The sequence below is a fragment of the Pseudochaenichthys georgianus genome, chromosome 15, assembly GCF_902827115.2.
Source record: "Pseudochaenichthys georgianus chromosome 15, fPseGeo1.2, whole genome shotgun sequence".
NCBI lineage: Eukaryota > Metazoa > Chordata > Actinopteri > Perciformes > Channichthyidae > Pseudochaenichthys > Pseudochaenichthys georgianus.
The window spans coordinates 1,960,151-2,026,161 of NC_047517.1; the positions used below are offsets into that span (position 1 = coordinate 1,960,151).

The 66,011-nt window shown below is 42.8% G+C and overlaps 1 protein-coding gene across 4 annotated transcripts; it reads left to right on the top strand.

Annotated features, from left to right (window-relative positions):
• The first annotated feature begins 12,244 nt into the window (after nucleotides 1-12,244).
• On the top strand, nucleotides 12,245-41,738 carry hspa12a (heat shock protein 12A). Of its 4 annotated transcripts, none has more exons than XM_034100975.2 (12): nucleotides 12,245-12,319; nucleotides 14,435-14,562; nucleotides 18,533-18,719; nucleotides 21,737-21,841; nucleotides 22,117-22,233; nucleotides 24,981-25,152; nucleotides 25,324-25,338; nucleotides 28,905-28,994; nucleotides 30,727-30,831; nucleotides 32,752-33,010; nucleotides 34,138-34,241; nucleotides 39,136-41,738. In XM_034100975.2, exons 1-12 carry the CDS (start codon nucleotides 12,248-12,250, stop codon nucleotides 39,765-39,767), a joined length of 1,986 nt encoding a protein of 661 aa, XP_033956866.1. In that variant the 5' UTR covers nucleotides 12,245-12,247; the 3' UTR covers nucleotides 39,768-41,738. The 4 variants fall into 4 exon arrangements, with proteins under 4 accessions (XP_033956866.1, XP_033956867.1, XP_033956868.1 ...); XM_034100976.2 differs by having other exon boundaries at nucleotides 28,908-28,994; XM_034100977.2 differs by lacking the exon at nucleotides 25,324-25,338.
• Nucleotides 41,739-66,011: the final 24,273 nt, after the last annotated feature.

The window sequence follows — 66,011 nt, forward strand, 5'->3', positions numbered from 1 at the left end:
TGATTACCCTGAACGTATAATTCAACAGTTAAAAAGTTCAAATTATTATTTGAACTTGTTTTAAAGTACAATAAATGGATGTTTTCAAAGTCAATGAATAATCGCATTTAATATTCGCAATTATTAACCCAAATAATCGAGATTAGGATTTTTGCCATAATCGAGCAGCGATTAGTATGAGGTGAACAAGAATTGGTCAGTTCCAGTTATGCCGACTGTGTGCTGGAACGTGAGAGGAGGATGGCTGATTGTGATGAAGGTCGAGAGGATGAGGATGGTGAGGAGGCCTGATTCTGCGGAGAGGAGGATCCATTTATATAAAAACCTGTCTGAAAATGAGCTGATCCGATTTTGGCCACTTTATGATGTCATAACGATTTGGCTTGTGTAACCATTAGCCAATCAGCAACCAAAGAAAAAGAAAATCTGCTTCCAGTTCTGTTTCATATGGGTGTTGGGAGATGTTTCCATGGTCTCTTAATGTTGCTCTCAAAGTGCACCACATTGATGCTTTTAACTTCAACATTTAAAAACAAATCTGGTGGTTTGATTTTGTTTCCCACAAATAAACACAGTTTGATCTGACAAATATAAAGACAACCAATTCTATAAACACACATAGATATCAACCAATTATAGATGATAAACCTTTGCGTTAAAACGGCAGAAATGCTTCTGATAATAAAGTTTTATATACTGCTATTATTTGACCTGTCGAGCCAGAGAACTTGTTCTAGCATAGTCATTATTACTGTACATCTGTGTCTGGCAGCCTCTGAAGGTAGCACAGTAACATCACTATGTGTTCAAGCATCACATGTTTGACATGCTTCATCCAGCACGACAATATGACATTTAGCAAAACAGGTTTAAACATAAGGTGCTGAGTATCTGAAAGCTCTAATTGTAGCTTCATTTTAGAAATGTGTTTCCATTCATCCTCAAAGGCCCATGTCACCTACCTCGCAGTGTGTGTGCAGGTCTGTGTGTGTTCAGAAGGGACATGCTGTGTGTTGGTGGCTGCAGCTGTCGTCAGACTGGTTCTCTGCGCTGTGTGTCTGGGCTGATGGCCAAGTGGATGCAGTGGGCCGGGGAGAGAGGAGTGTGTGGGGGGAGTCTCTCTGCGTGGCACAGATGAATGGGAGCTCACATGGGAAGAAGAACCGGCACATTCTCTTCTCAAACGCTTCCTTTATGAATGTGGCTCTTTGATGGTGTGTTGTGTGTGTGCCTCTCAGGGAATTGAATGGGCTCCTCTGCTGCTATTGTAGGCAACCGCTTTGTTTCTGTCTGTGTTTCATCAGACTTAGACACCACTGTCCTCTGAAACAGCCTTCTATTATCTCTGATTTCCAAAGGTTCTCTGCAGCTTTCTTTACAATTTTCTGAACGTTAACAATATTTAAACTATATACAGTTTGCTGGATTATAGTATCGCTGCACTTTAAAGCTGTAAGGCATTCGAGCCAGATGAAGGTACACTTGTAGAATGTCTTTTTGTTATCGAAGTGATCAAGCCACAGAAAGCACACACAGGTGTAGCTCCTGGTACACACACCCAACACAGCACTCTGCACTGCGCCTGCTGACAGACACACAGGAGGGGAGTTGAAGGGTCAGGTGAACTGGAAGTGAATACAATAGTGATAACAGAAACGGCAGGGATAAGCGTAGGGTTAGGTCCAGGTAACGTTGCCGCCCTGGTGACTGCTCTCCCGTGAGAGCAGCTAAAAGCATGGATGGATTAGCTGCTCTTCGTCAGGCGGACCCTCACTGAGTGACCTTCTTTATTGATGTGGGCCTTTTAAACTCTAAGGAATCTGTTTCCAGTTGTACTTAGACTAATTGACTTTTTTTTGTCAAGTGCCTGATCATTTTACCAACACGCTCTCGAGGCTCGGGCCTCTGAAGAACAGTTGTTTGGGGATAGATGGAATGTGAGGCCAACAGGAAGTCACTGCTCCTGCAGAGAGGGGAGAAATAGAGACTTACCATCCTTTCAGCGGCACAGTCAGCGTTGCTATGTCAACTTGAGTTCAGCTGGTTTTTAGAGGAATACAACATGTCCTGTTTAATTTTAATGATGTCCCTCCACTGTGAAACATGATGTTCAGCCAATCAGGAGCCTAGATGACCTCATCGCTGCTGCAGTATTGGTTAATAATGAGCACTGCCATCAGGATACTATTCAAAATGTTTAAAAGACATAGAGCCTATAGTAAAGTTCATAATAGGTCTTTAAATATTACTGTAATATTTACACATAAAAAAAGGAAAGAGAAAGGAAAAAAAGAATGCAAAATATATCATTAAAATAGAAGAAGACAACAAATTAAAAGAAAAAGGAGAAAAGAAAGTTTATTTTGTAAGTGATGATAAAGAAATATAACTACAAATGTAACCAGTTACATAAAAGTAAGCCCGTGAAAGAGAAATGGTCAGCGACAGTAATGGTTTCAAACCTGTGGTGATAAGTAAACACAACAGTTATCTCCTCATGTTGAGACGTTCTTTACTTCTTCTTTTCTTTACAGTGGTATACGTTCTTAGAAACATGTGCGTAAGGTATCGGTTAGGGATGTCCCGATCACCTTTTTTTGCTCCCGACCGATTCCGATCATTTGATTTTGACAATCTGCCGATACCGATTTTTCCCGATCCGATATGCAATGCATTAAGAGAAAAAAAGGTAACAGATAACTGCTGGTCATCCAACGCGATGAATTCAGCTATCTTGGCTGTTATTTTTTTGGCAGTTTCTCTTTCCTTTTAAAAGTATCCGCCTTGCAAACATTGCATCTGGCTGTTACACTGCCTTCACTTTCAATTTTATAATACTTCCAAACTCCTGACATTTTCTCTGCCCGACTCCCGAGTCACCAGCTGAACGTAGCCTCTAGTTAGCTTACTGCTACTATCAGACACTGCGCCCACTCTGTTGCCAGATTTCAGAGAAATAAGCAACCAGGTCTGAAAACAAGCCCAAAGAAAGCAACACATACATGATGTTGTGTAATTTTAAACCAAAACTAAGTCCTCAGGATGACTTTAAGACGTGAACATGGTCATTTTTGTTTTGTAACATTAACTAAAATAAAAATATTTTATATAAAAAAATAAAATCCCGATTTTTTTCCTCCCGATTCCGATCTTTTGAAAATCACGTGATCGGCTCCGATCCCCGATCACGTGATCGGATCGGGACATCTCTAGTATCGGTTAACAGGTTAACCCTTACGAAAAAGCTAGGTTTAATAGTAGGGTCGAAAGAATGAAAATTGTTAACAAACAGTGTCCATTCACAATGCACGTCATCTACCTGTTCTGTGATTAAATGTCTTAGTGCATGGAGGTAAACAAACGGAGCTAGCACAATAGCAGCAGACCCTGTGTAATACAGCACTTGAGATATTATCTGCTACAAGCGGGCAATCACTTTACTTCTCTAATTGTGATTTGATTTTTCTGGCAATTGTTAGGAATAAAAAGGAAGGTTGTAAAGGTGGTTCTGGGAGTGGGCTTCTAAATGGAGTCTAGCCACAGGTGGTCTGTAATTCTGCACCGTAATTGCCTGGAAAAGTGTATTACGGGTCTTCAGACCACTCATCCACTCTGTAGGGGTGGACAAGAGAAAAGGGTGATCGAGGCGGAAAGAAGGATGGATAACTTGATGTCCTGTGGTGAGACAATTCTGCCAGACACTTACAATATGTCGAGGGAGTATTATTATTCTGTGTGTTCAAAGAACACTTTCTGTGGAGGCTATTAAGTCCAACTAATGAAAAGGATGGCAGCAAATGGGGAGACAATCTCTTCTTGAAATGTCACTGTGTTTAGAGACAGGTGCATCAGACGGCAGAGCTGGTGCTCTCTGAGACCGACCCACTGATTGGACGCGCTCATTAGGATCAAACCAGGAGGATTCAAAGTGTGCTTGTAGCATTTCATCAAAGCCTTGAGCTGATTTCAGATACTGAGCAGATTAATTGTTTCACACAAATGAGCAAGTGACACATAATGATTATTAGTGAGACTCACAGAACAAAACCTAAGCTCATGTCTCCCAAAGCACATGTTCGGCTTTGCACCCACATTGAATTCACTTTTTGCACACGGCTCTTTTCATAGATTTCCTTTTTTGGCATTTCTAAACACCGCTAATCTACTACAGGATGTATTCAGTATTACATGGGCACAGGTGATGTTACAGACATATGGCAAGTCTCAGCAATGTGTCTGTTAAATGTTATCCATGCTTTCTGCTTTCTCCCCACAAAGGTTTTGCTATATGTACTTTGACAGTAATATTATGTTTAATATATGTTGAGTTCTGATGTTCAGTGCACAAAGGAAACATTTAAAAATGGTTGGATATACTTACTGAAGTAACAGAAAAATGTGGAGAAAAAAAGATATTGCCAATCAATGAGCAGTCCTTGTCCTGTGTCAATATATTCAAGGCCATGAATATGGCTCTCCAAAGTGGAGTCGTGTTGTGAAAAAAGGCCGACGTCATGCCTCAGAGAAGGCTGCTGATAAACCAAGATTGCGCACTGTTGCTCCCGAGCGGAAAAATAAATCCGGTAACGTGCCTATTGTTGGCACCGGAGCTGCGGGCAACATCAAAGTGATCAAGACTAAGCTGGTGAGTGTTTTTGCTTCCAAGTTCTCACCAGACCTAGATGCTGAAACTTTGTCTGTATATCTTAAAGAAAAACGTTGCCGTGAGGTTGCCTGTTGCCAAAAAATTGGCACTATACACGGTAGATACGGTTCATTTAAAGTATCTGCTGAATGCAATGACGTCAGCGAAATGTACAATCCGGAGATCTGGCCAGAAGGGGCCTTTGTCCGGCGATATTATGAGCCGCGCAGAGCGGGAGTTATCGGCTGAAACACTGCACCTACTGCGGGGGGAATGAGTGTGCCTGCTGGTGCTGTGGGCACTCACTTGTCTCGCTAAATGACTATTCGGGTCTTGTCGTACAACTGTCGTGGCCTTCGTATGGGCCAGAGCGCAGGGGATAAAGCTCGCCGCATTGTAGTTGACCACCTTCTGGAGAACGTGACATACTATGTATGCAAGAGACATTTTTAACGAAGCAAGACTTGGAAAAACTGAACTCTTTCAATGATAATTTCCATGGGGCTGGGGAGTGTACTACTGACTTTGGCATGGGAATAGTCAGAGGAAGGATATCAGGGGGTGTGGCTATCCTGTGGAATAAGAACCTTGGTTCATCAATACATGTGGTTAGGGTTTGTGCCGACTGGTGCATTGCAATACAGTTTACTCACGATGACAAGGAATGCATTATTCTAAATGTGTATACACCCTATGAATGTCATCAGAATGAGGATGAATATCTAAATAGGCTTGCTTTCATTAACTCCTTTACTCAAAGCAATACTTCTTCTGGTGTGTATGTCAGTGGGGATATGCATGCAGATATCTCAGACAGGAACTCATTATTTGCCAAGCATATGGCTCAGTTCTGTCACGATAACAATTTTATATTGTCAAGCAAGGTGCTTTTGCCTGCAGATAGTTCTACTACATCAGCGAGGCCTGGCATACTACGTCATGGCTTGATCATTGTATTAGTACAGCTGATGCGCATGCTTCACTTCAGTGTATGAGCATTCTGTATGGGACAGCAACGACTGATCATATACCTGTTGCTATGTCAATACATGTCGAACATCTATGGGCTAACCAGAAATGTAAATAGTGCTCAAACAGAAAAACTAGACTGGTCAACCCTCACAAAGGAAGACATTACATCCTATCGTGCTCAGACGGATACATCCTTAACTAATATTCATCTACCTAGAGATGCAATGATGTGTAGTGATGGTAACTGTAAGGATGCAAAGCATAGGAGTGGTATCTGCTCCATGTACAGTGATAGAGTAAGTGCTCTGGATGAAGGCAGTAAGCCTTACTACAAAAGTAACAATAAGACTCATAACATCAGGCCTGGCTGGAACAGGTAAGTAGCTGAGTATCCTGCTGAAGCCTGTGAAGCCACCAAATCATGGGCTATGGCAGGCAGACCCAGACAAGGGTCTGTATTTGAGTACAAGAAGCTTATAATGCAATATACAAGTATGCTATTCGCTGCATCTGTAACAATGAGCACGCCATGAGGGCCGACTCCATGGCTAAGAAGCTGCTAAGTAACAATGTTATGGATTTTTGGAAAGAAGTGAGGGCTATTAATAAATGCAAAATATCTCTACCATGCACTGTTGACGGAACATCCGGAACAGACAACATTGTGGAGTTATGGCGACAGCATTATAGCACCTTATTCAACTGTGTCCAAAGTGAACTGTGGGGTAGATGATATTGATAACAATGAGTCAATGGTGATAACGCTACATGAGGTGTGCCAAGCTATAAACAAGCTGTCGGACAACAAAGCCAGTGGTGTAGATCATATTTCTGCTGAACGTCTTAAATATGCCAGTGTGAAGAAAGCTCCTCCCCTTTCTATCTGCTTTGCTGCCTTTATGAGTCATGGCTTGTTACCAGACTCAATGCTGTCTGTTCTGTTGGTGCAGTTATTAAGGACAGAGCGGTAAAGTGGGAAGCCTAGATAACTATAGGTCCATAGCGTCAGCCAGCACACTGTCAAGAGTCCTAGAAAGAATTCTGCTGGACAGATTAGATGACTTTATTAACTCAACAGATAACCAGTTTGGCTTTAAGGCTAGACACGGCACTGACTTGTGTATATACGCCTTGAAGGAAATGGTTAACACATATAGAGGTAATAGCTCCTCAGTTCTTATGTGTTTCATTGATGCTTCTAAAGCCTTTGATCGTGTGAATCATAGGAAGTTATTTGTTAAACTGAGTCAAAGAGGGGTGCCCAAATACATTGTGAGAGTTCTGGTCTACTGGTAGGCCACCAGACTGTGCAAGTCAAATGGGGCAATAGGGTCTCAGCCCCATTTGGGGTTAGCAATGGTGTCAGGCGAGGTGGAAGGATGTCCCCAGTTCTTTTTAACCTCTATATTGATGATCCGTCCGAGCGACTGAAAGCCTGTAATACTGGATGCATGCTTGGTAGTCCTCTAGTGCAGTGTTTCTCAAACTGTTTCATACCATGGACCACTTAACCAATAAAAAAACACTCGCGGACCACCTAACTCCACAAATATCCCAAAACACATCGTTTTTCTAGAACAGATTATAAATCGCCTGGAAATGGTACAAACAAGTAGCAACATGTGTGACAAAGGTGTTGCCCTGGGCTTTATCATGCAATAGAAAGTGAAACTTAAGCTCGTTCCATTGCGGAGATATTCCCGCGAGAGTGCGGAAAACTTAAATGTATTTATTTATTTCAAATGTGAAATGTTACCAATATACTCACGGACCACTAGGGCGCGCTCACGGACCACCTGTGGTCCGCGGACCACACTTTGAGAAGCACTGCTCTAGTGAACCGTATTCTGTATGCAGATGGTCTTGTTGAGCTGAGTCCATCTCGCACTGGTCTTCAGCAGCTCCTCACTGTGTGCTCTGTGGATGCTGTGGAGCATGACATCAAATACAACGCCAGTAAGAGGGCTGTCATGATCTTTAGAACCAAAGAGGATAAATGTCTTAAATGTCCTGATTTTAAATTGTCTGATATTAATCTTAGTGTCTGTAATAAGTTAAAATATCTTGGACACTTTATTACAGAACAAATGACAGATGATGAAGATGTTTATAGGCAATGCCGCATGATGTGCACAAGCAAACATTCTCCTATGTAGGTTTGGTGCATGTACAGATGGAGTGAAGACGTCTCTGTTCAGAGCATGTTGCACACCGCTCTATACGGCACACCTGTGGTCAAACTACAGAAAAGCAAGTTTACGGAAACTTCAAGTTAGGGCTGGGCGATTTGGCCTAAAAATAAAATCTCGATTTTCTTTTTCTAGCTAATGGACAATTTTCGATTTAAACCTCGATTTTTTTCAGTTTTTTTCTAAACAAACCAGACCAAGGCAACATTTAAATACATATTTTCTTTATTAACACAATACAAATAAATGAGATTACCAAGTAGTCTAGGCCTATGTGAACAAATCAGTTGTTCAAGAATAAAAAAAATAAAATAAGAACAGCACCACGCCACTTGGCTGTCATTAATGTGCAAAGAGTTTTTTTAAATCAAACTGGAAAAAAAATCTCTTTTAGGCCATCCCTGAAAAAACTTGTAAAATCAAATACAATAAATAATGATAATGAAATGAATAATAAAAAAATACCCTCAAACAAAATAACATCCCTTTAACTTTCTAGGAAGTTGTCTACAGGTTTTTCGCGAGGAAGACAAGCCTGTCTACTGCCTCTGGCTTGAGCAGTGGCGAGCCGTGACTTTTATACCTAGGCCCTCTGACCCCCCCTTCCCTCGAGAAAAAAAAGAAGAGTTATTACGTCACAGCGTAGACTTCAGCGGAATATCAAAACAACGGCCTGGGGTGCAAAACGCATCAATGACAGCGACCCTCTACCACACAAAACAACACCATGTATATAAACACCTCTCAGGACAGGGCACCCACAGCCAAGTAACAATTACAAATGAATTAAGTCGGCACGGCGGCCCGCATTGAAAATGACTTGGCCTACCTTTGATGATAAATCACTGAAACACAAAGTCCATCCTCCTGTCCTTTTGGATGAAGCACTTGCGGGTCATGCAGCTGATCCTTTGCCACTCCAGTTTATCATTGTAACTCAATCTTGAAAATGACTCGGTTAATAATTTCGCAACGATGTCATCACTATCACTGAAGTGAGCCATCATGAACGAACTTATGCTAATCATAAATATATCGATCATAAATCTATCGTTTAGATTTATGATTCGAAAATAATAAAAGTAGGATAGACATGTGGATATTATCCGTCTGAACACAACGTGCATTTATCTAACAGGTTCGTTTTCCACAGACATTATTTCGAGCTATTTTCCCAAATCCTATGGAGAACTTCCATTGCTTTCTGTCGAGGGAATCCGAGCGCAGCTTACTTCCGGGTTTTAGGACGCGTCACTGCACCACTTGCATAGACCTCACAGCGGGCGGAAAATAAAGAGGGAAGATATGATTGGTCAATTGTACTGTCATTTGACATTACTCTCTCGTTGAGTTACTATAGCTGGCCCTCTGTGAATGTAGAGAGGGACCAACAAGCTCTCCCATCTTCACATAACTCGCAGAGACGGCATTTAACCCTTCACATTCCAACAGAAACTGAAGAGGCAGATTCGATTATTTCTTTGGAAATATTATTTTAAATACAATTAAATCAAGTTATTTTGGTAAAACTAATGAAAAATGTAACGACAGAAAATTATTAAAAAAATTATTTAAAAAAAAACGTTTTGTTTTTTATGTTTTCAAATAATATTTTTTAGAATATCTTAGGCCCTCACAGAGGGCCTAGAGGGCCCTGCAGGCTCGCCACTGGGCTTGAGGCATGCTCTTTGGCATGTTACAATGTTACACCCGTACTGAAAACCCTCTCCGAGCGAAGGGGCACTTGTGGCAGGAATGGAGAGATATTTCTTGGCCAGATTACTCAGTCTTGGGAAGTTAGCTTCATGTAGCTTCCACCACTGCAGTGGGTCTGTATCAGGGTCTGTATCAGACGACAACAAATAGGATGACAGCTCAGCTTCAATTTTGTCCTGCTTTGACTGGGAGGTAGACGACACTGTCAGTAGTGATGTGTCGGACGCGAACGAGCCGGCTCAAAGAGCCGGCTCTTTTAAGTGAACGACGGGAGCCGGCTCTTGCCCGCGAACGAGCCGTTTTTTTGTTTTTTTTGAGGGATCTAGATCGGCATGAAGGCACATTATGCAATGTGCAATGTGCACATTATCCCTCTTATTACACATGGCCACATTCTCAACAAAGTAACGACATGACTCCCAATATTAATTGAAATGCTTTTATGGATTTAGAAAAAGATTTTATTGATTTAAAAAATAGTTTTATGTATTGATTTAAATTGACATGCATCCGCTAAGAAAAGTAGTCCGTTGTTACTGTTTGAACTAACGTAGCAACGGCAGGAACTGCTTCGATAGCGTTTTTGAGGAGCTTTTTGTTTACAGATTTGAAAACATCGTTGCTTGCTTTAAAAGTAGCACAATTCATTATGTCAAACCTTGGAAAGTATCTAGATATCCCTGCCCTTATGCCAAAAGTAACTGGCAACTGAATATGTGTCGCCGTTTGATGTCTATGTCTGGACCGCTGCCTAAAAAGGAGGGTTTCTGCCCCATTACTTCTCTTCTTACTTCTATAAGAATAAAACACGGAGGACGGAGATCTCTTTTTCTCCCCCTCTTCTGACAGCCCAGCAGCTGATCTCAGAGCACGCTCCCCTCTCCTGCAGGGGGGCGTGGTCAGCTGCCTGCAGCTCACAGAATCAGCCCCCCGGGTAGTCACAGGCAATGTGGCTGAGTTTTGTGCGCGTTCTGGAAAGTGAGAGAGTAAGCTACTACGGAATCCCTTAAAGCAAAAATAAATCTGCGGAGTCTAGAAATGTTTTTAAATCGCGATTTTTCGGTTCAGCCATTTCACAAACCGTAGGAAAGTAAAAATGCAAATTAATCGTTAAAACCGAAAAAATCACCCAGCCCTACTTCAAGTAGCTTATAATGATGCCACGAGAATATTGCTGAAGAGACCTCGATGGTCTAGTGCAAGTGAAATGTTTGTGGCTGCAGGAGTCAGTACTCTCCAAGCTGTTTTAAGAAATATCATGTATAAATGTATTTGCCGGCTTAATGACTCTGATAATGAAATCCTCTTGGCCTTATCGAACATAAGGTTTAGTACTACACGCTACCAATCGCAGCTGTGTTGAGACATTGGTATAGTTGTCTCTTTGTAGGACACTGATTTAAATTATTCTTAAAGTATGAATTATTTTTACGCTGTGTATGTAATTTATTATATGTAATGTCTTGTCTTTTATCTGGACCCTGAGTCTGTAATAAAAGTTTTCATACCATAACTCACAATACCAGTACAGCACCTTAATGAGGGCGTTCGTTTCTCTCCACACGATGTGAAGTCTCTTGTTACGTGTTTGTGTGGTAATATGAAGTGTGTTTAGAGATTAGTGCAGTTATTTATTAGTGAATCAACCAAACATTGACATAAAACTGCAATTGTTGAAAATGTATTCAGTCCTTTTAATATCAAAATAAATGATCAAATTAGATGATTTGTTCTTTTCTTTGTCATATGTGATAGTTAACTAAAGTGTCCTGATAATAGCACCAGCAGTAGCATAACGTTAGACAGCAGCTGTTCCTCATCTCATGGTGTTGGTCAGTGGATGTTTGCTCAGTCCTGAGCATGAGACCTTCTGAAGTGGTACGAAGGTGGTTGTTATTTGGTGAGAAAGTAGCATGTTAAAATGGCATCAGAATGTCCTTCTGGATCTTTCTCCAGCTGTCCACCTGCTCCTGGTCCATGACCTTTGACCTCTTCCCTGTGAGTGGGAGGGTTCACAGGTAGCTGATCTCTTCTGCTTCAGGGCTTCATTCAGACTAAAATGAGCAAGCTGATAAATTGACTTTCAGTTGAGTTAGGTCCCAAGGTCAGAGGTCTTTATTACTCAAATACCACCATTTTGTATACAGCCTAATTATACAACATGCTTGAGTTGTGTTCCTTCAGTAACCATGGTAATACAGAGTATGGTTATATGGTCATCACATCTGCCAGCCGGCCCAACGTAACAAAAGAAGGCCGGAGTGAAGAACAAAAGTACTTTTTAACTGGGCTGTGTTGATGATATCCAAGACACCAGAAAGGATAGTTACCATGGTGCCAACTCGAAAGGAAGAGTGTGGTCATTGGGATGGATTGCAGGATTACACAACTTTCAAATAACATTGAGAACTGTGTGGCTTTACTTAACAAACCCTAACTAGCTAGTTTATGGGCAGGCTGAACATTTATTTTCAGTTGTTGTTAAACATATATATATATATATATATTGCCCTGAAGTATAAGAGCATCCTGATTCAAAGACAATCATTTTCCATTGGTTTCAGATTCCAGATTGTTTTTGAGCTCCTCCTCCTCATCTTTTTACTGTTCGCAAAGTAAAAGTAGTACAATTAAGTCATACATAAATGATGAAACAAGAATAAGAGGCACAGTGTGAGATTGTAACATATTGTAACATATCTTTCTCTCTTCCTCTACAGAAGAAATGGCTAATCCGTCTCCAGCAAAGAGCATGGGGGACCCTGGAATCACCCCCCTGTCTCCCTCACATACTCAGGTAACTCTCTCTCTCTCTCTGATCACATCAGGGTCTATTCTCTGTTCTCCTCATGCTTTCTGTGTGTATAATACACAAATTACAATTTACAAAATACACAACCAGTTACAGTATTTAAAAAAGTATGTGTTGCACGTATAAAGTAGTGCGATAGCAGCAAAGTGATAGTATTTTAAGTGGAAGTTCATATTGCACAGTTGTTTAAAGATGTATTACAGTAGTTAAATTGTCTTACTAAGGGATAGCAGCCATTAATAATAATAATAGTTATAAAGCGGTATAAATACATAAATATATATATATTGAATATAAGTAATGTTGCACAACAGGGGTGTTATAGTGTTGCATTACAGTCTATTTGCATGATGTGCTCACATGTTTGAAATCACATTGAATCTGTTCCTCTTCTGATAATATAGTATGTTGAGGTACAGTTTGGTTAATGCAATATCTGTCTGGCTCATATTGCATTTTGTGAATACGGCAAAAGGACTTTATTTCCTTCCATGGCATCAAAACAACAGTGTCTGGTCTGTCTGCTCGTTCCACCAATTATTCATTGTTTCCCCTCACTCGCTCAAGTATCTTAAATAGCAATGTTAGAGCACCCCAGTGGGGGGGCAGCTTCAACAGTGATAGGACACAGGCCACAGAACACATCCTCCATCACTGTGCAGCTCTACAGCCAGGCCTCAGAATGAGCTGTACATATGTCAGAGCTCGGTGTGTGTCCATGTGTGTGCTGGATGCTGGTTTGATCTTTAGCATTAAGTGATATTATTGACCTGGTCCGATGTGGTTCAGTGACCGCTTTGGACGTGATGCTGTCGATGTGTGTTGTGAATGTGATTGCATGAAGTACAGCCTATATTAGTGTGTGTGTGTGTGTGTGTGTGTGTGTGTGTGTGTGTGTGTGTGTGTGTGTGTGTGTGTGTGTGTGTGTGTGTGTGTGTGTGTGTGTGTGTGTGTGTGTGTGTGTGTGTGTGTGTGTGTGTGTGTGACCCTGCTGTTGGAGACATTCTTTGCATCTTACAATTTATTTATTACTACAATAAACAGTATTTTATTTCACTGTACAATATTTATTTGCAGATTCTGTTCTTGTCTTTCTTATTATATTTACATGTATATAGACTCCTGCGTTTACTTGGTCACTTAAAGCATTCTCTGCATTATTTAGCTTATTGAATTTATTTGTTTGTATTTACACTGAACAAAAATATAAACGCAACACTTTTGTTTTTGCTCCCATTTTTCATGAGATGAACTCAAAGATCTAAAACATTTTCTATAAACACAAAATAACCATTTCTCTCAAATATTGTCCACAAATCTGAAAGAATCTGTGATAGTGAGCACTTCTCCTTTGCCGAGATAATCCATCCCACCTCACAGGTGTGCCTTAGGCTGGCCACAATAAAAGGCCACTCTGAAACATGCATTATTGCTTTATTGGGGGGGTCTGGGGGGCTCCGAAAACCAGGCAGTATCTGGTGTGAGGGTTAGGGTTAGGGTAATGTTGTGAATCGAGTGGCCCATGGTGGTGGTGGGGTTATGGTATGGGCAGGCGTATGGTATGGACGATGAACACAGGTCACTCGATTCACAACATTACCCTAACCCTACCTTTTATTGTGGCCAGCCTAAGGCACACCTGTGCAATAATCATGCTGTCTAATCAGCATCTTGATATGCCACACCTGTGAGGTGGGATGGATTATCTCGGCAAAGGAGAAGTGCTCACTATCACAGATTCTTTCAGATTTGTGAACAATATTTGAGAGAAATTGTTATTTTGTGTTTATAGAAAATGTTTTAGATCTTTGAGTTCATCTCATGAAAAATGGGAGCAAAAACAAAAGTGTTGCGTTTATATTTGTGTTCAGTGTTACTGTGCAATATTACTTGCACATTGGTCTTGCACTATTTTATTGTTTTATTAAATGTGTTTTATTATTTCATGTATATATTTTGGTGCATTGTTGGAGGAGCTTGGGCATAAAGATGTGCATTGCCATCTCTCTACACTGTAGAGACTGTGCACATGACAATAAAGCCTAAGAATTTAATTTAATCAGCATCTCATCCTGTCCCCCCCCCCACCCCCTCCTGCAGCAGAACGACACAGACCAGGTTCCGTCGGGCCCCTCCTTCGTGGTGGTGGTAGCCATTGACTTTGGCACCACGTCCAGCGGTTATGCTTACGCCTTCACTAAGGAGCCGGAATGCATTCACACCATGAGGTAGGCCAGCACTGCAGTGCAGACACTCTGTGGGGGTGGAGCCGCATCAGCACGTGCACATCCCACCATCTTCAACATCTGAAATCCTTTGCAACTGGACATAAATCAATATTTTGTGATACCTTGTTTAAATCATAAGACCTTTAATCTCAAATATCCTAATTCAAGCTCAAACTCATATTCAAACCAAAGAGTAAAAGCATTGGCACATTTGAATTCCTTTTTTTATTAAAAGATGGGTTGTTGAAACAGTATGCTGATATCACTCAACATAAGGTATTGAAGGAAAGTATTAGGTACCATATTTCAAAAACAATAAAACTATTCCAAATGATAGACTTGTCATTGCTAACAGTGTTTTGGGTTTGCAGAGATGACACCACTTACACATAATGTAACTTTAAAAATGTGCATGTGTTAACAATGTGTCTCGCCCAGCAGGCTGTACTGAAAGCCTTGTGCTTGCTGTTATAGTTGAGCACATCTGATTAAAACATTTGAGCACAGAAACCACCTCTAGAACCGGACTAAAGGATGGTAGATTTAGAGTTACAGAGTACAGTGCCTGAGAATTCACACAGAAACCTAGGTTCTTGAGAACATCTTCTAGGATGATAAATTATTAGTGAAAACAGCTGAACTCTGAGTCGCATGCCCCCTCAGGGCCAGGCACCACAGGGTTACCAGCTGACAGCAGTTTACTTCAATGACTCACGTGTGATTCTTCACATGCTTGGCATTCTCTCGAGAGCTGCATTGTGGGATTTAGTGATTTAGTTCAAAAGAAATGGAGGCACATACACTTACAAACAAATAAAGCAGGCATGGGTCAACACCAGGCTCTATTTGAGACAACCCCTAAAGATATCTACATCATTCAGAAAAGAAGCACATTGGTTGAGCCTGTGTTATATTTAGTTTTTCTTCTCAAACGTCATCATTGCGAAACGTGTTGAGGTGGACGTGAGTTAGCCACCTTAAAGTCACTACGTTTCAAAACATAGGAAGGGTAGGGATTTAGAACATAATTACTAATACTAATACCATTTGTTTTTATACTTTAAACATTCCATATGTATCCAAACCAACAGAAACTCACTTATATCTTGTGATTTTAAAAGTAAGTTAAAAAGCATTATATTCTTTAATACCTTTAAAGAGGAAATATCCCACACAGGACTTGGTACTTTGCCTCAGGAACTCCCTCTCACACCAGTCATGGTCTCTGACTATCATAAGAAACAGAATGAGATATTTTAAGTGTTACTAGATGTGCAGTTAAACAGATCCAGCTGCTCTGCTGGAATCCTTACAAAAACAAGAGCTGGACCGAGGCGTCCTGGGTCCTGTCAGGGTTTACGTTTCTAGCAAGGAATCCTTGAAAAGCTGTATCAGACGGGGGGGGGGTGTTCTGGGTGCTGGTACCAGACATTCCTCATACTATATACTGAACATTAGCATTCACCTGCTGGCCTCACGTGTTGTGAGGGAAACAAATGATCCAGAAACCTGCTGGAGTCACAGCTCCTCATCTCCTCAAAACCTCACAGGGATGCAGCTTCCATCTGGTGTATTCTTTGCATTGAAAACACTGAAAACACTGAAACATTGACTTTAATTAAAGGTGGGGTAGGTCATTTTGAGAAACCAGCTGGAGTGCGCTAGAATTTGAAAATACACAGCCGGAAAAAATCTGCCACTTCCTTCCAGAGCCCCTCCTCCAACACACAGGAACGCACACATGACCAATGAGGGCACGAGATCAGTGTGTGCACAGATGGAAGGCTGACAGGCAGGTAGGCCATCCAGTTACTTTAGCCGGGTCAGATGATTGGTCGTGCTTTTTACAGTACTACGGTGTTATTTATTGTCAACGCATTTACATTTGAATGTATTCATTGCTATCGGGATGTTAAGAGCACTCCACGGAATATAACAAAAAGTGTTTCTGAAATAAATGACATACCCCACCTTTAAGTGTATTATGTCAACAAATAAAAACTGTACTAGGGTAGTTGAAAGCAATATATGTTGTATTAAACTTGGTATTATTGCTTTCAACTATGCAAATACAGTTATGTGACATTTGATGACATAATACATTTGATTAAAGTAAACGTTTCAGTTTTTCAGAGTACATTTTTTGATAGTTGGCCTTCTCATAGAAAAAGACACATTTCACTCAGTGTATGCTTCAGTGAGGTGCATGATTCAGTATAGTTGTTTGCTTCCACCCTAATCTGGACAGGCTGCTGGCGTGTTGCTGGTGTTCTGACCTAAAGGATAGGGCTGCCATCAAGTCTGTCCCACAATACATCCAGCTGCTCTTAATCTTTCAAATCCCTTTAAGCGTCACAAATATGAAGTTGTGTTTTTAAAATAGAGGAATGATTGTCCTGGAGAACCTGTGCTGAGTTCTGTTACCATACCTGTACGGCTTTGCTGTGTGTAGTTTGAGTAAAGTTTATTGCATTCATTTGTTTTGCAGACGGCCAATTGTCTGCAGTTATGCATATTACAATCTGAAAACCCTCCGGATAACAGTGTGGCCTTTAGCCTGTGGAGGCAGGGGCCAGTGGACATCAGTACAACACTTCCTGTCTGTGCGCCGCTTACTGCTCACAGCCGTCTTACTGCTCACAGCCGTCTTACTGCTCACAGCCGTCTTACTGCTCACAGCCGTCTTACTGCTCACAGCCATCTTAACATCTTTAATCTTAGAATGGAGTTGGAGTTGACAGACTACAACCGGATGATTTCATTGTTAGGGCATAAAGAGCTAAATCCTCGTCAGTCAGTCAGTACCCAATGAGATCTGAGGTTTCATTTCTGCCAATGCTTTCCTTTTTGTTTTGCTCTCCAGATGGACCTGCATTTAACCATAGACTGCTCTATTAAGCAATGCTAATCGAACTACAGACAGGAACCAGACACCTTTAACGTTGCCTCCTCATTCTGCAATCATATCTGTTCATATGGATTATTAGTATTGTGCCAAGAAAGTAGATAAACAATGTCTTGTGAGTGTAGCCAATGTGTTGCATGGTGCTTGAGCTCTCTGCAATGGAGGAGATCAAATAAAACATATCGTTTTTTCTATGGGGTGTAGATCTGTTCTCCAATTTGCCAATCACAGTCAGGGACAGATCAGTAATATTTTTTAAATAATGACATTTATTTAAGCAAGACTGTAACTTTTAAATTAAGAAATAATTGTCCTCTTACAAAGGAAAAGCTATATTCCTCAAAGAAAGACAGTTGTTTCCTGTGCTGTCGTCCTGTATGTTGGTATGTGAGAGAACAGCCGTTGTACATTATATGTTTACAGTTGATTGAAATAAAAAAACATAAAGGACAATATAGTATTATGATTGCTGTAATACCCACATGTACTGAGCAGACTAAGATAGCATGAGATACAGAAACACACACCAACAGAGAGTTGGAGGCAGATGACACAGAGCAGAGTGAGAACAGACAGCAGCGTGACTGTCCCTGTTATTCTGGACGGACATGGAGGAGATATCCCAGTTGCTAGCAGTTCCATCCCAAACGAGTTCCTCTTCACATCAGGTGCTCTTAGTGAGATGGCCCCGCCTTTCCCTCATGCACCTCTCCCAAGGAACATATGACTAATAATAGCTGACCTCCATTTATCCAGAAATACTGTGGTGTCTCAATTAGCCTACAAGAGAGGATCGTGGTTATCCTGACACAATGTAATGACCGACTTGCCCCAAATACAAGTGTTCACGAGTAAACTATGGATGTTACAGAAAGCATGAACTGAAATCACTTTGCATATAGGTCGTAATAGATGCTTATTTATATGTGCATTTCATGGTCAGAAGTTGGTGGTTTCAACAGCCTAACGATTATCCATGACAATGTTCAAAAAGTCTTTATTTGACTACCAGGAAAACAGAAATACAGATTTATGGTACATAAATAATAACTGACTTTCTCGCAGGCGTTGGGAAGGCGGGGACCCTGGTGTGTCCAATCAGAAGACTCCAACCACCATCCTGCTGACTCCAGACAGGAAGTTCCACAGCTTTGGTTATGCTGCCCGTGACTTCTACCATGACCTGGACCCCAGCGAGTCCAAACAGTGGCTCTATCTGGAGAAATTCAAAATGAAGCTCCACACTACTGCAGTAAGGACACACACACACACACACACTGTTCACACACACACAGCATAGCAGTCAGGCATGCCAAGCAGCGGTCCCATCACAGCCCATCCTCAGCACCTTGCCCCAGGTCGATGCTGCAGCACCTCTTCCTCCTGCTTGCTGTGTGTTGTATGCCAGTGGCTGTTGTGCCAGGTCCCTGCCTCTCGGTCTGCTGTGGTGTTGTAATAGATGGACAGATGATTTATTTATCACTGGATCAAACACATGTTCAAACATAAAATGTAGGTTTTACAATGACATCTATGCATACTGGGAAGTCTCTGCAGTCCTAGTAGTGTTTACTGTACACATCTGTACAAAAAAAAGGTTCAGCTAATTTTTCATTTGATCTCAATCTACATTTTAAAAATAACTAATTATAGCTGCAGTTGCACTATATTTTAATTTAAAGTTGTTGTGATGATGTTGTTAATGCTGCTTAGGCTCCACCCTTAACAACCTATGGAGAATCACCAAGCATTCAGTACGTAGGAGGGGGCGATATGACTGATGATCAGCCATCCGTCTACCCGTAGCATAACTATGGTATTATAATGTTCAAACCCCATGTACAGACCCAACCAACAATACATGTATCCTACTATCAAGTACTGTGTACTGTGTATCCATAGCTTGTTCTTCCCATGTTCCTGTACTACCATGAACAAACCCTGGCATGTATTTGATATTAATCCCACTTACACTAATTCATTGCCAAACAAACTCAAATGATATCAACTGAACAGATGTCATAACAACTGCTCTAATACAGTTTGAGTTACATTTGATAAGAAGTGCACTGGCCTGCTGCTTTTCAATCACTCAGTCTATTTACATGTGAGCTCATTTAAAGATTGACATCCTTATTCAATTCTGAGTGTCACAGACATGTAGGTTAGTGAAACTATTGAGATATACAGTAAAACATTTGATATTTTCATGAAGTTTGTTAATGATGAGAAAAGTATAGAATGACAAAAGACTTAACCTTAATGATGGAAAAAGAGGAAAGGTTACTGGGTCACTAATGGTGCTTTTCCACTGCAGCACGTAGCCCGGCCCACTAGGGGTAGTTCCGGCTCTGGGCTATTTTTTCACCTTTTTTCTGGCCCTCCAAAATCGAGGTTCTTACCGGGCCAACACCGGGCCAACACCGGGCCAACACCGGGCCAACACCGGGCCAACACCGGGCTGAATATGCTAAACTAGTGACGTAAACACTCTCGACTGCTGAATGGTCAGAGAGAATCGCTGGGCTACAACTACAACAACATGAACATACCGTGATTTAATTGTAATGTGGATGAAGCTACTTTACATTTGTATGCGGATGATACTGTGATGTATTGTGCAGGTCCCTCCATTAAAGAGGCTGGTGTTAAATTACAGGCTGTTTTAACACTATTCAGACTCAGCTCTCTGAAGTAAAGCTTCTTTTAAATGTGGATCAAACCAAGGTAATGCTCTTTCTAAAGCTAAAAGACACCAGAGCCTGTTTTAGATATTGTAACTACGCAAGGAACAAAACTTGAAGTTGTTGCCTGTTACAAATACCTTGGTATCTGGCTTGATGATTGTCTCTCTTTTAAACTCCATGTCAATAACCTGCTGAAAAAACTGAGGGTTAGGCTAGGTTTCTTTTTCAGAAACAAGTCCTGTTTCTCGCTTGAGGCCAGGAAAAGGCTCTGTGACCTTTGACCTGTGCTGGACTCTGGGGATCTGGTCTATATGAATGCACCTGCCAATTACCTGAGCAAATTAGATGCCGCCTATCACAGCGCTCTGAGATTTGTCACAAATTGTAAAGCGCTTACTCATCACTGTACACTGTATACCAAGGCGGGTTTACCATCACTCTCTGTACGGAGGCTCAGTCACTGGTACACGTTTATCTATAAAGCTTTGTTGGTAAACTCCCGTATTATATCTGCTCTCTGATCACACACACAGAGCTGCACGCAGCTATTGTCTGAGGTCACATGATGTGGTCTTGTTAGATGTGCCAAGAGCAAGGACTGTCTTAGGTGAGACAGCTTTTATGTGCGCAGCTCCACTTGCTTGGAACAATCTTCAGCAAGAATTGAAGCTGAGCAATCAAATTCCTCTGCATGTTTTTAAAGCTAGGCTAAATGAAATGCTTGCTGATACTATGGGCACTTGTAAATGTCTATAACTATGTATCCTGTAAATATAATGTATAATGTCCTTTATTGTTTTATGTCTCATGTGGAACCTGTATGCTGCAGGTCTCCCTTGAAAAGAGATCTATGATCTCAATGGGACCAATCTGGTTAAATAAAGGTTTGAAATGAAATGTAATACACATTTCAAAATGATGCCGAAGTAACAACACACTGATACCGGTTAGTACATCTCGGTGTTTTCTGAATGGAGATCGGATCGATCAGGCTAAGCTAACGCTGTAAATGCTCCGACCGTCCACACTCACAACAACGGCCTCCAGACATAAATAAAGCAGCGTCTGTGTTCGCCATGACGCAGGCAGTCTGTGGTTTGGACTTGTTTCACTTGTGTCTAGTTTCTGAGCAGACATGAGGAGCTGTAGCTCTGAGGGCTAACGGCTAGCGGCTGATGTTTTGGTTTTGTGGTTCGCATTGAAGATGACGTCACGGCAGTTTTACGCAGCATCGCTCCGCCTACACTGCGTTACTATAGTTACTGCCCCAGCTACTAAACTGTAATGGAAACGCAGCATAAAGTAAGCCTGGCCTACCAAGCACTGAGCCGTGCTAGGTCCTGCAGTGGAAAAGCGCCTTTAACCATTAAGAATCATCCCATGAATATGTGATGGCCGCCTGGCTGCTGGCTGCGGAGAGACGCCGTCTGGCAACTGGCTGAGCAATGTCACATATATGTACGCTCCTCAAAGAGGATATATGAAGTGTATTTCCAGACCTCATGCATATACTTTTCTGCTGAAGTTCTGATTTCATGTCCTTTTTTAAACTCTAATGTTGATGTTTTCTTCCTGCACTCAGAATCTGTCCATAGAGACAGACCTCCACGCAGCCAATGGGAAGCGAGTGAAAGCTATTGATATCTTTGCATATGCATTGGCCTTCTTTAAGGAGCAAGCCATTAAGGTAACACACCTCTGTCTTCACTTCCGAATCCTTTGTTGTAAACATACACAACAACATTTATTTTTGATATTCTTAATCTACAATGTACATAGTGTGTATCATGTGGGCTTAATCCCAGAATGACCCCTGACGTTAATAATGACTTATCTTGTAATATAGGCTACGAGTATGCAGGCGTGCTAAATGTGTCCCAGCTCAGGGGACCTGTCCTGCATCACAGGGACGTGTCGCACCGGTTCGCTAACCTGTTGGTGTGTTTCCTGTTCCTGCCGCAGGAGCTGAGCGATCAGACCGGTGGAGACTTTGACAACAATGATGTGAGATGGGTCATCACTGTTCCTGCCATCTGGAAAATGCCTGCAAAGCAGTTCATGAGAGAGGCTGCTTATAAGGTAGGCGGAGAAGCTGTGTATGCCTGTTTACAGACTCCACATTGTAACCATATGGTGAGGATGGCTGACTTCAGCTCCAATGGTGTGTGTTAGATCAGCACTGCAGAGAGAGGGGCGTGCTTGCTGTTATGTGTGACGCCACATCCAGCGCCCTTCAGACGGCAGAGGACACAGGGAGGCAGCAGTCCGTATAGAGAGAGAGAAAAGGAGGAAGGAGAACTATTGAAAGTTGTAACGTGGGTAGTTTTGCAGCACGCTAGACCAGAGAATTAGTTTGTAAATACTTTTTATTTTATTTATAGTTTTGTGAAGGTAGTAGCCTTTCAACAACACTGCAAAAAGGGCTGGCAAAAGATGATTGGAAGTGGTTTGATACAGGTAGACATTCAGCTCAGTGAGCTGCTGCATGATACATGTCCGCTGTGAGTGTGTTCTCCGTCCAGAGGTGGCAGTAGAGAGCCTCTCAACCCTTACAGGGCAAGCTTGTGTTAGCTCGGTGGTGGTCTGAGGCGGGGAGTGTGCATCCTTCACTGCATCATTATGTTAGCTGATGAATCTGAGCAGTCAAATATACTTTTTGTTTTTCTCTTGGAAACTGAGATATTTATAATAATTCCAGTGAAATAAAGATTAAAGTGTTATAAATCGATACTTCACTGCACATGTGTTTATGAGTATTCAGTCAGTAGGGGCTTGGACTGTGAGCTGTAGGGTCGCCGGTTCAAGTCCCCGAACAGACTTAAAACATGGAGTGTGGACTGCTACTTAGAGAGGTCCCAGTTCACCTCCTGGGCCCTGCCGTGGTGCCCTTGAGCAAGGCACCGGACAACCAATGACGAGTTCTGTTTTTGATAGAGAACATTTGATCTGCCCAGCCCTCTGCTGGGGAACAGCTCGGGGTCCGTGCACCCAGGGTTAGGTGTGGTATTGATAGTACCACACATGACAACCTGACTATTATAACAAGCCTTGTCACAACCCACAACTATGGCAGAGCTAAGGGGAACTTTGCTTAGAAACAATAGATTGTTAAGCTTTTCTCTTATTGGTTTCTGCGACTCTCTTCCCCGATGATATCATCCTGTTGTCCTATTCACATCCCTAGCGTGTGAGCTAAAATGGGGGAAAGAGAAGGGTGTGGGTGCAGAGGAGGGCGAGGCGAGCTTTCAGCCGCTCTGCACTGGCGCTGGAGGCAGGATGGAGGGATGAGCTGACAGAGGATGTGAGTGAGGTGGAGACACAGTGAAGAGGGGAGGGGTGTCTGCAGTGACTCAGCATCAGGCAGTAAGGATCATCTGATTGGCTGCTCAGGGAGGACACGTCATCCATCAGCGCTCTGGGGCTGGGACACCACCCACAGCCCTTCTCTCTTTTAATCCACCCCTAAAACCAACATAACCGCAATTGTGATCATATCTTATGACATTGTGTTCCTCATGTGTGGTGCTGTACAGCAACACATCAACTCTGCTAGTTCTAGAAGTATAATGCTGTTGTATATAACATGACTGCAAGAGTTACAAAGTTATGGGACAAATACTTTCATTCTGGTTTCATATTGGACATCGTGGTTTTACATTCAGTACGGTTAGCTATGAACAGTGTGCGTTTAAAATGCTAATATCTTTCTTGGATTTTGGGGAGATAAAAACAAATAAATGTGTTGTGTCATAAAAAGAAAATGATTGACAAGCTGTTAGGGTACATCAAAGGGATTTGTACTTTATAAGAAGAGCTCAGCTTTGTTCTTGGTGATCTCTTGAATCATTGTCACGAATGGCACTTAATTAGCAGAAACAGTAACAAGTGTTTATAAATGAACTTCTCATCCAAATGAATTCTACAGTGAGTAGGCATATCTACGAAACAGAATGCCGTAGTTCCTAAGAAGAAACATATAGCAGTAGCATTGGTTAGCATAGCTGGTGTCACTTTGTTGACAGCCCTTGTTGCACTTGCAAGTGAAGTCTGACAAACACTCTGATCCAAAGCGCCTCAGGGCACAGAGCTGCTTAGTGCACATGACACGTCACGTGTTCAGTCATGGTGTGTCCGTGTTAGCCATGTCATTAGACTGGTCTGGGAGGAAGTTGGGGTCAAGTTTAGAAATGTGAGTCATGTGCGGTAAATATATTTTACCCGTTTAATATTCATCGCTAAGTTAACGTAGTGCAGCACAAGCAAGCACACGAACAATAACATCAACAACTATTGTGTTTTGTGGTTGCAGTAGAAACAATAATAAGAAAAGCCTTAAACAAAAGCATACACACCTGTCGTGGCATCCGAGGTTTCCTCTTGCCGCGACAGAGCGGGTTGACGACACGCAATCCAAAGCAATAAGCAGTCGAAGGCTTCAGTCGAAAAATGTAATTTATTAACAAAAAAGTATTGACTTAAATAGTCTCAAAATAACAAATCTAAATCAATATTTCGGCGATATACTTTCTTATATAAACTATACTTTGCAGTCCAATTTGCAAAACTAATTTCTGTTCACAATTTGCGGTGGAAAAGCTGTTCCGCTCCCCGTCTCATCGGGTCTCAGCGCCCGCGGCGGTGCTCACTTACCTCACTTAAAGAAACACTGGAAGGTTCAAGGAAACAGATCCTATTTACGATTTGAAATGAACAATCATTTCATCAAAAGATATTCACCATGGTAATATAAACAACCCTCCAGACAGCGCTGGGCATCTGAGCCCAGCAGCATGTTCACGTGTTTCTCTTGTTCCTCCCTTGTGTAGTCTGGTCTGGTGAGCCGTGAGAACCCTGAGCAGCTGATCATCGCCTTGGAACCCGAGGCAGCATCCATCTATTGCCGCAAGCTCCGCCTCCACCAGATGGTGGACCTGGGCACCAACACCACCCAGAACGGCTGCAGCCCCACTGAGAGTGTGGGGTGCGCAGTCACCCAAGGTGATTAGGTGGTGCTGACTGTCTGCACACGTGATGTCTCACCCATGAAGCTGCACACACCATTAGACCATGCCTGTCCTGCAGATCGTTCTGAATGTGTGCATCCTTACAGTCTGGAAGTACTGACCATGTAACATTTCTTTCTCCTGTTGAATGCTGTTCCATCCGTAGTTTCTCCAGGTCATGGTAAACATGCTATCTTTTTTCATTCAGACACAAAATGCATGACTTTATGTTTATTTCCAACCATCACATTTTAGCTTGATTTGGCTTCTTTTACAAGTTCTACAAGTTATCCTACACAAACAAGTGTTTCTTACATTATTAATACTTCACATCTCTGACTTTGTTACTGGCCTGAATGTCCCCCAGCTGCCTGTGGGCTGTGTTGAGTCTGTGTGTGTCAGGCAGAGGACAGAGGCACGCAGTCACTCTGAGTCAGTCTGTACGTCTGTCCGTGCATCCCACTCCCACTCAGGATGCACTGTGGCAGAGTCCTGGGGAGAGCATCAGAGTGTGGACATTAGTCATGGATCAGGTGCTCTGTTGCAGCTGGTCCCCAGTCAGTGCAGTACATGGAGCTCGATCTGTTTGCCTGTTCACTACCATGCACTTCATGGTGACCATCGGAGGAGGTTTCAGATCAGAAATAAAAGAAGAGTATTAGTGGCAGGTTGCTGTAAACATCAACACCAGATCTGATGAAAAGCATATCTCTTTCTCCAAACGAAGCTTTGTAATGTCTGCTGAGGTGGAGACATCTCCCCGAGGTGTCTCCCACATGTTCACACTAGTTGGGGGATTCAAGGGGAGTCTTCCTTCTGAAGGGCTTTAAGGACAGAGGATGCTGTGTGCTGAGCATACTGTAAAGCCTCCCAACGCCAATGCGTACCTTGTGATATTGGCCTGTATAAATACATGGGATTGACCTCATGTCCTTCTGCCTCTGGAACAACTTGCCCCTCTCTCATGCCCTCTGCAGAGCTGTGAGAGTCCTGTATGGTCCCTCTGTGTAGGGGAAGTGTCCCTCTGACATGACCTCCTGTCAGCTCTTCCTGCTGCCCTTGGCCACATCCCTAACACATGTTCCCACGCGCCCTAATGCTCTCCGTAACAATCTACTGATTTAGGTGAAGTTGACTTTCCTTGAGTTCAAGTGTTTGTTGTCACACGTCAGTTTCACTGCACGGTAACACTGGGCACTCTCTATGCTCTCTACATCTATACGTATGGATCACTGGGCTCTCTCTATGCTCTCTACATCTATACGTATGGATCACTGGGCTCTCTCTATGCTCTCTACATCTATACGTATGGATCACTGGGCACTCTCTATGCTCTCTACATCTATACGTATGGATCACTGGGCTCTCTCTATGCTCTCTACATCTATACGTATGGATCACTGGGCACTCTCTATGCCTCTACATCTATACGTATGGATCACTGGGCTCTCTCTATGCTCTCTACATCTATACGTATGGATCACTGGGCACTCTCTTATGCTCTTCTACATCTATACGTATGGATCACTTGGGCACTCTCTATGCTTCTCTACATCTATACGTATGGAGTCACTGGGACTCTTCCTAGCTCTCTACATCTATACGTATGGATCACTGGGCTCCTCTCTATGATGCTCTACATCTATACGTATGTAATCACTGGCACTCTCTATGCTCTCTACATCTATACGTATGGATCACTGGGCACTCTCTATGCTCTCTACATCTATACGTATGGATCACTGGGCACTCTCTATGCTCTCTACATCTATACGTATGGATCACTGGGCTCTCTCTATGCTCTCTACATCTATACGTATGGATCACTGGGCTCTCTCTATGCTCTCTACATCTATACGTATGGATCACTGGGCACTCTCTATGCTCTCTACATCTATACGTATGGATCACTGGGCACTCTCTATGCTCTCTACATCTATACGTATGGATCACTGGGCACTCTCTATGCTCTCTACATCTATACGTATGGATCACTGGGCTCTCTCTATGCTCTCTACATCTATACGTATGGATCACTGGGCACTCTCTATGCTCTACATCTATACGTATGGATCACTGGGCACTCTCTATGCTCTCTACATCTATACGTATGGATCACTGGGCACTCTCTATGCTCTCTACATCTATACGTATGGATCACTGGGCACTCTCTATGCTCTCTACATCTATACGTATGGATCACTGGGCACTCTCTTTATGCTCTCTACATCTATTACGTATGGATCACTGGGCACTCTCTATGCTCTCACATCTATACGTATGGATCACTGGGCCACTCTCTATGCTCTCTACATCTATACGTATGGATCACTGGGCACTCTCTATGCTCTCTACATCTATAGTATGGATCACTGGGCACTTCTCTATGCTCTCTACATCTATACGTATGGATCACTGGGCATCTTCTCTATGCTCTCTACATCTATACGTATGGATCACTGGGCACTCTTATGCTCTCTACATCTATACGTTATGGCATCACTGGGCACTCTCTATTGCTCTCTACTCTATACGTATGGATCACTGGGCACTCTCTATGCTCTCTACATCTATACGTATGGATCACTGGGCTCTCTCTATGCCTCTCTACATCTATACGTATGGATCACTGGGCTCCTCTCTATGCTCTCTACATCTATACGTATGGATCACTGGGCACTCTCTATGCTCTCTACATCTATACGTATGGATCACTGGGCTCTCTCTATGCTCTCTACATCTATACGTATGGATCACTGGGCACTCTCTATGCTCTCTACATCTATACGTATGGATCACTGGGCACCTCTATGCTCTCTACATCTATACGTATGGATCACTGGGCACTCTCTATGCTCTCTACATCTATACGTATGGGATCACTGGGCACTCTCGTATGCTTCTCTACATTATACGTATGGATACACTGGGCAATCCTCTCTATGCTCTCTACATCCTATACGTATGGATGACACTTCGGGCCTCTCTAGCTCTCTAACATCTATACGTATGGATACACTGGGCACTGCTCTATGCTCTCTACATCTATACTGTATGGATCACTGGGCTCTCTCTATGCTCTCTACACTATACGATATTTGGATCACTGGGCATGGCTACCTCTTATGCTACTCTACATCTATACGTATGGATCACTGGGCACTCTCTATGCTCTCTACATCTATACGTCTATGGCATCAATGGGCTCTCTCTATGCCTCTACTACATCTATACGTATGGATCACTGGGCACTCTCTATCGCTCTCTACATCTATACGTATGGATCCTACTGGGCCACTCTCTAGGCTCTCTACATCTATCCGTATGATCACTGGGGCACTCTCTATGCTCTCTACACTACTATACGTATGGTCACTGGGCACTCTCTATGCTCTCTACATCTATACGTATGGATCACTGGGCTCTCTCTATGCTCTCTACATCTATACGTATGGATCACTGGGCTCTCTCTATGCTCTCTACATCTATACGTATGGATCACTGGGCTCTCTCTATGCTCTCTACATCTATACGTATGGATGTGCTGATGTGGTGATCTTTCTCTAATTGTAATGATCTAGCTGATCTTGAAAGTATGCATTATGGTTTTAATAAGTCATTCTAGGATGAGAGTGTGCCACTGTGCACCTCAGCTTGCTGCTTGCCTCATGCCCTCCTGAGCCCCACAGCCTCTCCCTGCAGAGCTTCCTCACACTCACCAGAACCTTCTTTCTCTCTGTTAACAAGCAGCCAAGGAGCATGTGCGGCGCAACCGGCAGAGCCGCACCTTTATGGTGGAGAACGTCATCGGGGAGCTCTGGGCGGAGCTGGAAGAAGGTAGAGTCCTTCTCCTTGTGCACCTCTCTCCTCTTCCTGTCCTCTCGGGTTAACACTGTTTCCTTTGCTGCCAATCTTTCTTCTTAGGTACTAACTTTAGATATTACTGAAATAGAGCATTTTGTTTCTTTGAGGAACTGTAATAATCTGGAGGAAATGTAATTGTTACAGAAAGGCGCTGAAGGCCATCATTTTGAAAAGTGTGTTGCTTTCTTTACTTCCAAAGTCCTGGATGACGAACTACAGTTTAGTTCATGCTGGGTTCTTCTTCACTGTTATGAGACCGAGCTCAGCTGTGACTAGTGCTGCGTACCTGGACTCACATTCAGGTTCAGGTCCGGACTCAAGTCCAGAGGTTCAGGTTCAGGTCCGGACTTATAAGTCCGGACCTGAACCCATGGCTTGTGTCAAGTTGTGTGAGTAACTAAAGTGAACTTATTGTGAGCTAATTATCAATTGAAAATTAACTCATAATCAACTCAAATTCAAACTCATCAGGTTTATTGTGCTCCCTTCCAACTTGTGTCTACATTTCTCTACAAAGTACAAATGTGCCACTTAGTCTACAAATGACTCATGACAGCAACTACAGTGAACTACTACAAAGTTCAAACATTTATTTCATTTACCAAACTAAAGTAACCAAACAGTCCCTGAGCTGACTGAGCCTAAATCCCTAAAACGTTGCTGAAAGGTAGAGTGTAGAGTAGACTATACGCATCACACTGTTACACGCCTAATATACAGTATAGGCTACACTCTAGTGACTGTACAGTCAGAGTGTACTGTACTGTCTGTGCACCATGTATTTTCTACAACTCTACAATACATACTGTTAGAAATTAAAATCAATGTTGATATGGCGTAATTTTGAATTAAAAACACTAATTTAAATCACTTTTATTCTGAAAAAACCGAAAGTTCACACTATTAACTTAAAACTTTTATTCTGAAAATTCTTCACTTCCGGTTAGCATTAGCATGTGGCGAAATTCTACGTTTTCAAACCGTAAATCGAAGGTGAAATGACATGTGATGTTGTACACTGAGCACACTGGGATTAGCACTCATTTATTGACGCTGAATAACGTGTATCAGGGAATGTTTAAATAACCACAGACACCAGAATCTACGTAAGTGCTAGTTTTTTTGCGAGTCCAAGTACCGGTTCCTGACGTTCCGGTTTTAACCGGACTTGAACCGAAACTTTTTACAAGTCCAGTACCGGTTCGGCGTACCGGTACGCAGCACTAGCTGTGACTGATCAGTCTGCTGAGTTTCTCCACACTGACTTGAACTTGTGTTCCTTTCTACCTGCATGCTCGCTCTGCTGTCAGTTCCACGCTCACCGACCCGCCCACTCAGCTGACAGAAGCAGCATACACCCTTTTTCCTCATTTCAGTAATACAGTTATAATAACAAAACATCCCTTCGATCCTTTCAGTGAAAGAGATTTGTTTTGGTTAAATACAGATGTAACTCGTACTACTTGAGTCCCCGCATTTAGCTGAAGTTCTGTTACATGTAGTTTGACTGCGTAAATCATGTCCAAAGTGCCCCTTGTCTTAGCTAAAGCCCCTTAAGAGTCTGGGTCACTACCCCTGCACCGTGCTGCTCACACTGCAGCCCAGAGAGGACGCAGGACTCGTACAGAGTAGATCAGAGGCAGCGAGGGAGCTGCTAGATGAGAAGCATTGATGCACATGACTGACAGCACCCCCCTCTGTGCAGGAGACCGTTACGTGGTGGTGGACTGTGGAGGAGGAACCGTGGACCTGACTGTCCATCAGATCCGTCTCCCAGAGGGACATCTGAAGGAGCTCTATAAGGCCTCAGGTAAGACCACTCCATCTGGTCTCTTATACATCTGTATTAACAAGGACCATGCATACAAATACATTCATCTTTAAGAGAGAAGAGATGCTAAAAGCTAGATAATAGATAAAAAGCAGTTCCTGAAGGAACACACATAACAGACATCACCACAGACCAACCTGATCTCACCACAATGCGTGGTGGACTCACGCACTTTGTTACATTTGCGTGTCGGCACCACGCAAACAACGCCAATGTAAAGTGAATGAGGCTCCTTTGTCGAGGTTTTGATATTTGTAACACAAAAGCGATGGAAAAACCCCATAGAAACACAGAAAAGATGGCCTTAACATGACCCAGTCGTCTAGTAGTTAATAAAAAACAATAATATCAAAACAAAATATTACTACTAACTTTATTGTGAAATTAAAACAGAACGGTAAAAGAATAGTTTCCGGTGTATTCTGATGCCCGATCTCTGTAGATAAATAAAGAACTAAGACAGATGTGTAATATTGAATGCAGCCGAACCATTTATTACAATGCATTCATGTGATGACTATCAAAGAGTAAAGCAAGCACTGCTGAATAAAGTATGATTTATCTTTTGAAACGTTTTCATATGGAATGCAGTTGGAGGTCATCCAATCACAGAGCTTGAGGACTGATCACGTTTGTCAAGCTAAGCACATGGTGTAGTCCCAAACGATAGCTGAGGATTCTGGGTAGTGTAGTGTCTTCTGCCATCGAAAAACTCAGAAAAAATCTTTGTTTCTCCGAATCGAAGGGGAAAAATACAAAAGCATTGTACACAATTCAAACCAATCAATGTTGTGTAATCAACAAGGACAATTTGGTGTTTTTTAGTCGATGAGTAGTGCAGATATCACTGTAAAATCAATCGACAGTAAGGGGAATACTTACTTCCGGGTGTACAATTCTCCGTTATCCAATGGGAATGGACGCTCGTAATACAATACAGGGGACATGATCTTTATCTTTTAAATAACGTTAACTAAAGGGAACAATCTATTTGACACAGCTGAAGCTCTGGCCTTCCTTAAAAACTAACTAATGCATTACCCACAATGCAGTGTTTTTTGAGAACACAAATTCGTAACTAATGTAATTTTTACATTCTGACGAAAAATATAAATGATTATGAATACAAATAAAATAAAAGAAGCCTCCCGTGAGTTACTACAAGCTATAAAGTAGATTTAAAAAACGTTGTATAGAATAAAAGCTCACTGCGGGACGTTGTAGAAATGCGTGTGTGCACCACGACAAAGGAGCCTCATTCACTTTACATTGGGCTTGTTTGCGTGGTGCCGACACGCAAATGTAACAAAGTTCGTGAGTCCACCACGCATTGTGGTGTTAAGGAGTCGTGGTGGAGTCACGCATTCTGGTGAGATCAGGTTGACACAGACATATCAAATATAAATACTAGTACATTTGCCAATAGAAATATCATTTTACCATTCATTTAAAATCTCAAATTACAGTAAAGTTGGCAAGACTGGTTTCCCAAAATCAATGATGGCCGTAAATGAGAAAACTGATTGTGAAAGGCAGAGGGATAAATCTGCACTTAGAGCAGATCGTGAGGTTCTCCCCATATGTTCAGAGCGGACGTGGAAAAGCTTCTCAAAGGTGGTGTGGTGGTATTAAATTCCAATTGAATTTTTAAGAACAGAATGAGATTGTCAAAGCTGAGGAGATTGTATTTGGACAATATATCGCAGTTAATGTGTTTTAATGATGTTTTATCAAAAAGGTGTAAGGCTTGTTTGAAAAGAATCTGAAGCAGTTTGGGCACAGTCTTTCTTGCCTGAGACCAGCAGGTGATACAATATTGGAGATGTAAGAAAATCATGGTGTGTTTTTGATGCTTCTATTGTACTGAGTCCCAGTCTCACAGGACCCCTCTCTTCCCAGGCGGTCCCTATGGCTCCATTGGCATTGATTATGAATTTGAGAAGCTGCTGTGTAAGATCTTTGGCCAGGATTTCATCGACCAATTTAAGATCAAGAGACCAGCAGCCTGGGTGGACCTGATGATCGCGTTTGAGTCCCGGAAGAGGGCGGCGGCCCCCGAGAGAACCAACCCACTCAACATCAACCTGCCCTTCTCCTTCATCGACTACTACAAGAAGTTCAGGGGCCACAGCGTGGAACATGCCCTGCGCAAAAGCAAGTGAGTACACACCAGAACCCAGAGACCTGTCCCTGACATATTAAATAGATCAGTATAGTAAGATGGAGCACTATCGTTATGTCAACACACAGCTGATCTGTCTGGATCATAAGGAAGGCCTGATGAGATCACAGTGTGCATCTTTCACACAGCATAATGATGGTTTTCTATATGAGGGTCTTATTTAGAGTCAAATTGAGAATAAACCAAGATTTGCTTTAGGGCGGGGCTACCTAGTTATTGACAGGTTGCTACCACAGTGTGTGGAATCATCTTTTGACTTTGACACTTCCACAGTGAGTTTTCACTTCATCATAGTTCATTATAATATGTTACATTCAATTGTACTGAGTTCCACCCTCATGTGCCACTTCTGTTTCCAAAATGTGACATTATCACTTCTTATATACTGTCCATGGTTGCTGGCAAGATTAAAAGCACCCATTTTGCCATAATGACACACAATTAGTACTTAGTGTTAGCCAGAAAGTAATAAATGGGCTTGGAGTTCTGTAACGACTGACCTGTGGGACCAGCATGGAGTCTCCATGTAATGGGCCTGTCTCCTGTCTGTGTGGATGGTAATAATCCCACAGTGAGGGACATTATAAGATATGTATACGTCTGAAACTGGAGCCCACTGAGCCCCAGGCTCCTATGATGTCTAACAGGAAGTGCCAACTTCAATTGTGGAACACACAACCTAATGCACATACTGTACAGGAATCACACACATGGGATCACAGCAGACGGACACTATAGATTTATTATTGGACACACACATCATCGTTCAAATATCTCACAATGAAAAATGAACAGTGCACATTATCATTAGAGATGTCAGATACTGAGCCATCGTGAGAAAGCATTGTTGATATCTTGGTGGTATAGTGTCAGTTTAGATATGAACATTGGGCTATCATTTAAAAAGATTATGTTAAGATTCTAAGCAGCTTGTAAGTGAAAACTATGTTATCATATTTTTATTTTCATATACAACTATGCAAAACATTTGCCTTATTGGTACATATTGTTATTTTAAATATGTTGTCATTATCATTTTAATAGAGCCCTATCTGCAGATTTCGCTCATATATTTATTCATATACTGTCACTTCCTCTCTCAGTGTGGATTTTGTCAAATGGTCGTCTCAGGGGATGCTGAGGATGAATCCAGACGCCATGAACTCCCTGTTCAAGCCCACCATAGACCACATCATCCAACATCTCAGTAAGCTGCACTCAACACACACACACAAACACACTATTGTGGTCAAACAAACTGTATGTCATGCTTTGATTAATAGGATTTCCACATATAAAGCTGGTATTCATAGTGTCTTCACTCTTAAAGGGGACCCATCATGCAGAATGCACTTTTGTACGTCTTGTATACATGAATATGTGTCCCCGGTGTGTCAGGGAACTCACCCAGTGTCAGAAAACACAACCCTCTCTCTTTTCCTCCGTACCCAAATCTCTAAAAACGGGACTGCAACGGATCTGATACAGACTGATCCAGATTTGAACACTTTACTGACGTCAGTAAAATGGCGCTACGGCTATTGGTCAATTCTCCACCTATCAGGAGAATGAGAGGTTGGGCCACGGCCGGCCATTGCTGCTCGAAAGAGCTGGAGACGCTGTAGTACATATGCCAGGCCTGTAGGTGGCGCTGTAGTCTGCCACAAAAGCAGCGAAGAAGACTTCCCTTGCATGGTTGCCATGGTTGCCCTTCTGTTTATTCTCCGCTGTGGCTCTTTTTCTCCCTCCCGAGGCAAGCGTTTGCGCCTCCTGCTTTAAAACAAATGAATAATGACTCTATATAATCACATGTAAGGGATAATGTGCAGCGACGCGGTCATTATGGGGAAAAGAACACCGACAGGCAGATCAGGAGCCCGACGCGAGGCGGAGGGATCTAGATCGGCATGAAGGCACATTATGCAATGTGCACATTATCCCGCTTATTACATGGCCACATTCTCGACAAAGTAACGACATGACTCCCAATATTAATTAAAATGCTTTTATGGAATTAGAAAATGATTTTATTGATTTAAATTGACATGCATCCGCTAAGAGAAATAGTCCGTTGTTACTGTTTGCAGGGATGCAAACTTGTCACTTTTCGGCGAAATTCGCCGTTTTGAATCCAAAATAGGTCGTTTGTGTGATTCATGTAGATCTGCAATAAAATCTGCGGCCGCGAGCTGTTATGTGCCACCATGACACGCAAGGTGTTCTTTTTTTATATATTATAATGAAGCGCGAGCTGTGTGCTCGAGTCTTCCTGCCTGTCGGCTCTGCTCATGGATGTACAATAAGGCTCTGCTGCTCCGCGACGAGGGTCTAGCTTCAGCAGCTACATTACCTTGTTCGTTAATATTAACTGTGTGGTCCGGAGTCACTGTGGCACAGACTGGACCGCTGGTGAACAGCTGTTAGAACGGGCTGTTCAGGTGTTCAGAGCAGAGCTCCCTGTCGGAGCGCAGAGCGTGATGTGCTGAAAAGTCTTTCTGTCGCAATATTATCGTTGAGCTAGCTAGCTAGCATACATTGTCACTATCTGCTAACGTTAGCTTTAGCCTTCGTTTTCTAATAGTTTTTTTATAGGCTATAAACAGAGGTGGTATAAGTATAGATATTGTACTTGAGTAAAAGTAGAAGTACTCAGATATTGTACTTGATTAAAAGTAGAAGTACTCAGATCTTGTACTTAATTAAAAGTAGAAATACTCAGATCTTGTACTTGAGTAAAAGTAGAAGTACTCAGATCTTGTACTTGAGTAAAAGTAGAAGTACTCAGATCTTGTACTTGAGTAAAAGTAGAAGTACTCAGATCTTGTACTTGAGTAAAAGTAGAAGTACCAGAGTGTAGGAATACTTTGTTACAGTAAAAGTCCTGCATTCACAATATTACTGAAGTAAAAGTAGAAAAGTATTCTCATCAAAATATAGTGAAAGTAGCGACAGTAAAAGTAGTCGTTGTGCAGATTGGTCCATTTCAGAATAATATATATGTTTTATAATGATTGATCATTAAAGTGTTCTCAAAGCTGGTAAAGGTGCAGCTAGTCTGAAGTACTTTGTAGACTGCAGGGTAGCTTGTGGATTTACTCCAGGTGGAACTAAAGTCTGATTCAACACTTGATTATATTTCACATCATTCATCCACATCTGTAAAGTAACTAAAGGTATTAAATACATGTAGTGGAGGCCATACAGATAGAAAGACTAACGGCCCGTCTACACTACAGGCATCGAAAAATGCTTTCAAAGCTTCGCCCATTCACTTGAATGGGGTGACGTAGAAGATTTTGAATCTTCGCCGAACTGCATTGTGGGGAGCGGAGCATGGCTTTGCAAGCATCGTGAGCATCAAAAGTTGAGCAATGTTCAACTTTTGATGCTCCCGATGCTTTCGAAGCTGGCATCAGCCAATCAAATCCCGTTTATGCAAATCCCGCCAGTACAAGCGCTAGCCAATCAAACCGCGTGCAAGCTGGGAGAGCCAGACCGCAGTTCATTTCCTCATATTCCAAACGAGAAATTACGGTAGCAAATCACCCGGTTCTTTACGACCAGAACTATTTACCGGGATACAAACCAGAGGAACCAGGCATGGAGGGAGGTGGCAGAGACAGTGGGTGGAATTGGTAGGTTTTCGCCTGTTTGGGGAGTTTATATCCAGTTTACTTCGTTTTAACATTGCTATTGCTTTGTATGTCGGGGGCGGGAAATTCATGTGATTGGTTGTTGGTCGCGTTGCTCGCAAAAAATCGCCAAGCTTCAGACACGCTCAGCTTCAAGATTTTTTGATGCCTGTAGTGTAGACGGGCCGTAAGCCTTGCACAGAGGCATGAAAATACATTTTCAAAATGCTCAACAGCCAAAATTATAAACTGACTGCTACACAATTAAAATAAATGCTTTTATATATTTCTATTAGATGTGACTCTTTGGCGTTTCTGTTATTATTACCTGCTGCTTTAGTTGTTCTGACTGCTGAAATCCTCTGTTATTCCTCATTTTAAAGCCGATATTCCGTGGGGTCGGGGGCTCGGGTCCTTGTAACCTTTTTCATACCTGATGAGTTTGCATCCCTGTGTTTGAACTAACGTAGCAACGGCAGGAACTGCTTCGATAGCGTTTTTGAGGAGCTTTTTGATTACAGATTTGAAAACATCGTTGCTTGCTTTAAAAGTAGCACAATTCATTATGTCAAACCTTGGGAAGTATCTAGATATCCCTGCCCTAATGCCAAAGTAACTGGCAACTCCCCTCTCCTGCAGGGGGGCGTGGTCCGCTGCAGCTCACAGAATCAGCCCCCTGCAAAAACAGGGCTGGAAAGAGCAAATAGAGCAAAATGAGGCATGGCTAAAATGCAGGATCTGTTTGGTATTTAAAAAAAAAATAAATAATAATTATTAGGGCTGTCAAGTCAAAAACAAATTAACGCCACTAATTATTTTAACGCGATTAACGCATGTGTATTTTTTGTCCTCGGCCGCCCCGTAGTTTCAGAGCGCATCGAGTTTAAAATACCATCTACAAGCTGATGCTGACAGCCCCGCTCCTGCCGCCCGCTTGTGGCAGACCACACTTCCACGCTCACCGGCAGGCACCGACTGGCCATCGGGAGGACCGGGAGGGTGTGTGTATGTGTGGCACGAGCGAGCGAGGCATACCTTACGTGTATTGCTGTTGTTAGCATCTTGTGCTAGCTAGCTGCGCTAACGGATATAAGGAGCTGTTTCAATGAAAACAGAGGAGCGACATTTCGCCGAGCACTTGACTTTATGCAGGAAGCCAGACAGTGGGACATTGTACGAAAAGTCAGCACACTCAGCACGGATAGTGCGCGCAACATGATTGCAGCGTCCAGGCAGCTCCGGTTCGAGCATATGCCTTGAGTTGCAAAACTGGCAAACTTCTTGCCTTTCTCAAAAGCCTCGTCGATAGGTAAAAGCCCCGGTGCCTTTGCAGCTGGCTTTGGATTTGCCGCTAGTTTAGCAGCGCAGGCGTCTTCGTACGCTGTTAACACACCATCGTAGCCATGGCGATGTTTCAGGTGACTGATCAGGTTCGAAGTATTGTAGCTCGTTGCCTTTTTCCCTCCTCGTGGAACTTCTGCATTACATTTGTTACAAATAGCAAGCGAACTTTCCAACTCTGAAACTTTGAAATAATCCCATACCACTGACGACATGTTTGTTTACTGTCCTGGCTTCACGGCCGCACACCATTTACGTCACAGCCAGGCATGAGTTAGGGAGCGCTGGATTTGTGAAGAACTCCCCTCTTCCTAAACCACTAATTCCACAGTTCTGGCAAAACGGGAGGAGCCGAGAGAAAAACAAGCGCCCCTCATCCCAATCCACCCACACCGCAGGATCTCTTTCTTTTTTTTTAACCAAAAAATATATTGTATATTATCGGGGCTATTAATACTTGTATCGGGTTTATCGGGATGACGTCATAATTCCTAATATCGGACCGATAATTATCGTGCATCCCTAATTAAAATGTGTCTGTTATGTTATGTAGAATAGGAGTGTGACAGACATGAAGCAGGATGTACGTGCACACGCTACACATGTTAATATGTTTACGATGCTAAATGCACCATAAGGAGAACAAGCAGACAAGCAAGAGAGTAAAATCCAAGCCTTAGGCGGTTTGGTAATGAGGGATCATTGGTGACATTTCAGCTGCAAATCACCAACAAATGAAGGGGAATATGGCTCAAATGTCAGATTGTTTACAAACTGCTCTATAATCCCACTGTGTGCCTCTTTCTCTGCACTGTCAGATCATCTCTAATAATAGGATCCATAGGCGAAGTTTGTTCACTCTGTGTCATACACCTACTTATCCTGTTACACAGCGGTGGTGACAACATGCTTTTCAGGATCTGATCTGTGGTCAGCTGACACACAGCTATAATGTCGGTAGAGAAAATCGGAGATCCATTTGAACAAATAAGCTAATTGAAAAGACAGTATAAATATCCCACAGTAAATGTTGCACATAAACTTCAACCAGTAGTGGCTGATGGCACATGTGTTCCTTGCTGTAACAGTTAGTTGTTTCCCTCATTGAGTTTCTGTCTCCTCCTCCAGCGGAGCTGTTTGAGAAGCCGGAGGTGAGTGACATTAAGTTCCTGTTCCTGGTGGGGGGCTTTGCTGAGTCCCTCCTGCTGCAGCAGGCTGTCCAGGACATGCTGCAGGGCCGCAGTCGCATCATCATCCCCCATGACGTGGGCCTCACCATTCTGAAAGGGGCCGTGCTGTTCGGCCTGGACCCCAGCATCATCAAAGTGCGCCGCTCCCCCCTCACATACGGGGTAGGCGTCCTCAACCGCTTCGTGGAGGGCAAGCACCCTCCAGAGAAGCTGCTGGTGAAGGACGGCACGCGCTGGTGCACCGACGTCCTCGACACCTTCATCGCCGCCGACCAGTCGGTGGCACTGGGAGAGCTGGTGAAGAGGAGCTACACCCCCGCCAAGCCCTCCCAGCAGGTCATCGTCATCCACGTCTACTGCTCCGAGAAGGAGAAGGTGGGCTTCATCAGCGAGCCCGGCGTAAGGAAGTGTGGGACACTTCGTCTGGATGTGAGCGGAACAGAGAGCACGGCGCCGCGCCGCGAGATCCAAACGCTCATGCAGTTTGGAGACACAGAGATCCGGGCCATGGCCGTGGACGTGTCCACCGGACGCACCGTCAAAGCTAGCATTGACTTCCTAAGCCATTAAGAAGGGAACGAGAGCTCATGTTCCCAAATATTTAGGATCTGTTCAAATACACACACACACACACACACACACACACACACACACACACACACACACACACACACACACACACACACACACACACACACACACACACACACACACACACACACACACACACACACACACACACACACACACACACACACACACACACACACACACACACACACACACACACAAGGCCAGTGATGGAAAGGTCAGTGAATCTCAAGGCTGCGTCACTCAGAGGTTAAGTGTGGTTGGTAGATGGTTTGAATAAAAGTGTTAAAGTTTACCTTTAACGCGGGCAGGCCTTCAGCAGTAGAATTCATGTTACAACCAGAAAGAAAAGAGAGTGCAGTGTGTGAGCTGAGGAGCCTTATGGTGTGCACACACTCATAACATACGTACCTGTGTACCCCATGCTGAGGCTGCTCTGTGATGAATCAGGTTGAAGAGCTCCTCACAAGGAAGATAAAGGCGTATCACCTCTCAGACATAACGTGTAACAGGACAGCTTTTGAAATCATCGCTCTATACAACCCCAGAAAAACACAACATACGGTATAATATTCTACACTATCATAAGCCGCGTTCACACTGCAGTACTTTTCCCACTTTAGTTCCGATATAGTTCCAAAATGTCGCGCTCACACCAAAAAGAGCCGGTGTCGGTACCAGATGTGTTCGGGGTACCAGATGTGTTCGGGTGTATTTCCGTCGCATCCGTCATATCCGTCATATACTCTGCTCCCAGCGCTCTGCTGCCACACACCGGCCGTCTGCGGAACTGCAGCCGGAGGAACTCGGGACAGCTTGTTATGTGTGGGGTGCTATGGTGGGGTCCCATGTACTTGTGCACATAAATAATGTTTCTAATTATTTACAATTCAAAAATATATATATTCTGCGTTACTTTAGCCAACACTTTTATAAGGCCACTAGATTAGATAATTACGAAATGTGTAGATAGAATACATATCTTTCAGGTTGTTATTTTGTCATTATGTTTCATGTTTTATTAGTATATAGTATCTGAACTTTGGAGAGGAGTTGGGAGACACACGACACATCAAATTACATCTACAGATCAAGACGAAGCGAATGGAAGTACTCCCATACTCATAGCGTGAAAATGTTTGTGAAAACGTGTGCAAAGTCTCCGAAAATCCTAAAGATAAGCTCATATTTGAATTCCCCATAAAAAAACACATCATTCAGTAAAAACAAGGCCCCACTGATCATCTACTCTCTGAGACGATTCCAGGAATGTCTGGCTTGAGTTTCTACCACCAGGGAAAGTGGACATAAGTGCCCGAGATCAGCCTCTTAATTTACCCAGGGCCTAGTGCTTGGCTTTGGGCATGAAAATTCAGGAAACTCCCCTGAGTATTTTATTAAATATCTGAACTTTGGAGAGGAGTTGGGGGACACACGACACATCAAATCACATCTACAGATCAAGACGAAGCGAATGGAAGTACTCCTAGCGTGTGAAAATGTTTGTGACAAACGTGTGCAAAGTCTACGCTAGCGGTTAGTTGTTATTGTTTGAAATTGTTGCTATGGAAACAACATGGAGAAAAAAGTAATATCTTCTACATATAATAACGGACAAAGTAAAGAATGAAGTGTAGGCTATGCCTGTTTGAAGTTGTTGCTATGGAAACAACATGACGGAGAAAAAGTATAATCTTCTACATATAATAACGGACAAAGTAAAGAATGAAGTGTCGGCTATGTTTAAATGTTCGGAATTTGACCGTGATGGCCCTCTTGAGTTGCCGTACAATATAACGGAGATGACGGATGCGACGGAAATACACCCGAACACATCTGGTACCCGGTGTCACTACCCGATCCGTCCCCCTGCCCGATCGGTACTGCGCATGTGCGAGATGGTCCGGAAGTCCGGACGGCAACACCAGATGGACAGTTGACACAGTGGCTTTTAGCAAAGCTCAAAAAGAAAAACCGAGAGAGATGAGTTATTGTTATTACAACGTGACTTCACTATTATTTAACAACTCTTTTTATTGGGTTCTTTTATTTGGGGTTAAGTACATTGTCAGAATAAGTGAGAAATGAATTTAACTTCTGTTAGACAGCCATATGCCATACTTTTTTGCATACATTCACAGTAAATATGTATTCAGTATGATAGCTGTCTAACAGAAGTTAAATCCATTTCTCACTTATTCTGACAATGTACTTAACCCCAAATAAAAGAACCCAATAAAAAGAGTTGTTAAATAATAGTGAAGTCACGTTGTAATAACAATAACTCATCTTTCTCGAGTTTTCTTTTTGAGCTTTGCTAAAAGCCACTGTGTCAAGTGTCCATCTTGGGTTGCCGTCCGGAGTTGTCCAATATGGCGGACCATCTCGCACATGCGCAGTACCGATCGGGCAGGGGGACGGATCGGGTAGTGACACCCTGAACACAGGTACCTACACCGGAACTAAAATTAGTTAATCAGAAGCTTTTTTACCCCCTTTTCCGTCCCTGCTAGAGAGCAGGTACTTTAGTGGGAGAAAAAGGTTTCCTATGTCTGATTGGCTGGGCGGATTGCAAACCACGCCCCGTAAAACTCCGAAAAAGTTTTGTCAAGCCGCCATTTTATTATCCTCGCATTAGCATTATTAGCATTAGCATTAGCCCAGCCCACAAACGCAGAGAGACTAATTTATGGCAACACAAAATAAAACATGGGAGCGGCGGAGTGATGAGGAGGTGTCGGCGTTCTGGCGATTTACTCGGAAGGCTTCAGTAGAAGCTGCTGGGAGTCCCAGCAGCTTCTACTGAAGCCTGTCCCAAACTCCGGGGACGTCAGCGGCTTCATTTGCCTAATCCTTCCCCAGGAACTTATTCCGGTGTGTGAACGCGATCTGTTCATGAGAACTAAAGAGTTCTCATGAACCTTTGTGGGAAAAGTACTGCGGTGTGAATGCGCCTATAGTGGATACACATTCAGATTGCATCTTCTTTGCTTCAGATTACAGCAGATCAATGTATATCTGTAAACGAATAACATGTCATCATGGTTTTGCATGATTCAGCTCTTTTGACACAGAGTAAATGTCACATGTCACAGTGCTGCCAGTGTTTTCCAAAGCATACTGTTTTGTTTTACCTTTCCCTCTCATTCCTGTGTATTGCAGAAAAGGAGATGGATTCACTTTATGGTAGTGCTGTAAGCAGGTTCACTAAAGTATATAAACCCTCGACAAAAACATCAGGCTGAACCATTAGCTTATTTAGCGTGTTCATATAAAGAGCTCTGTATGACTGTATGAAACAAATCGTCCCTAGATGAAGAAGGGACCAACCATAGGGCTTATTGGCAATTCATGGGCAGCAAAACAAGCTGTTAAAACAGAAGCCAGACGGGTTAGAATTCACATCCAGGAGAATTGAAGCAACATTAGCGTTAATTCTGATTTGTGTATTTGCTTAACATTTGTTTACAGATAGCCTTTGTGTATATATTGGTTATTTAACAGATAAACATCTACAGCTTTGTTGTTTTTACAGCAACATTAGGAGAACATATCAGTATGTCTTTTGCTAATTGAGAGACCAGAACCATTTGTCTGCACTGAAGTATCACCATATGTACTGTAAAGGTAAAAACCCGGCCTGGTATGACATGGGAAGTCAATGTAAATCTTATGGCTTACTTTTGACAATCACTGGCAATGCTTAGTTTATCTGAATTTAGCCAATCAGCAAAATCATGCAAAACCACCAGTATGTTCCATTAACATGATCCACAGTCAAATCTGAATCCTAGAATGTGAAATGTGCTGCAAGCTCAATCTGAATAGCAAGTACAGCCATCAATGCGCATAACTGTTGCCTTTATTTGTTTATGCTTCTGACTATTAGATTATTGTTCTGCACAAAGATGCAGGCCAGCTGATACAAGAAATGAAGTGTGTTTATTTCTGTGTAAATACAGTATTTAAATATTGTACAGATTTTTAGCGTTTATTCTGCAGCTTTAGAACCGTGTGTGTGTGTGTGTGTGTGTGTGTGTGTGTGTGTGTGTGTGTGTGTGTGTGTGTGTGTGTGTGTGTGTGTGTGTGTGTGTGTGTGTGTGTGTGTGTGTGTGTGTGTGTGTGTGCTTTCACATCTCAAATTGTTTTTCTCCACAGCATGAGGCGCAGCAGGTTGGATGCTCTGTTTAAAGTGAGAGTGGATGTGTGCTTTTTTTCGCAAACACAAAAAAAACTTGAATACCTCCGTCCTTAAAGCATTTCAGTCTTGAAATGGTAGCAGAGTCTGTGTCCGGTCCCCTTTACATCTCACCCGCTGAACTGTAGGATCATAATTATTACATATTCTTTGAAGAAATACAATTAAGCCATTTCATTTAGAAATTGTTTTCTTTGTTAAAGACTGAAGCATAGTCAGCAATAATCCAGTGAAGAGCCACATTTCCAGATGATCATGAAAGATGTACTTATTAAAGTCTTAAGTAAAAGAGTGCCTAGTATAATAATTGTGATGTCAAGATTGACTCACCCCATCAGTGCATAAACTGCATCCCATCAGCATCCATTCATCACTCAGCTTTATATACTATATGTGACTTCAGATGTAATCACTGGGCATCGCACTGATTGTAAATCTGTGAAAGGACTTTGCCTAAATGTTCAACATTCACCCTAACACTTCACAGGATGGAAGTTCCTTTCCTGCATTGGTAGAAAGATGAAGCCTGGTGATGTAGTGACATCATGGTTGTTGCTAGGTTTATTCATGGAAAATGCTCTATTGGTGTTTCATCAATTTGATTAATTCAATACACGGAAACTACAACAGCTTATATTATAGGTTCCTCAATTTAGGTCACCATTGTCAAAAAAGTCTGCTACTGCAACTGCAAATTCATGTGTGAAAGTCACAGTAGGCTAAACATCAGAGTAGCTACGTTAGCGTTAGCTTTCGTAGTTACATGTATTCTGTACAGAACGCTGCACCTTCTTCCTGCTGTGTTACAGTTGGACACTTCCAGTTTATGACTTTGACTTTGTTGTGTGTACCTGACCATGAGCGTCACCACATCCTCACACAACTCAAGAGACAGGTGTTCACAAGACTTGCACAAGTCTCTAAGCTAGCTTATTAGCTTGGAGCTAGAAACAAAACATCCCGTAAAGAGGCAAAGTATCACCGTGATAAAAAGTGGAAGAAGAATAAACCTGTGGATGTTTCTTCGGTTTTGCTCGAGAAAAAGACCTACTAATGTTTCAGTCATTAACCAGCAGGTTTATAAGTCATTTTGATCTTTAGTGTTTCTGGGATATTGGTTTCCAAATAGTACGATCTTAAAGACAAGTTTCCCATTTTAACTGTGAATCAAAGCTTGTCTCGCTTTTCATTTTCAATGTACAAAGTCGCTCGGGATGCTGTCCGGCTTTCTTTCTGCATGCACGTATCGCATGTGTCGTATAGGAATGACTAAACAGCAACAAGCTTCCAACAATAAGTTGTTGGCTATTACTAATACACAAAATCAAGGTTCGGCACTGTGATGAAGATGATGATGATGATGATGATGATTGTAGTGATTTCTATAATAACTTGAGTGCTTATCAGCCCTGTCACAGGTTGGAGCGTGGCTGTGCTGTGTATAATACTCTGCTGCTACTGTTTTCTGAGCTAATGCTCTGAACTGACAGTACTCACATACTTTACTGATCTGAACTAATCTCATAAGCTTTTATTCCTCTACACAACTCTCTACTCACAAAGGATGGATATGAACCAGAAGGTTATAATAACACCACGTTTTATTGATTCTTTGAGTAGATAATTACAATGTTATGTGTGAAACCTTGAGTATAATGCACAGGATTCTGATATATAGCAGCTTTAAAATTAAAACTATGATAACATTATATGAAGACATGTTTAGTGGACATTAGCCTTCTGCTCTCAGCGGCACGTGACACTTCGGCTGAGATGTCAGTTGTTGGATTGGTCAATCTGAGTGGTTCGGGATGTAATCTGAGTTTGCAGCCTAGCCAGCTTGCATCATGTAAGGCATCTGCTTAATACTATTTAAAATACACTATAATTCAGAAAATGTTACTGCTAGAATGATTGAGCTTTAGTTAGGATCATCTCAGCCACTCTGAAACACAACACAATGTACGCTTTGTTCTTTATTTCCTTTATTGATGATGCATTTATCTTCACTTACTGAAATGTCTTCTTCTCTTGCAATTTAAAAAAAAACATTTAATCAAAAGACACCCATTACTGTAATGGGTGTCTTTAGATCAATGCCATGTAATCACTGTCAGACTGTCACCAATAAAGTATGTGTATTTCAAAGAACATTCTTTTGGTAGTCTTTATTCTGCTAATTTCTTCTGAGTTTGTAGTAGGATTATAATTCAAACATTGGATAAACCTACAGGATGAAATGTATGTACTTCACCAAATGCAGAATGTGTTCTCTACAGGTTCCGAAACTATATAATATAATGACTGAAACCATGACCTCGGAGGAAGTTTATTGCTACATGTAAATGTAGTAAAGATGGCGGTCCACTTTTGTTGAGATGGTCATAATTAATGCTGGGTTTACACACAATATTACATGTTCACTTCGGTCCCTGAGAGAAAAACTGGGCTGTGTTATGAGAAGTCTTGTGAAGCAACACTGCCACCAAGTGGAGTCAGGTGAGCAGGAAAAGAGTCCATTACTAATTTGTTTTATAATAAAAGTCTTAGCACTGGCTTTATACGGGTCTAACCCATCTATTTTACTTCTTCTTTTTTAACTCATTATTACATTTTAGGAGATCTTCTTTGATGTTCATTTGGCAGCCATTTTGGAAATGTTTTCCCTTTTGGAAAACAAATGACCGCATTGTTAACTGATCTGTTCAACATCACAACAGATTGAAAACATCATTTTAATGATTTTGCCTCTTTGTAAATTAGCAGTCACCGCTTTGATCTTTTTTTTACAGAGATAGCATCTAGCATTAGTAGGCTAGTGGTGGCTAGCAGTGTGTTAGTAAGACTGAGGTGTAGCATTACAGGTTATCTGGTCCTCTGTTTATTTCTACCTATATAGTTGTTCAATTCGACAGTGTTGAGCAGGACATTACGAGAGGTTACCATATAAGGTGCCGGTACATTTGTGACTCAACTGCAAAGCTTCGGGGAAAAATACACTTTCCCTTAGTAGTTTCTATTGTGTTATCAAGCTTACAAAAGCTTCCATATAGAAACACTTTACCAAGAAACACAGGATTTTTCATTTAGTTCCCCGAAAACTCCCCCACCAGTGATTCACCCAGGTGAATATGAAACTAAACACAGGCACTTATTCAGTAACCAGAATACATTTACGCTGTGAGTGTATTATTCTTACAGAAGTGGCAGTAGAGAGCCACTCAACCCTTTACAGGGCAAGGTTGTTTTTAGCTTGGTGGTGTGTGTGTGTGTGTGTGTGTGTGTGTGTGTGTGTGTGTGTGTGTGTGTGTGTGTGTGTGTGTGTGTGTGTGTGTGTGTGTGTGTGTGTGTGTGTGGGGGGGGGGGGGGGGGTAGGGGAAGGGGGGGTGGAGACAGGGTGAGAGGGTTGAATAGGTGTGGTTGGTTTCCCTCAAATAGCTATGAAGTAGAATAGTTGCTACGGCAATCTGGAGGGACCCAAACTCTCCAAGTGGCACTTTAGTCCCCGGCTCGGCTGCCCTCCCACATGTGTGCTCTCTTCCAGTTAATGGCAGGGTTCAGAGCTACATGACTAACCAATGAAATCATGGGACGATAACAGGGGGCTTGACACTCTGTGCTTGTTAAAGCTTCACTTGGTTAAAAACAGACAGAATGTAAGCTCATTAGAATTTGTTTGTTTGAATTGAATATTTGTGTAACCTTCTTAAGTGTTCAGGTGTAAAGGTACTCCTGAACACTTAACATGCACACAAACACACGCGTGCACACACACACACACACACACACACACACACACACACACACACACACACACACACACACACACACACACACACACACACACACACACACACACACACACACACACACACACACACACACACACACACACACACACACACACACACACACACACATTGAGTCTGGTGTTGACTATGTAAAACAGCAGTATACTCCACATAACTTGGTGTGTGTTCTCCTTCTGTGAACGTGGTGCGAGCGGCTCACTGCCGCGCTGTGTACTGATGGTGCTTGTGCTTGTTAAGCAGCGTGTGTGTCGGGGTAGATGCAGATATGACGTCCAGGTTTACTAACAATAAACTCACTCCATGGAAATAAATGGAAACTGCACAGCCAGCAACCATAAACAGGCTTTGTGCATGCATATGTTAATGAGCATTTCAAAATATATACTTCACATACAGCAGCATTTAAATCCCTAGGGGATTTAAAAAATGACAGAATCAAATAAGAGACTGTGCAACTCACGGCTACTTTGCTCGTCTGTATGCATGTGTGTGAATATGTACCTTATTCTCTCTAATCTGAACCAGATAAACACTTCAGTATTTACATGATCAGCTGATCACTGGAAACTAAAGTAGTCTCCATTCATGGCCTGAACGTGACCTGGGCCACAAGATGACTGTATACATCCTATCTCATGCTATGTCTGCTTTGATCTCAACACGTGCCTCCTTTACAATACTCATTCAGAACATCTGCGGCAGATGTGCAAAATGTGTAGTCGTCCCGATGTCTGCCATATTGTTTTAGGCTTGTTTGTGCTTTTCTCTCTGCAAACGCTTTTTGAAACATGGATGCTAATTCAATGAATGAATGAATGAGTTAAAGTCAGGGCGCTCCGAAGAGCCTTCCTGAGTCCGGACGGGACTCTGTGGCACTGTGCTGCATTACATGTTTCATGATCCATTGCACCTGTTTCATCCAGTGGTGGATCTGTGTAGGTGATTCCATTTACTTAAGTTATATTTTGAAGTAATTGTACTGATTATTTTTCATTTAATGATACTTTTTACTTCACTACATTTATCTGAAAACTTTACTTACTTTACAGATTCAGATTATTATCTAATTACATTATAAGTGAAGATACTCAGCAGCGGAATATAAAGTAGATCAAATACATTGACCAGCTGTTATAGACACATTAATGCATACATAATCATAATCCAGTCATTTAAATTACGATTATGAGCCATCACGCACACGAGTAGGCCGACTCTAGTATATTTTGAGGCCGATACCTTGGTACTTTTCCTTAAGATTTTCAATGCAGGACTTTTACATGAGTATTTTTACAATTTCGTATTGCTTAAATCACTTATTCCACCTCTGATGAAATGCATGAAATCATTGAGCGTTGTAACCAAAATGTTGAAAATGCAATGAATAAAGGGTGCATATGAAATAAACACTCAAATGTCTTTCAGTGTTAGAGAATTGGTGTGTCTCTCCAAATGAAGACACATACGCTTTTGGAACGTTTTTTTCTAACTGGTCCTTGGATGTTGACAATTCTTAAATGAGACACAAACAGACACTGGGTAGCTGATGTGACCAACTCAATCATTGGGTTACTACAAATAATCCCAAAACTCAAGCATTTATGGAATCACAAACTGAGTATCAGCTGTTTTCTACTAATTAAAAAACCTACACCATCAGCCTCTATCCAACCTCTATGCTCACTATAATGCATTCTTTTGTATACTCTCACATTATTGCTGAATCAATTTATTATGAAGGTTAAAAATATTGTGGTATTCGAAATAGTTTTCCTATGGAGGTCAAACAGACTAAACCGTCTTCGTGTGCAGCTTCAGAGAGACACGGAACAATAGAACCCTCGGAACCCTGAGCCGGTTCCCTCTGCTGCTCTCAGCTCTCTTTTGTTCTATCCCATAATGTAACATGTGTGTTGTGTCCTTCATTCATTTCCACGTTTTGCCTCAACTTTGTGATAGGCATGTCAATATGTTACATGTGTTCATGCACAACTATTATTTATACAATGAAGCTAAAGGTCAGAGGTTAAGTTTGTTTTTCAAGCGTTCCCCAGGGAGTGTTTCTGCTGCCACCTACATGTATACCTCACTAATTCATGACCTGTCTTTAAAGGCTTTGTTCGTAACAATGCCACCCCCAAAGCTACCGGCTTAAAGATCAGACGAAGGAGAAGCGCTGTCATTCGCGCATTTCCTTTGACAAACACACATAATTACAGGAATTAGCCCGCTATTTTGTCATTAGCCTTCACTTTCAATGAGCCGATAATGAAAAGAGAAACAAGAGTCAGAGACAAAGACGGCTGTCTTTAGAGGATTTCAAGACACGTTCTCCCCCCACCTCTTAGCCCACACATTCAATGTGCTGTTTTATTAATATTATTAATGTAGTCAAGCTTGAAGCTTTGAAGCCGAGAGATTCTCTTCTGATTGGTATTGTGTGAGCCCTGATGCCTCAGCTCAGGGGAAGTCAGAGAGATTTCAAATGCACTTTGTTAGAGCCATGATGAAAATGGCAGCTCGTCTTTTTAAAGCCGTATATTTGCGAGCGTGATTATGGGGTGTGTGTTCAAATAAATGAAGCCAAAACAATGACACACAATCAGGACTTCATAAGCCAGCGAAAGGCCAAGGACAGATTAATAAGTGCTTTGCCTTTACACACACACACACACACACACACACACACACACACACACACACACACACACACACACACACACACACACACACACACACACACACACACACACACACACACACACACACACACACACACACACACACACACACACACACACACACACACACACACACACACACACACACACACACACACACACACACACACACACACACACGTAGAGGCCTTATGGAATTACAGATATATGTGACACATGACATGATGTAGTCCTGGTCTTTCTGCAGACGCAGTGATCTCAACATGTCATCCATGTTGATTTGTGTTCGTACAGACGGAGCCTGATGTCTCTCATCATTAACAAGGGTAATATTTACCCTCTGCTTGTCCTGACAGGCTGCGGCAGGGAGGAACAGTTAGCTTTGTGCAGAGGAAAGAGGCTGAACAGTTGGACATGTGAAGTATCCTCTGCTGCTCTTGTTAAAGTGACAGTAGTAACACTGACATAATGGGGGACTATAATTAGCAATGAAGTTGTCAGGGATTGGTTTAAAGTGATTTATGTGAGTTCTCATTTAATAATGATGAATGGAGATTGTAGGCTTACACTCAAATGCCCTCTGTCCGAGCTCACAGATCTCTGCAGCCTTCCGAGTCTCTGGGCATCTCTTAGCACATTTCCACTACAGGGCCTCGCTCGGTATGGCTAGGCCTTGTTAGGACCGGCTCACTTTATGCTGCGTTTCCATACGGCCCCTACACACAACGGCGTGCGTTGACGCCATGGTTGACGCTTGCCGACGGGCATGTCTGAAGCTAGACCAACAACCAATCACCTGAATCTCCCGCCCCGGACACACAAGCAGCGGTTTGATTGGCTAGAGCTTGTACTGGCATATGTTTCGATTGGCTGACGCTTCCGTTGAAGCTTCAAACGTAGAACATTGCTCTGCTTTTGAAGCAAGCAACGCGAGCAAAGTGACGGCCTGTCCACACAGCGGCGCGCGTTGAAGCTTCCAACGCTTCTGCCCATTTACTTTAAATGGGGTGACGTCACTTTTAGCAGAACTGCATTTTGGGAAGCGACGTGGAGCGTAGCTGGCGTTGCTGGCGTTGCTGGCGTTGCTGGCGTAGCTGGCGTCAAAAGTTGAGCAATGTTCAACTTTTGGCGCCTTGACAGAAGCTTCAGCCAATGAAATCCCGTTTATGCAAATCTGCCAGTACAGCGCTAGCCAATCAAACTGCGTGTATGCTGGGAGAGACTACGCAGGTCATTTCCTCATATTCCAAAAAATGGAGGGAAAATTCATTATAGCGGTCGTGAATCACCCGGTGCTGTTTGATCAGTCTCTGTTCACCTACCGGGATACAAACCGGAGGAGCGAGGCATGGAGGGAGGTGGCAGAGACAGTGGGTGGAACTGGTAGGTTTTCGCCTGTTTGGGGAGTTTATATCCAGTTTACTTCGTTTTGACATTGCTATTGCTTTGTATGTCGGGGGCGGGAGATTCATGTGATTGGTTGTTGGTCGCAAAAAATCCCCAAGCTTCAGACACGCCCACCGCCAAGCGTCAACGTACACTGCTGTGTGGACGCTCCGTACAGCAATGCTCCCACAATGCAGTTCGGCAAAGCATGACGTCACCCCATTCAGCTTCAACCATGGCTTCAACGCACGCCACCGTGTGGACGGGCCGTCCACACAGTGGCGGCAGTGTAGGCGGAGCCGTGACGTCATCTTCAATGAGAACCACAGAAAACCAACATCAGCCGTTAGCTGTTAGCCCTCAGAGCTCACAGCTCCTCATATCTGTTCAGAAACTAGACAGAAGTTAAACAAGTACAAACCACAGACTGTCTGTGTCATGGAGAATACAGTCGCTGGTTTATTTATGTCTGTATAGGCCGTTGTTGTGAGTGTGGACGGTCGGAGCATATACTGCGTTAGCTTAGCCGATCTCCATTCAGAAAACATGCATTTTAAAAGGTTTTTCGCCTGCCGTCTGTCTGCAGACTTGTCAAAGCATTAATTCATGGTTTTTAATAACTGGTAGTATGTTGTTACTTCGGCATCATTTAGAAACGTGTATTAGAATTAAATCACAGTGAAATATGTTCATTTTGTTGTAGTTTGGTAGCCCCCTTGCAAGCGATTATCTCTCTAGTTTAGCATACTCAGCCTGATTGTTGGCCCGGAAAGAACCTCGATTTTATGGGGCCAGAAAAACTGTGAAATAGTACCCGCTAGCCGGAACTACCCCTAGTGGAAACGCAACCAAAAACGGGCCGGGCACAGCACGGCACGCTTAAAGCGAGCTCTGCGATGTAGTGGAAATGCGCCATCTGTGTGGTGGCTTTCTGTCTCTTTGAATGTTCGTCTAATAGGGGTGTCCAACATTTTTCACAGAGGGCCACATACAGAAAAACACACAAAGGGTGGGGCCCCTCACTAGAGGTGAGGTATATCGCCTCATAAGTGAAGTGATACGTTTGCAAAATCAATCAAAAGTAGGTACATTTTTGCTTGATAATTAAATATATGAAAAACACAGCCTCCATCACAGAGGGTTTCATTTATCTTGTTGGCAGCCTTACAACAGAAGCTCAGACTGCTTATAATAAGTGGAAATAGGAAGGGTCTATTTCAAGCTTGTTATGCAAATAACTAAGATTTGTTCGAACATGTTTTCAACTTTTAAAGTGGGAAAAATAACACATGAATACTGTGTAATATATGTTTACATATCTATTTTAGAAGTACAATATAAGACAAGCACATGTTTCATGTGGGGGCCATATTTCATTAAAAACTGACTACAGGCCACAGTTGGCCCTCAGGCCGTAGTTTGGACACCCTGCAGAGTTCTGTGTTATGAACCGAGACACAGGACGCAGGACCCAAAAGCAGGATTCGGAGACAGTTGTCCAAAAATAGAATGATCTTTAATCACAAAAACTAACCTCTTTTTCTATCTGCCAAGTTACCGCTCCTACCACACGGTTCAGTGGTAGGATGGGTTCTGGTTCCTTGGCAGCAGGCTCAGGGTCAAACAGACGGGACAAGGCATCTGGCTTGGTGTTCTGGGAGCCAGGTCTAAATGACAAGGTAAAATCAAAACGACTGAAAAAAAGTGTCCATCTAGCCTGGCGTGAATTCAGTCTCTTAGCCTTTCTTATGTATTCGAGGTTCTTATGGTCTGTCCATACCAGGAACGGCTGAGCGGCCCCCTCTAGCCAATGTCTCCACTCCTCCAAGGCTTGTTTCACTGCCAGTAGTTCACGATTGCCCACGTCGTAGTTCCTTTCCGCTGGGGACAACTTACGGGAGAGATAAGCGCAGGGATAGAGCTTATTATCCTTTGCAGCCCGCTGAGAGAGAACTGCCCCCACACCGAGGTTTGAGGCATCCACTTCTACCACAAACTGTCGAAGTGGATCTGGGATGGTGAGGATGGGAGCAGAGGGGAACATCTCCTTTAGAGCTTGAAAAGCGTTTGCAGCTTTGGAGTTCCATTCAAAAAGGGACATGAGGAGAGGTAAGTACATGTAGCGGGGAAGCAATATAACTGACATTTCTGATGAAACGTCTATAAAAATGTGCAAACCCCAGGAACTGCTGTAGTCTTTTCCTGTTGACAGGAACTGGCCACTCGGCCACGGCACTGACCTTGGCAGGGTCCATCTTTATTTGACCGGGGGCAATGATGAAACCCAGGAACGATGTGGTTTGGACATGGAACTCGCACTTCTCTGCTTTAACATAAAGTTGGTTCTGTAGCAGGCGGTCGAGGACTTGACGGACATGCTGCTGGTGGGTTATGTTGTCAGGAGAAAAAATCAAAATGTCTTCAAGATATACAAACACAAACTTATTCAGGAAGTCCCCCAACACCTCATTTATGAGGGCCTGAAACACTGCCGGTGCGGTGTCAAGCCCAGTGGCGAGCCGTCAGGGCCCTCTAGGCCCTCTGTGAGGGCCTAAGATATTCTAAAAAATAATATTTGAAAACATAAAAAAAAAAAAAGAATTAAATATTTTTTTTTATATTTTGTTGTCGTTACATTTTTCATTAATTTTACCAAAATAACTTGATTTAATTGTATTTAAAATAATATTTCCAAAGAAATAAATCCTTCGAATCTGCCTGTTCAGTTTCTGTTGGAAGGTGAAGGGTTAAATGCCGTCTCTGCGAGTTACTGTGAAGACGGGAGAACTTGTTGGTCCCTCTCTACATTCACAGAGGGCCAGCTATAGTAACTCAATGAGAGAGTAATGTCAAATGACAGTACAATTGACCAATCATATCTCCCCTCTAAATGGGCGGGCTTTCTTTTCGCGGACTTTATGATAAGTTCCGCCCGCTGTGAGGTCTATGCAAGTGGTGCAGTGACGGAAGTAAGCTGCGCTCGGATTCCGTCGACAGAAAGCAGTGGGATTTCTCCATAGGATTTTGGAAAATAGCTCGAAATAAGGTCTGTGGAAAACGAACCTGTTAGATAAATGCACGTTGTGTTCAGCCGGATAATATCCACATGTCTATCCTACTTTTTTTAATTCATAAATCTAATGGATAGATTTATGATCGATAGATTTATGATTAGCATAAATTCGTTCATGATGGCTCACTTCAGTGATAGTGATGACATCGTTGCGAAATTATTAACCGAGTCATTTTCAAGATTGAGTTACAATGATAAACTGGAGTGGCAAAGGATCAGCTGAATGACCCGCAAGTGCTTCATCCAAAAGGACAGGAGGATGGACTTTGTGTTTCAGTGATTTGATCATCAAAGGTAGGCCAAGTCATTTTCAATGCGGGCCGCCGTGCCGACTTAATTCATTTGTAATTGTTACTTGGCTGTGGGTGCCCTGTCATGATAGGTGTTTATATAAATGGTGTTGTTCTGTGTGCTAGAGGGTCGCTGTCATTGATGCGTTTTGCACCCCGGACCACTGTATTGATATTCCGCTGAAGTCTACGTTGAGACGTAATATCTCTTCTTTTTTTTCGAGGGAAGGGGGGTCAGAGGGCCTAGGTATAAAAGTCACGGCTCGCCACTGGTCAAGCCAAAAGGCATCACTAGGTACTCATAGTGTCCACTAGGTGTGTTAAATCCAGTCTTCCATTCGTCCCCCTCCCTGATTCTCACCAAATGATAAGCATTCCTTAAATCCAGTTTGGTGAAAATGTTGGCGTCTTGCAAAAGTTCAAAGGCGGAGGAGATGAGTGGGAGAGGGTACCTGTTTTTGATGGTGATTGCGTTCAGAGGGCTGTAGTCTATACAGGGCCGGAGTGATCCATCCTTTTTGTCTACGAAAAAGAAGCCTGCTCCCGCCGGTGACGAAGAAGGGTGAATGAGTCCGGCCTGCAAGGAGGTCTCAATATAATTGTTCATGGCCTCCCTTTCGGGTCCGGAAAGAGAGTAGGGAATGGGGGAGCCAGGTACCAAGTTGATAGCACAGTCATTAGGTCTATGTGGTGGCAGGGCAGTGGCTCGGGCTTTACTAAAAACCTCCTTTAGGTCCCAATAGCAACTGGGCACCTTGGACTTGTCAGGGAAATCTTGCTCCTGTACTTGGATAGCCTCAGTCATTTCTGTACATGCAATCTGACCAACAGCTTGGGTCTCAATCCTTCTAGCATGGGGAGTGTTGTCACCAGTCTTATTGTCTCTCAAACAGAAATGCTTGCAGTCCTCTCCCCATCCCTTAACTCTCCCAGATCTCCAGTCTATGTGTGGGTTGTGCTTGACTAACCATGGGTAACCAAGAATAAGTGGATGCTGAGTCAAATAAATGGAAAGTCATGTGTTCAGTATGTGTTGCATTTATGGTTACTTCAATGGGCATAGTACAATGGGTAACGGTAAACAATAACCGACCATCCAGAGCAGAGGCCTTTAACGGTTGCGTCAAAGGAATTACCCCACAGTTCCACTTCTTGGCCAACCCCCAATCCATTAAACTTTAATCTGCACCAGAGTCTATGAGAACCCCCTGAGTTAAAACATGTCTGTCTACTTTTACTTGTACCTGTGTCAACGTACGAGGAGGGAATCCAGATGACAGTCGGCTCACCAGGGTCCTCCTCGTCCCTGATGAGCCCGATCTTTTGCTGTACAAGAAGCCAGGAGGTGCCCCTGCTCCCCACAGTAAAAACACCTGCCCTCCTGAATGCGCCGAAGACGTTCCTCCGGAGTCAACTTTGCCCGACCCAACTGCATGGGCTCCTCTGAGACACTAGGGAGCACTCTTCTCTCAGGAGGAGTATCGACAGGAGGCCTCCAGGCGGGACGATGGCTTGGTGTGTCCCCTTGGTGTCGAGGCAGACGTGCCACATTCTTGAACCTTTCTTTTTGTCTTTCGGCCAGTCTATTGTCTATTCGAACTGCCAGTGCAATGACAGAATCCAAGTCTTCTGGGAGGTCCAAAGGTATTAACTGGTCTTTAACCCTCTGGAGTCTGTGGACGCGCCGGCGCGTCCAGGTGCGCATAATTGTACGTAATTAATCATATATTTTCGATTATAAGGAGTAGAAATATGATTCAGATATCCGCGGAATTGCTGGAAGAGTAGCTTTCCAGCGGTATCTCCTGTGAGACTGTAACCAGGGCACAGCACCCAATATGGCCGCTCAAAGCAGCTTGACTTTACACTGTGTAGGATTGGTGGATTCGTGTGTCCGTCAAGGAAATCTCGGCCGGCAGCCATCATGGTCTGAAATGACCAATGGACATTGAGAAATCACTAAGGACCTACCCACCAAGTAAAAAAAACATAAACCACGTTTCTCCCATCAGTCTACGTCTATGAGGAGAGAGAGAGAGAGAGAGAGAGAGAGAGAGAGAGAAAATGGCTAAAAAAAACTTTACAGTTGCCGACTTCGCTAGAGATTTTTTTCGCTAGCAGCAGTGAAGATAGAGCCTCAGGACCTGAAGTCTTCCACTCTTCTGAAGAAGAAGAAGAAGAAGAACACAAAGACAACAACAAGGATCCATTTGGACATGGGTAAGTGTAAATATTACAGTAATAGTGTACTGGCAATGTGTGGGGAATACCGCGAAAATGAACAATAGGTTTATTGATATATATTTTTTATCGATAGTCATGAACTTTTTCTTGGGACAAAATAGACTCTCCATTAGCAAACGTTTAGTCTGTGTTAACGTTATGTTGGTGTGTAAAAGTGAGATTACATGTGTAGATGATTAAATTAATCATTTATTCGTCCCACAACGGAGACATTTACAGTGACATGATTTTGCCATCGATTATTGTATCATACTGTTCTGTACAGATGAGACTTTGTCATAGATTTATTTATGTGTGCCTGTTATTATTTTACCGTCCTGTACAGATGAGACTTTGTAATCAGATGTAGCCTATGTATATGTGTGTCTGTGATTTTATACTGAAGTAAAGTAACTGGAAGTGTGTGTGTGTGTGTGTGTGTGTGTGTGTGTGTGTGTGTGTGTGTGTGTGTGTGTGTGTGTGTGTGTGTGTGTGTGTGTGTGTGTGTGTGTGTGTGTGTGTGTGTGTGTGTGTGTGTGTGTGTGTGTGTGTGTGTGTGTGTGTGTGTGTGTGTGTGAGTTTCCTTCTCCAACCTCCCAAACTTTCTTTTTATGTGTGCATTGTTATTTGTGCTTGGGCAACATTTTACTTGAACTTTATTTCAATGAAATTAGTTGTAATTATTGTTTTACAGATGCCTGGGCCTAGTGGCCCACAGGTGGCGTTTATCCAGCAGCCAGAACATCCATCTGTGCCGGCCCCCAGGTCAAGATCTACTGTGGCTCAAGGGCCTTCACTAGAGCCATCACCACCAAGGACCAGCATCACTACAGCTGCCTCCACCTCCATCTGCGGCTGCCACCAGGTCAAGATACACCTCAGCACAAAGGCTCCACCACAGCCATCACCTTCAACCCAGCCAGCAAGGAGGTCTCGTGGAGGTCCCCTATAGCACTTGTACACCCCACCTACACAGCAGCCCATGCACCATCACCCCCACCCACACAGCAGCCAGACCCACTGTCTTGGAAGACAGACAAAGACCTTGACACTGTCTTGACATTTATAATGAATAATAGTTGGTTGAAAGTTCTGATGTTCAATATTGTAAATAGTGAGATTTTCCAGTTTCTTATATTTATATAAATAGTTGGTTGAAAAAAAAACATATTTATAATAAATTGTTGGTTGAAAAAAAAGGTTGAATGCTCAATTTGTGTTTGTACACATCACATGAACCTTGGTATGTGATATGAAGTCACTATTCAGTCCTGATGTATCTCAGTCCCTGCTGTGCTGAAAGTAGAGTGATAAACACCTGTTTTACTCCAAATTCGAATTACATTTTTTTCATTTTAGACATGAATAACATTTATATACAGTGTAATTCAAATATTTCACTGCTTTTGTGATCCTAAGACTTTGGTAACCAAATCTAAAACACCAAAACATTTCGATCACATGAGTAAATTTGTGTTTTCACAAAAGTTTTGAATTCGGATGTCAAATGTTAAGCTTTTGAGCTACTTATCTCATCAAACAGTGCTCTAAGGTGAGTAATTTGCATATATAGCAAGACCAGAGATTGTCCTGAACATTTTGATATGCAACACATGGGGTGCCATGTTAGAAGAAATATATTTAAAAGGGGATTTAAGAAAACATCTAAAAATCGAGAAAATACCCTTAGACTCCAGAGGGTTAATGGAATCCGAAAGACCAGACAAAAAGGCGTCGAGCAGTGCTGAAGAATTCCAGCCACTATCTGCTGCACGGGTCCTGAACTCAATGGCATAGTCCGATACTCTGCGCTGGCTCTGCTTCATCTGCATCAGTGCTCTCGCTGCCTCCCTTCCAGGAGCCGTGCCATTAAACACCTTGGTGAGAGTGTCTGTAAATACATCCAGAGAATTACAGGTAGATGAATCTCTCGCCCATTCGGATGTAGCCCAGGCCGCTGCTCTCCCCGTTAAGTGGCTCACCATGAAGGCCACTTTGGAGTGATCAGTGGGGAATGCAGCAGGGTTATATTTATAATGGAGATCACAATGAACAATGAAAGGGCCGCAGTCACCGGAATCTCCGGAGAATCGCTCTGGAGATGCCAGACGAGGCGGTGGAGCATGGAGTGGCACATGGTCAGCTGGAACAATATGTGTGTGAGCAACAGCAGGGTGCTGAGGGGATGAACCAGCTTCCAGGTGAGCGAGGACACGGTGCAGCTGTTCAGCAAGGTGATTCACCTGAGTATTGACTGAGGCTTGAACATTTTCCCGACGGCCGGTCAGTTCCCTCACCCCCAGGTTGATGGCGCCCAGCTGCTCCTCATGCTGGTGTAGTCTCGTTCCTTGAGCTTGCAGAGCTATCTTCACTGTCTCTGAATCCGCTGGGTCCATATTTTGGTCAGTTCGTACTGTTATGAACCGAGATCAGTGGCGTTTCTATATGTACAAAAGTGGTGGGGCACAAAAAACTCAGATGTCTAAATATAAGCTTCTGCAGTGAGGTTCACGGCTGGTGAGGCACCTGACTCTTCAGGTTTACAAATATTATATTTTGACCTAAATCAAAATATAATATTATTTTCGAAAGGTTTTTTTGTCTGATGCTTCAATTAATTTTAAACAGACAGTTCAACAGAAGGATGCCCAAAACATGTAATTTTATCATTTAAATATTGAATTGTTCTCTCTTAGTAAGATCCCATTTTCAATAAAATTGCAGTCTTACCTTGACATGAAGATGAAGTCCATTTGCCTATCCTTCTGGACAAAAATCTCTATTACTTTTTTGTAAAAGTCCTCCTTATCTTCTTGTAGTTTCAAAAGTCTATCATAAATCTAATCTAATCAATAGATTTTTGATTCGAAATTATAAAAGTAGGGTAGACATGTGGATATTATCCGGCTGAACAAAACATGCATTTATCTAACAGGTTTGTTTCCCACTGATCTTATTTTGAGCTATTTTCTAAAATCCCATGGAGAAATCTCATTGCTTTTTTGTGGAGGGAAGCCATGCGCAGCTTACCTCCGGGTTTTAGGACGCCTCACTGCAGCTCTCTCTCCTCCTCTTCACACACCACACTTTTCGCGGCACACGTACTTACAGCCAATCTGCTCTGAATTATGTCAGATGACGTATGGTGGGGATGGCAGCACTATGCCCCTCTGGTCATTATTTTTTTGCCACACACATTAAATAGGACAATACTCTGAGCATGCGCAGTGTAGTTTTTACAGTCACCATTGACTTAAAGAGCCTGTGACAGCATCCCAACAACTGTTGTGCAATGAAATATTGGGCTACTAGTAATCTCGAACCGTCAGTTTAAAAAAGAAAAAGCGATACCGTTCCGTTAAATATCAATAATTTCGAACATCGCGGGGAAATTCCTTCTACTCATTTTGAAGTTTTGGGGGAAGCCGGAAGTGACGTCAATGCGGGAACGCTTCGAGAGCCAAACACGGACAAAGTGTGTTGTCATGCGTAGAAATGGTGAATTACTGAGATTAGGCACGTTAATAACGTTTTAATGAAGTTGACTACAGTATATTCATATGTGTCAGTGCTTTCATGTCAATTCGGCGACATAAACATAAATGATCGTGGTGAAGATGATGATTACATTAGGATTAAAAATCGGGAGTGAGAGCTGCTGAATTTCCTCCCGTCGGATGTGATATAAAAACAAATCGATTATTTTTGTGGTTGTAAACTCAAGTGGATGAAACTACATTTATTAGTGCTTTCATGTCAATTCGTTGAACATATGATACATTAAATGATGAGTGAGGATGATGATTAAAAATCGTTTGTTTGAGCCGGTCTGCATTTCCTGATGAGAAAACAAACCGATGCTTTTTGTAGTTGTAGTACACCAACGTGGATTAAACGTGTCGTTTTTTTACCACAATGTTGGGGAAATTAATGGATAAAATGCACGGATTATTATTATTATTATTCCCACTCCGATCGGGACACTAGGTCCACCGTTTCCCCGCAGCGAGGCTCCCCCCGTTGACAATTTACGTGGGCTGGGTGCAGTGGCGGACTGGCCATCGGGACGAATCCCGATGGGCCGGTACCGAAGTGGGCCGGTTGGATAAGTCACTAGCACATCCCCCATAGGCGGCGCGTGAGGCTCAGGTTTGAGAAGGCTACATAACTTCTTTTACCTGACGCTGCCCGCCTCCGGCGTCTATAGAAAAGAGATCCACTCAGTGTGTGGAGTTTACATCTCTCAAGTCATATTACAGGATAAAGGAAATACAGTTTAAACTGCCGTATGCAGAGAAGACGCCGACGTGTCGCACTTATCATTCATATTACATCATCAATCAGATCATCGATCATATAACATCATAATATATCATATATTTCCTTATCTGAGTCAGCTTCTCCAGCCTCATCTGGCCGTGCAACACTCACAGTGTCACAGACTGGATGCAGAAGTATTATTTTAAGCAACACATTATGTTGACGAAACACTCGAGACAAATGTAATTAAAGTCAGATCCACACGTGTCTTAGACGTGAACGCACTCTCAGCTGGAGAGAGAAACCCTGGCTTGATTTACCGAGTTGATAACCAGCGTCGTAGGACCGCTTAGCGAGATCTCGTTTGTTAGTTTGTTGTTGTTAGTTTGTTTGTTACTCAAACATATCCAGGGTCTGTTGAACTGGCTTCGTAGTGCAGGGCACAGGTGGCTAGCAGCGCTAAGGTCAAAGACACAGACATTATACATTATATTTGTATTTTACCAGGATGCAGTGACACAAATATTTACATATTTACATTTACTATCTACAGCACCCGCCGCCCCTGACATCCCCCACTCCCCCCGTTGACAATTTACTAGCGGTACCGAAGTGGGCCGGTCGAGAGTCCCGGGATGATTTTTAGTCCCAGTCCACCACTGGCTACATGACCATATGATCGCCCATATTGACGCACCTAATTCCTAAACTTCTAACAGATACAACATAAACCGATCCTTCAGCCTCATATGAGCTCTCAGACACGTTCAACATTAACCTGTCATCGCTGTCTGAGCTTGCTGCTGTGTGCGCCGTCGTGCGTTTACATCTGACTGTATATATATAAAGGTTTACATGCAGAAGCTGGGATCCTGGACGGTGCAGCTGGAGCGCTGTGCCCGCAATGACGTCACCCATCATTTGGCGGGACTTGAAGAATCCGCGAGAAGATCCAGAAAATGGTCAACATTGAAGGATTAATGGTTATCAAAGTACAAATATCCAAAATCAGTTCAGTAACGGTTTTCAAGGGGACAATATGTACTCAAATTGATGGGTTTGGATGATGGGGGAAAACCGTGTCACAGGCTCTTTAAACAGGGAGAGGGAGGGGCAGGATCGGGTTTTGTCCGACATGGCTCGAAACAGCTCAATAGGCACACACTGTAGACACTAATTAGAAGAGCACAGACTAAAACAGCAATGTACAGACGAATCAGATGATTAAACATGATCTTAAAATATATTTTATATATTTTTTTATTTATCTTTTGCATTTTTTTGTAATCATTATTTTTAATACTTTCTGCTGACACTAGGTGGGGCTGTGCCTGTACCTGCCCCTAATGACCAGTCGCCACTGACCGAGATACAGGACGCAGGACCCAAAAGCAGGATTCGGAGACAGTTGTCCAAAAATAGAATGATCTTTAATCACAAAAACTAAATCGTACTTTCCAAAAATAGAAAGTCGTGAAAAAGGCAAAACAAAGATGTACAGCAACACAAAAACTCACTTGGCAAAAGGTCTAAATCACAAGGTACGTATCAGGAGTCAAAAGGCCTAGGTGCTCACGACATGAAACATAACGAACTGACAAAGGAACAAAGAAACACTAGGGCTATTTATAGGTGAGGGGGATGGGCACAGGTGAAAACTATCAGGGCAGGGCCAAGCAATCTCACGGGCGGGAAACACACAAAAGAGGCTTCTCAATTCTTAAATATCCCCTCCTCGACTCCCCTCCTCGACTCCCCTCCTCGAGACTTAGTCCCGCCCACAGGAGATGCGAGCGGAGGACCGAGGAGGGGAACCGAGGAGAGAGGAGGGGAAGCAGCAGACGTTTAAAGAAATGAGAACTCCTCTCCTCTGAGCGGTCATATTAAAGTGACGTCCGTTCATTATTAGGTGGCAACAGCTGCATCAGCTGTCGAGTGTTTTGTCATATTTTATAATCTCTGTTAGATCAGCTGCACATTGTTCCCCCACATATTTACTTTGAATTCATTGAGAGTGCGGTATAATGAGACAATACCAGGCTACAGATGCGGGGACACACACACAAATATATTTATATAAATATATGCAATTTAAAGTATGAGAGCACTCTCATAATAACGTAACACAATCAGAGACTGGATATACCCCCCCCCACCTCTCTCTGGTCGCTGAAATGGGGAATTGAAATTACGGGCCAAAAGTTGTATTTGCAAGTAATAAAGTAAGCAGAGGACACCAAACCAACTGAGACCTGTCTGTCCGCCGCATCTGCGCACTGTAGCCTACAACACACACCTACACACTGTACAACACGCACCTACACACTGTACCCAGGGGCTAGTGATGGGTCGTTCGCGAACGATTCGTTCTTTTTGAACGAATCTTTGAAGTGAACGAGATGAACTGATTCCTCCCACAAAACGATTCGTTCGCTGTTCGCGAACGACGAACTTAAAGAACTGGCGGAAACAGTTCAGAACTGTTTCCTACAGTGTAGCTACTGTAATCAGAGCCTGAGCTCCGACACACACACACACACACACACACACACACACACACACACACACACACACACACACACACACACACACACACAGACACACACACACACACACACACACACACACACACACACACACACACACACACACACACACACACACACACACACACACACACACACACACACACACACACACACACACACACACACACACACAGAAGCGGGACATCCTCCTCAACCTGTCCGCAATAAAGAGGACGGATACCTGAACCGTAGCGTCCAGCTAGCTTAGCGATAAATACACACATCTTTGTATTCTCCTCCCCCTGTCGGCCCTAAAAGCTTCAGATGGTGGATACCTGAGCTCCATAGCGTCCCGCTAATGTGAAAAACACACACAGCGTTAGCGGGACATTCTCCTCCCCCTGTCGGCACTAAAAGCTTCAGAGGGCGGATAGCTGGGCTCCGTAGCGTCCAGCTAGCTTAGCCGCTAGCTTAGCAATAAATACACACAGCGTTGTATTCTCCTCCCCCTGTCGGCCCTAAAAGCTTCAGATGGCGGATACCTGAGCTCCATAGCGTCCCGCTCATGTGAAACACACACACCGCGTTAGCGGGACATTCTCCTCTCCCTGTCGGCCCTAAAAGCTTCAGAGGGCGGATATCTGGGCTCCGTAGCGTCCCACTAGCTTAGCTGCTAGCTAAAGGTAAACATAGATGGGTACATACTATAGAATATGAATAAATCGTCACCGATGTAGAGGATATATTTTTGTATTCACTTTGAACTCGCCCAAATGGAGTTTAATGCTTTTGGATTTAAGCACATAGTCCATGCATGGGTTTGAAAGTATAACGTGCTAGCCTGCTGTAATACATCGTATAGTCAGGCACACATTTATGAGAGATTTAACAATGGCCAATTATATTTCTTAAATAATATGTAGCCTATTCCCAGAGCATAATTCATGGTGAATACAAGGTGAGGTGTAAAATGTGTTTTAATATCATAAATGTTACGCCAGCAAACTTCTTGTACGGACTTCGGCAGTAGTGAAGACTCACTAAGTACAAAGACGAATCGTTCGCGAACGTGCAAATCACCAGATGTCGTTCGCGAACCGGTGAACGAATCAGTGAACGAATCTTTCAAGTGAACTGAATCAAAAGATTCGTGTCCCCGAAGGGAATCGGAATTCCCATCACTACCAGGGGCGCCGTAAGGGGGTGAACAGTTAGGACGATTCTAAGGGCCTGTGACTGACAGGGGCCCCAAAATGTTCAGAACATTAAGAAAAAATATGTAAGTAACCTTTCATCAATTCTCAATAATTAACATTAATAGAACGTTATATTGATAAATTACTCACTAAATTTACGATTCATTTAACTTATTTTCTACCAAAAGTTAATTACCCAAAGCCTCTGTACACCCCCTTCTATTTACGTGTAATGGTTTGGTCCTGCCTCCAAACGAGGTGCGGCACCAGCACTTGCAGAGAGTGAAAGCACGATGCTAGTACTTAGCATACATATGTGTTTCATGTTTCAACGACCAACAAAGTCAGGCTCTAAGAAAAGAAGAGAAAGGAGAGAAAGACAAGAGAGAGGGACTAAAGGGCGACAGTATGTCACCCAGTTTTTCACAAGAAAAGGTGGGTGTGGTCCATGAGTGGTGGAAATTAGTCTGTTAGCTAATGTTTTTTTGTTTACTAAGCTGACATTAAGTACTGTTAATATCTTTACAGCAAATTCACTGCTCTTCACTGCTCTTTTAGCTGACATTTAAAGGTATG

What these genes read in the sequence shown, in the direction of transcription:
- hspa12a (XM_034100975.2), top strand. Translation starts at nt 12,248, where the DNA reads ATGGCTAATCCGTCTCCAGCAAAGAGCATGGGGGACCCTGGAATCACC. An exon ending in TGAAGCTCCACACTACTGCA is followed by an intron (nt 18,720 to 21,736) that starts GTAAGGACACAC and finishes TCCTGCACTCAG; the next exon opens with AATCTGTCCATAGAGACAGA. An exon ending in GGAGCTCTATAAGGCCTCAG is followed by an intron (nt 30,832 to 32,751) that starts GTAAGACCACTC and finishes CTCTCTTCCCAG; the next exon opens with GCGGTCCCTATGGCTCCATT.